Consider the following 72,089-nt stretch of genomic DNA (forward strand, 5'->3'; position numbering starts at 1 on the left):
TACTCTATGTTATATGTACTGTATGTCTATGTATGTATTGTATGAATGTATTGTATGTATGTAGTATATATGTGGTATGTATGTAGCATGTAGTATGTATGTAGTATGTATGTAGCATGCATGTAGCATGTAGTATGTATGTAGCATGCATGTAGTATATATGTAGTATGTATGTAGCATGCATGTAGTATATATGTAGCATGTATGTAGCATGTAGTATGTATGTAGCATGCATGTAGTATGTATGTAGCATGTATGTAGTATGTATGTAGCATGTATGTAGTATGTATGTGGTATGTATGTAGCATGTAGTATATATGTAGCATGTATGTAGTATGTATGTGGTATGTATGTAGCATGTAGTATATATGTAGCATGCATGTAGTATGTATGTGGTATGTATGTAGCATGTAGTATATATGTAGCATGCATGTAGTATATATGTAGCATGCATGTAGTATGTATGTAGTATGTATGTAGTATATATGTAGTATGTATGTAGTATATATGTAGTATGTATGTAGCATGCATGTAGTATGTATGTAGCATGTATGTAGTATATATGTAGTATGTATGTAGCATGTAGTATGTATGTAGTATTTTTTTTTTTTTTTTTTTTTTTTTAACATTTAACACATTAGCCGGATGATGGGACTACTACTGTCCCATCATTGGCTAATGTGTCAATCACTGTCATGGTAGCAGGCATCGCCCGATGGGACTTGTAGTCCCATCGGACGATGCTTGCACAGACCCCCACAGGGTGCACAGCCCCCCGGCAGGCCGGCACAGCCCCCCGGCAGGCCGGTACAGACCCCCACAGGGTGCACAGCCCCCCGGCAGGCCGGCACAGCCCCCCGGCAGGCCGGTACAGACCCCGGGCAGTCCACACAGCCCCCCGGCAGGCCGGCACAGCCCCCCGGCAGGCCGGCAGAGACCCCCGGAAGGCCCGAAATGACGGCGCATCATGATGCGCACACACCGCGCATCATGATGACGTCAGGCCGTCAATCAACTGAACTTCCGATTCCGATGCCGAATTCCGATATTGAAAAAATATCGGAAGTCGGTATCGGAATTCCGATACAGCAAGTATCGGCCGATACCCGATACTTGCGGTATCGGAATGCTCAACACTAATCACAACACAATATAACAAGAAGATCCGCAAGAAATAATCACACATGTGGGACAATGTTCCAGGTGTCAATGATACACTTAGAGTGTTGGTTGGAGGAGGACTTCCTGGCAGAAAGGGTACAGTATCACCAGATACAAGGTATATATAGCATAGTTTAAACATTAACAATGTACTTCAATATATCAGGAGTAGTGTTGAGCCACCCCGCTAGTGTTTTTGTTCGTCGCACAGGAGGCAAGTTCGTCAAATGTTCGTCGAACGTTCGAAGAACACCGTCGAACCCCATTCAAAACAATGGCAGGCAAACACAAACACATACAAACACATAGAAAACAATTGCAAAACACCTTTAAAGATGTCCAAAAGCAGACAAAATGCTCAGAAGACAAAAATAACATATGGAAAAGGGCAACTACATTTAGAAAAGAGGTGGAGAAGTAAAAGGAGGAGGTGGAGGAGACACAGGCTTGTCATGCCCTTATGAAGTCAAGAAAGGCTGGAATAAAAATGTAAAATGCAAACCAAAAAAAAAAAAAAATTCTGAAATCGAACACGATCATATATTGTCGGACTGCCCACCAATAAATTATGGCAACTGCCGATGGGGCGGCGTTATTCCCACGAACCTCCAAACTGCGCCCATGAAGGCAAAGTGTTTGGTTTCCGGGGGCTGTATGATTGCAAAGCTGAACCTTAAAGGAATGTCCAAAAGGGCACCACCAGAAGTGGAGCCTGTGGCTTAATTGGACTCCACCCGGGAAACCACAACCATACAAGCTACAGAAAAGGTGGACAGATTGCAAGCTTTGTCATTTCTGTGCGTGGTGTGGTATGTCCGTTTGTAGTTGTGCTAGCGATTTCTCAGCTTTATTCCGTTAACGACTGAGACTCCGGCATGCCCCCGCGGTACGCGTCAAGCTTACTAGAGGGATACGCGAGGCTCTGGCACGCGAGATCGAGCAATAACAGGTCTATCATGCCCTTACATGTCCGGAGATGCATGCATGCTACACTGAAAGGACCAGCTTTTGTCACTTACAGGTGTTGATAACCCGCTGAATACCGTTAGTGATGGGGATCTGGGATTCCAATTATTCCCCGCGAACGATGATTTCCCAGTAAGCACAGGTCAACCGCAATTACGGAATTAGGCCTAACCGGCATTCCTGACAAAATGAAAAAATTACGTGTCCAAACTACAGGTGCTGTAGCTTGCTTAACAGCTCGGCAGACGTTCTCAGGCCCAGTATGGATTTGACAACATTGTAGAAATTTGATAAAGGGTACAGTTTCACCGGATAACACGTATATATGTAGCATAGTTTACACATTAAAAACCTATGTCTATAGATCAGGAGGCAGGCTCAGACGGTTTCAGGCCCAGTATGGATTAGACGTGATTGGACAAAGGTGAGAAAGGGTAACGTATCACCAGATTACAGGTATGTATAGCATAGTTTACACATTAAAAACCTATGTCTACAGATCAGTAGGCAGGCTCAGACGGTCTCAGGCCCAGTATGGATTAGACGTGATTGCACAAAGGTGAGAAATGGTACATTATCACTGGATAACAGGTATATAGAGCATAGTTTAAACATTTAAAATCTCCGTGTTCTCAGTATGGATTAGACAACAATCTAAAAAGTAGAAAAAAGGAAATGTTTGGAAGCGTACACCAGTATACACTTTTGGTGGTATTTTTAAATCTTCATATATATTTCTGTCTCAGTAAGACAGTCCAGCCTCTCCGACAAAGGAAATGAGATGCATACAATTACTGACATAAAGTCTAGTGATTGCAGAAATCTAGGAATTAATAATCACTGGAAAAACTGCCATCACAATTCTCAGAGGCGATGCTCACCCTCAATTAATTTGTGTGTGGAGACAGTGAAAACATAACTTTGTGAAGAAAGTGTTGCTGTATTGCAGTACCGTTGATCCCATCAGCGTTACTCATCTCCATCAAATTTTAATCACAGGGAGAGATGTAAACATGTTGCTCACTGCCTATCATGATCTGTCACATAACTTTGGAGTGCAAACGACAGAAGCCACAGGCCGTAGGCGATTCTATGGGATTGGCATGAGAGGGCACATTTTGAAATGTGCGCCGGAATGTCACGCGTCTGTGAGTAGGAAAACTGTGAAAGCTGATTATAAACCATCACTGCATGTCATTGTGAGTCGAGGTCCATAAGAAATGGAAGCCATTGATCATCTGAAGCTAGAGCCCGGCCAGCAGGACAGGGCATAGCTACGTCTTAATCATCATCTTCAACAAATTTGTAGTGGCAGTCCCAGTGAAGGATTTGACAGCCCAGACTACACAGCAGAAGAGCAGGGAGAGGTAAACATTGCAAATGCTGTGGCCCTGCCCAAGCAAGGGGGGCACACTCGTGGGTGTCAATACTAGCACTAGGCCCCTCATAGTACGGCAGTGTGTCTGACAGCGGGTGTGCACCCCCACCGTCAGAGACACTTGATTGCACTATGAGGGACCCTGTGCCAGTGCCCGCGCCCAAGAGTCGGCACACCCACCTGTCCAGGGCAACGGCACTCGCACGGTTGGGTGTGCTAGGTGGTGACCCCGGCCATGGGGGGGAGGCAGCCCAGTTAGGGAGGTTTACAAAATGGCATATGTTGATGTTGGACATTCAGCTGCTGCAAAAGGCGAAATTGGGCAAGTGCGAGAAGAGAAGGACCAAAGTAAGTCGTTTTTCTGGCAACCTAGAGGTCATCAGGGGAAGGTGGGACAAAATCCTTGGAAACCCATGCATGGTTCATTTTAATGAAGGTTAGATCATCCACATTTTGGGTCGACAGACGGGTCCTTTTTTCTGTCAGGATTGATCCAGCTGCACTGAAGACTCTTTCTGATAGCACACTTGCAGCTGGGCAAGTGAGCTCCTGTAAGGCATATTGTGCCAATTCAGGCCAGGTGTCCAGTTTAGCAGCCCAATAGTCAAATGAGAATGACCTGTGTGGGAGAACATCGATATGGGACGAGAAGTAGTTTGTAACCATAGTTGACAACTGCTGTCTCCTGTCACTTTCAATCGATGCAGTATTACCAGTCGTGTGAGAGGGACTTGAAAAATCAGTCCACAACATGGTCATGAAACCCCTGTCTCCAATGCCACTTCTGATGTGTGCACCACGAACACCTCTTTCAAGCTGCCCCCGGCCCCTACGGCTCGTGTGAGAACCATCACCGCTGCTGTGTGCTGGGAATGCCTCAACCAACCGGTTTACCAGAGTTGCATGTTTGTTAGCCAATATTAGGATATTAGGTCAAGGTTCTCCTGTGGCATTATGTTTTGGAATTTTCCTTTATAGCGTGGATCCAGGATGCTGGCCAACCAGTAGTCATCATCGTTCATCATTTTGGCAATGCGGGGGTCCCTTTTTAGGATCTGCAAGGCATAATCTGACATGTGGGCCAATGTTCCCGGTGACAATGATGCACTGCCAGTGCTGGGTGGAGGAGCACTTTCTGGCAAATCCACATCCCTCCAGTCACGCACAAACCCTGTACCAGACCTTGCCATGCCAACATTTTCTCCTGCCCCACGAGAAGCATCCTCCTCCCCTAAATAATCATCCCCATCATCATCCTCCTCCTCTTCCTCTTCTTTCTCCACCTCGTCCGGGAGAGGTCCCAGAGCAGACAATGGATGACTGTCATCAAGGCTTCCCTCCTCCTCTTCCTCATCATCCTCGGCTGCAGACGCCTGCTCCTTAATGTGTGTCAAAGTTTGCATGAGCAGATGCATAAGTGGGATGCTCATGCTTACGATGGCATCATCTGCGCTTACCAGCCATGTGCATTCCTCAAAACACTGAAGGACTTTACAGAGGTCTTTCAGCTTCGACCACTGCACACCTGTCAACTCCATGTCTGCCCTCAAAGTGCCTGCCCGTGTATCCTCCCACAAATGCATTATGGCCTGCCTCTGTTCGCACAACTGCTGAACCATGTGCAGGGTGGAGTTCCACCTTTTTGCAACGTCGATAATTAGGCGGTGCTTGGGAAGGTGGAGCAATCGCTGCAGCTTCTGAATACGACTGGAGTTTACCGGCGACTGGCGGATGTGCGAGCACAATCTTTGAACCTTATGGAGCAGGCCTGTTAACTCTGGATAATTTTTGAGGAAGCACTGCACCACCAGGTTCAAGGTGTGAGCCAGGCAAGGTATGTGTCTGAGTTTTGAAAGGGCTATGGCTGCCACAAAATTCCGGCCGTTATAACTAACTACCTAGCCTGCCTCAAGATGTAGACTGCCCAGCCATGACTCAGTTTGTCGCTGAAAGTAGTCGGCCAGTACCTCCGCCGTGTGTCTGTCGCCCAAACACATCATCTGCAACACAGCCTGCTGACGCTTTCCACTAGCTGATCGATAGGGGGACACCTCGTGTGCAACACTGGCAGATGCGGATGGAGTGCTCGTGCGACTGCGCTCTGTGGATGAGCTTTCGCTTCTGGAGGAGGAGGAGGGTCGAACGCCTACAGCCAACTGTTTCCTATACCATGGGCTAGGCAGCACTGTCCCACCACCGCTGTCCCCTGTGGACCCTGCATCCACCACATTAACCCAATGCGCAGTGATGGACACGTAATGGCCCTGGCCATGCCTACTGGATCATGCATCAGTTGTGAGGTGCACCTTTCCACTCACTGATTGCTTGAGTGCATGGACAATGCGGTCTTTCACATGAAGGTGGAGGGCTGGGATGGCTTTGTGAGAAAAGAAGTGGCGACTGGGTAGGTCATAGCGTGGCACTGCGTAGGCCTTGAGTTCACAGAAAGATGCGCTTTCAACCAACCGGTAGGGCATCATCTCTAACGAGATTAGTTTGGCAATGTGGGTGTTCAAACCCATTGTACGCGGATGAGAGGATGAGTACTTTCTTGTCCTACTCATAGTCTCTGGTAAGGTGAGCTGGACTTGAGAGCTGCATATGGTGGAACTAGCGGTGGACATGGCGGACTGAGAGAGGGTTGATGATGGTGATGGAGTTGGTGTTCTTTCTGATGGCCTAGAGTCAGTATTTCGTTGATATAACATTGTGATTCCCTGACTGCTTTGGCCTTGCGACGACACCTCAACATTTGCTGCTGGTGGTGTGCTAACCGGTGGGCTTACAGTGGGGGAAACAATATAGCATTGCTGACTACCTTCTTTGGGAGCAGTTGCACATGTGGTGTGTGAGGTTTGGTAGTCCGTCCACGCTTGCAAGTGCATGGTGGTTAAATGTCTAAGCATGTAACTTGTATTCAAATTTCTCAGATTTTTCCCTTGGCTAAAGGTCTTTGCGCACTTCTTACAGATAACCTTTGCCTGATCATTAGGATTTTCTTCAAAAAAGTGCCACACTGCACTCTTCCTACTATGGAAGACATTTTGAGGCCTTGCACGCTGTGCTATTTGGACCGTCTGGCCAAGCTGTCCTGCAACTCTTTTGCTTTTTGTAACCCGTTTTTGGACTGCTCCGGGCCTGCCAGATAACAGCTGTTGCGATGTCGATGCCTGCTGCGGATGCTCCTCCTCCTCTTCTGAGCTTTTGGCAGCGGCACCCTCTTCCCCCAATGGATGCCAATCTGGGTCAACAACTGGGTCATCCATCACCTCCTCTTCAATGCCATGTGCACCTTCCTCTGTGTCACCGTGTATGGTGGTATAGTATGCGGGAAGGGGCACCTGAGTTTCATCAGGGTCAGATTCTGGCTCAGTACACTGTGAAGACAATGAAGTGCTCTGAGTGAATGTACCAGCAGATAAATCTAGCAGTGGCTGTGCATCAGCGCACTCCATGTCAGATTCATCTTGGACTGGGGAATTCACAATTTGACTTGATAACCCAGGCATGGTATGAGAAAAGAGCTTCATGGAGTAATCTGTAGTGTGGCCTGCCGCATCCTTCACTTTTGGTAGGGGTGAAGGACACAAGGAAAGGTGTTGTTCCTGACCAGGAGCCTCCACTGACGATGCAGTGCTTTTATTTTTTGAAACTTCAGAAGAGGAGGCGATAGAGCTGGAGGCTGTGTCAGCATTGTAAGCCAAAACTTGTTCCTGAAGCTCCGGCTTTAAAAGCGATTTACCTACTCCCAGAAAAATGAGCCTACGAGGCCTTGTGGAGCCAGACAATGATGCCGGCTCACCACCTCCTGCCTTAGGTGCTATTGTGCTTTTGCCACAACCAGGAGAAGCACCACCTCCAACACCACCATCAGCACCAGCTGGCAACCCCCACCCACTTCCACGGCCTCTTCCACCATACTTCATTTTTTTGAAAAAGGTACCCAAAATAACAACAGCTATATGGTACTGTAAAACAAGGTAAAGGGTCTATAGAGTATTGGTGAGAATTTGAATCTCACTGTAGATTGGAGGACGCTGAACTATTGTCTCAGGCCCAATATAGATTACACCTCTATGTGACAGGCAGAAATTGTCTGGTGTATGAGAATGCAGAAGCTGTATAGAGTATTGGTGAGAATTTGAATCTCAATGTAGATTGGAGGACACTGAACTGTTGTCTCAGGCCCAGTATAGATTACACCACAATGTGACAGGCAGAAATTGTCTGGTTTATGAGAAGGCAGAAGCTGTATAGAGTATTGGTGAGAATTTGAATCTCAATGTAGATTGATGGACGCTGAACTATTATCTCAGGCCCAGTATAGATTACACCGCAATGTGACAGGCAGAAATTGGCTGGTGTATGAGAAGGCAAAAGCTGTATAGAGTATTGGTGAGAATTTGAATCTCAATGTAGATTGGAGGACGCTGAACTATTGTCTCAGGCCCAGTATAGATTACACCGCAATGTGACAGGCAAAAATTGGCTGGTGTATGAGAAGGCAAAAGCTGTATATAGTATTGGTGAGAATTTGAATCTCACTTTAGATTGGTGGACGCTGAACTATTGTCTCAGGCCCAGTATAGATTACACCGCAATGTGGCAGGCAGAAATTGGCTGGTGTATGAGAAGGCAGAAGCTGTATAGAGTATTGGTGAAAATTTGAATCTCAATGTAGATTGGAGGACGCTGAACTATTGTCTCTGGCCCAGGACAGATTACACCGCAATGTGACAGGCAGGAATTGCCTAGTGTATGACTAACTGCAAGGTGTATATAGAATTGGGCAGAATTGAAATCTCCCTAGAGTGTAGGTCTGTAAGAACGGACAAACTCCTCGGCTTTTTCTTACAGAGTCACACACAGCTTCAATTTGGCCGTGATAACAGCCGGTACATGGTACTGTGTGAGGAGCGTACACCGCTGTACGGTGTGTGAAAAAATGAACGCTCAGTAACTCACCAGGAAAAAACAATAAAATTTGGATTGCTTTGAAAAAAGCAGTTTGCTCAGCAGTGTGAAAACAGCAATGCAGCTATCAGGGAGCCTTAAAAGGCAGCCTAATAACCAACAGAGCTAATGCACCGAAATATAGCCTCCCCTTGCACTGCACAGTAACTGGTGTGTTGTACAGGCAAAATCGCTAGCAGCAGAAGTAGTTTTTGGTATCTTCTTCCCTGCCTAACGCTCTCCCTACAGAATCAGCAGCAGCAGCAGCAGTTCTCCCTATTCTGAGATCAGCATAAGTAACATGGCGGTCGGCGTGCACGCCCTTTTATACCCCCTGGGAGGCCACACAAAGCAAGCCAATCACTTGCATGCCCTTCACAAACATGGTGGTAACCGCTGCCTATGTCATCACGTTGCCCACAGTGTCCGTTCTTCCTGATTGGCTGAAAAAGTGCGCAAAAGCATCTTTTGAAACGCGACTTTGGCGCGATGGTCGCCGACCTCGTGGCCGACCTCACGCTAAGGTGGGTTTCGTTTCATGAAACCCGACTTTTGCGAAAGTCGGCGACTTTTACATTTTTTAGACCCGTTTCGCTCAACTCTATTCAGCAATATTTCTAACTCTAAGAATATGGGCATCATGGTACATGGTAAAGATACTGCAGCTAGAAGGTGCTCATGTGTTAAACAATTCCATGACCTCCAAGTCCATGCTGCGTTGGTAGCGGGGTAACACTGAAGGTTGCTTCCTCTGCTGCTTCCCGCCAACCACGGAAAAGAGAGCATATCATTATCCACTTCATCTCCTGTCTGTGGCATGTCCATCACCTTGTCCTCCTCAATTTGTTCCTTGGCTCCTTAATATTCACTAACAGTCAATCTGGTACCATGAGCCCCTCTTGTTCACTGTAAGCCACCCTCCCATGGTAACCGCTTGTGCGACGACAGTCCAGAAATTTAAGATATTCTTATCCCTTCCATAATCTCCTCTGCTTCCAACTCTTCCTCTGGGACCATCACCTCCTCATGTCAACTATTCAATGTGTGTTCAAGCATGTAGGTGTCCGTAATGATGACAGCATCGTCAGCATTAACCATCTTAGTAGATATTTCAAAGCTATGCAGAAGGGTGGAGAGGTACTCCACCTGTGCCCATGCTGCAAGCGTGATTTACCCCGTGTCCTGACAGAATTGGACCAGGCTATGCAAAAGGGCAAACTGCACAAGGGCTCGCCACTGCTCCCACAGCCGCTGCAAGAGTTGAATTCCACCATGCCGGAATATTGCTAATCAAACGGTTAACCAATAGGCAGAAAGACCTCTGTAACGATGCAAGTCGATGACCTGTGGGGTGATGATAGTGCTGAAAAACCTCTAATAAAAGAGTAAAAGGAGCTATACCTACGTACATAAAACTAAGATGCCAATGGTGTTCACCTGAGGAAGCCACACTTGGTTGGCAACAAGCATTGGGCATTTTACCCTCTCATTGTGTTCTGACTTTCCTATTAAACCAGGTCTTCATGCTTGTTTAATTGATCAATATTATTGGCTTCTTAGTTCTATGTGCATTGGTATTGCTCCTTTTCCTCTTTCATTAGAGGTTCAGCACTATCAGTACTTTGATTTAAATCTTGTGTTCCAACATGTTTACAGTGTACATGTTTTCATAAGTGACTGCCATTTCTGCGTTCACTTGCGATAAACCTATGCCTATTACCTTCTTCATGTGTGATCTGTGCATGTTATTGATACATTGGGGCATTAGGTTATTAGCTCTTTAGTAGTGCTAGTGCAGGGACTATTGACCTTTTGTGGGTATTTGAATGCATGGTGATTGTTACGGCTTAAGCACATTTCGTATACTATTTTGATACCTATATTTGATTTACCTGGGTCCTATTTATGATGTATTGAGATTACATTATTATTGATATGCCGTTTAACAGTACTTCTAACCTATTTTGTGTGATAGTGTGTAGTCATGTTGAACTTGTTAACTTTTTAATTGTTTTTAATAATTTTTGTGTTACGATCGTGGGCACAACGTAGCTTACCCAGCCAATGCTCCCATGTCGTCGAACTATAACAACGATGGGGTATGCATCCCAGGTGATCGTGGAATGTGGACCCACTGGACCACAGGAGGAAAACGGACAAGGGAAAGGTAGCAACTGGGGTCTGTGGCAGCTGAGCTTGTGGACAAAATGGCCATATGCAGGACTAGCAGACACCGCAAAACTTCAGGTATGAAGAAAAATAAAGTTTACTGATTTAATCAAAGACATAGAAACACCAAGTTCCGGAATATGCACATCATGAAGGAAACACATCTCAGGTTGACAGGTGAAGCAAAAAGTCATCATGGGATGACGCAGTCCAGGATTGTCTGGTACGGTTATACTAGAATGGCCTCTTTCTCGGGCCTCGGGCGTAGCACAGGCTCAGCAGGAGAACATCAGACACGGACCTTGGGCAGTCATCATGGGTAAATGCAATCCAGGGTTAACTGACTCAGGCATACTAGGATGGCCTCTCTCTCAGACCTCAGGCATAGTACTGGCACAGCAGGAGAGCATAAGACGCCAACCTCAGGCAGCCTTCAGACAACGGCAGGAGCCATCACGGGTAAGACCCCAGGGAACCAGCAGGATATCAGAACAGGACGCGGAACAGGTTCAGGAATGTTGGCACTACACACCGGGCATAGGCTGGTCAGATCCTGGACTCACTGGCGGTACCATCACGGGGAACAGAGCTGGAGACCCCCGGAAACCATGGAGGAGGATTCCATTGAGGAAGAAGAACGGGACCAGCTTAAGAGCACAACTTGGACCACCAGAACCATGGACTGGACAACCGGACTCAGGCAGGACATCATGGACAAGGACTGGACATCAGGAACATGGACTGGACATCAGGAACACGGACTGGACATCAGGAACACGGACAGGTGGACATCAGGACATCTAGTCACCAGCTAGACATCGGGGGGACAACAGGACATCAGGACTCCAGGTGGACATCAGGACACCAGGGAAACTTCAGGGCATCAGGACACCAGGTGGACATTAGGACATCAGGTGGACATCAGAACATCAGGTGCACATCAGGACATCAGGAACACAGACCGGACATCAGGAACAGGTCACAGACAGGACATCTGGAACAGATCATGGACAGGACATCTGGACATCAGGGCACCAGGCAGACATCAGGTGGACATCTGGCAGCAGCCTAGATAGGAACCCAAGCGGTCTGGTGCAAACCTCGCTGGGTTGGACTGGAACAAGAAGGGAATTGCACCGAATAACCAGCTGAGCACAGAGTAGCAGAAACTCAGCGGATACCCCGGACTCCTACTTCCAAGATGAACCCTGGATAAATCACAGTAAGTCAGGTAGCAAAGAGTCAGAGTCACTGGGCACAGGGTTCAAGATACGGAGGGACCTCAGGAACATCACACAGAGGACACAGTTCAGACAGGGTCAGGTAAAGGAGCAGATCCAGGAAACAAGACACAACATGGATGGGCCTGGATATGCAGCCTCCAGGAAGGGCGATCTGGGTATTTCTACCCCCAGAGCAGGCAGAGAAACAAGATACAATTCAGACAGGGTCAGGTGCAGGAACAGATCCAGGATCAAGGGTTCAGGAAACAAGACACAACATGGACGGGCATGGATATGCAGCCTCCAGGAAGGGTGATCTGGGTATTATTTCCCCAGAGTAGTCCAAGATACAAGACACAGTTCACACAGGGACAAAGAGCAACAGCTCCCCCAGAAATGATCAGAGCAGGAGCTGAACACACAAACTCACATGGCTATGTTCAGGAACTCAATGCGAAGCTCTGGCAATGCCCCAAAGGGGAGGGAACTTTATATAGGAGCTGCCTCACAGTGATAGGCTGGAGCAGCAATTGTAGCACACACCCATTCCTCATAAAAGCAGGGGAGGTGTGGCCGCGTGCACCCTAAGCAAAGTCAGACAGAAATCAGCAATGCAAAGGACACCTGGTGAGATCTGCAAGCATGAACACACGTGGTAAGCCATACACAGTGCAGAGGACCCATTAACCCATGGGTAGCTTTCCACAGTGGCAGCCAGGGACTGCGCTAGTGGGTGGTCATGCAGAGCAGCAGGGCCACACACGCATGTACGGTTACACAGTGGGACTGGGAACTGAGCAGCGTCCACACAGGTAACTGACAACAGCATTCCTGCTCATTAGAGGGAAGGGAGCAAAGGGATAAAGCAGAGAAATGTAGAGTAACGCCGTGAAACAAGGTCCAAACACAGCAGAGTTACATTTTGTAGCCTGCATTAATAAAGAATTTATTCCAACATTTTTTTCTGGTAATCCCGTTGTACATAGCATGTCCTTTTTTTACTTTGCTTACAGTCAGTAAGATGTTATGCTCCTTCCCATGTTTGCTTGTCCAGGTGTCAGTGGTGAAATGCACCCTAGCAGACATAGATTTTTAAAGGGAGTGGGTGATGTTGTCTACCACTTATCTTTTAGAAGTAATGGTGACTGGGCAACTGGTACAGGGGGACTGCGGCTGCCATCAACTTTAGGAAACCGTCTGTATCCACCTTGCAGAAAGTCAACAGTTCCAAGGCCAACAGATTGGAGATGGTGGAGTTCACACTATTAGTTTTGCCATGTGTAGGAGAAAACATTATTTTATGTGACCACAACTGCAGGACCGAGAACTGGCTACTGTGCTGAGAGAGAGTGGAGTACATAGAACAGGACAAACTGCTGGACTGTGAGTGAGGTTCAAGCAGAGATGTTATCGTGGATTGAGAAAGATGTGTTGTGCTAGGTCACACAAAAGCAGCAGTCATGTCTACTTCCATAACAGCTGACCAGTTCTCAATCATTCCGACGGTTGTGGGTAAACAATTATAGTTTCTGCTGCTGGAGACCTGTGTGTGAACACTTGAAATGGTGATGGAGGAGGAATAAGCAGCAGATTTGGTTGATGGGACGGCCGTTTGTTGTTGAGGCATTTTTGCGTAGTGAGATTCCCACACTAAGGCATGTTGATCGCGCCTGTGCCAATTCATGCATGTAGTTTTCAAATTATTGCAATTTTTTCTTCTACTGAGTTTTTCTTGCAAATTTGACAGATAACATGTGTTGGGCCATCCTTTGCAGTCTCAAAATGACCCATGCTAATGCAACCCTTTCAGCCCCTGTGAACTGCACACTTGTGACCAGTGCTGGTCACAGGCAGAGTTGGAGCTGAGGATACATTGCTGGTCATGGTTGCGACATTTTGTGTCTGTGTGGGAAGATGTGTAGTGATCTCCTCATCTTCCTCCTCCTCCACCTCCTCTGCTGAATTACTCAGCTGCTTACCTCTGGGTTCAGACCAAGTGGGATCTACAACCTCATTGTCATCCTCTCTGTTCTCACAATTCTCACCCTGTCAGTCACCCTCCTCCTCTTCCTGCCCTGACACATTTGTACAGCCCGTGTGTGCCTCTGGTACCAGAGTTTCATCAGGATCACCTCCACCCTCGGTGGTTAACATCTGATGGCGAGGGTCTCGATACTGCGTGGACCCGACTTTGTCTGGCCCTGGATACAACATGAAAAAATATTAGGCATTGATGCAGATGCTTTCCTCCTCTGGATTCTGTGATTCATCATAGCAGACCTCTGATGCCCATGGTGTACAAAGTGTGAACAGCTCTTCAGAATGGCCCATCTAAGGGTCCCTACAGTCAGTTGGAGATTTGGAAACTTTTGATGCAAGGGGAAACAAGGGTGATTGGGATGCCACCATTGAGGATTGTACTGTGTGTGATGTTAAGTTGGAGGAAGAAGAGGAGAGGCCACTTCAGTAATAGATATTGCCAGTGGTCCTTGGATAGGACCAAGCCTATTCCACCTTCCTCCATGGCCATGCTTTTTCCCACTTATGCTGTTAGTAGTCTTCCTTTTGCCATCCATTCGAGCACATGCTCTTTCTGAGCCTCATCTGCCAAAGACAGAGAGTCAAGTAGGCCGGCCAGTAAAAAACATTGTCAGTGGTCTTTGGGTAGGACGGGATGGTGTTTGTTCAGTTGAGCTGTCATTCATATTAACACCTAACCCACGTACAGGTCAAAGACCAATCCTATCCTCCCTTCTGCAACAAACTCGCTTTTTCCCACTCATGTTGTAAGTAGCCTTCCCCTCTTGTACCCTGGTGTTTCACAACCTTAGGTCCACAGCTGTTAGTCTCCTGTCAATAAATGAACAATCACTATTTTTTTCAGATCGTGTGCCTGAACTACACTGTTATGCCTAACTATTCTTAAGTGGAAATATAGCCTTCTGATTTGCCACTGAAACACAAATTTAGCACAAACAATTCAGAGTATCTATTTGCGCATAGTTGCTGCATCACTATATTAGGCCTAACAATTTTTAGTGAAAAACTGGCTTTCTGATATGCCACTGAAACAAACGATTTGGAGTAGCTAATTGGACCTCATGGTTTCACCACTATAGAAGGCCTAATGATTTTTTCGTGGATACCTGGCCTTCTGCTTTGACGCTGAAACACAGTTTTAGCACAAATGATGTGGAGTAGCTAATTGGGCCTCATGGCTGCACTACTTTAGGAGGCCTAATGATTCTTACATGGAACCTTGCCTTCTTATTTGCCACTGAAACATAGTGTTAGCACAAACCATTAAGAAGTAGCTAATGGGGCTTCCGGAGACTGCTACAGTGTTTGCACAATCCACTTTGATTCTGGAAGATCAATTCCAGGCAGGATAAGTTCACTTTTAGCACCAGTACTAGCACAGGAGCGATCTCTCTTCACTGTGACCCTGAAGAAGTGACAACAGCAAAAGAAGACTACTAACTTTGACAACCAAGCACAGAAGACCTTGTGTCATGACCAGATAAGAGAAGAAAAAAAAAATAGATACGCTGCTGCTGTGACCTCTCCACATGCTCCTCTGACTCATGACAACATGGCAAACATTGGATGTTCAGGCCCCCACATTCGGGTTTGAACACTGTTCTGGTACCCGAACCCAAACTTTTTTTTAACTGTTCAGGCAAATCCGCCAGACCCAAACATCCTGGAGTCCGCCCATCTCTAGTCTTCATGAAAAAGATTGCACAACTTTGATCTGTATTTCAGATCTAATTAACTCACCCATTCTAAATCAATATACTTAAAGCATATCACATATACTGTAGGTTTCCTTCCATACTGTTTGTCATATGCTTTTCATACAGTTGTGCTCAAAAGTTTACATACCCTGGTAGAATTTTTGCTTTCTTGGCCAATTTTCAGAGAATATGAATGATAACACCAAAACTTTTTCTCCACTCATGGTTAGTGATTGGGTGAAGTCATTTATTGTCAAACTTCTCTGTATTCTCTTTTTAAATCATAATGATGTATTTTTTTTAAATTGTTATATCGGGCAATACCTAATATGTGTATATTTGAGTTTTTTAAATTGTTTATTTTAATTAGGGCGAAAGGGGATTGATTTGAACTTTTATATATTTTTTATTCTTTTTAATATTTTTAAAAATATTTTTTCTTTACTTCTTGCATGCTTCAATAGTCTCCATGTGAGAGTATTTATCAGATCACCTGTGTGTAGCAGAAATGCTCCCTTGCTATCAGCGCCGACCATGGGGTGGCAATCATAGCAATCTGACAATGACAACCATAGAGGTTGGCTGCAGACCTCTGGCTGTCATGTCGACCCATCAGTGATCCAGGATCATGTGAAGGGGTCACTGATGGGCGTGATTAGAGACACGCTTCCAGTAAGCACGAGTTAAATGCCGCTGTCAGAGATTAACAGCTGCATTTAATTAGTTAACAGGGGTGGGTGGATCACAATTCCACCTGTGGTTGTTGCAGGCACAAGTCAGTTGTTTAGATTATGTGCCTGGAAATGTGCTTGCTCCTCACCGGAGCCCACACCAAACAGGGGCAGTCTGACGTGGGCATACTATTTTGCTCAACATTGAAAATGGGTTAGGAGCTGCTTCAGTGAAAAAAAAAAAGTATTGGACACTGATAACAAGTTAGAAAAAGCAATGTCTGAGTTATGTGGATGAAACTTTGATGAATTTTTTTAAATGGTCTTGTGAGCGAGCCCTACCTCTGAAGCCATTCTTTGTTTATGAGCTTTCAGTTATACTTCTTGCCTTCAAAGACTCATAACCTTTTATATTTTGATTGACATAACCACATGTGGGCTTGTTTTTGTGGATATATTGTAGGTTTGAATAAAACTATTCACATTAATTTATAACAGAACAATAGGAAGAAAAATTGCAAGTGAAGAGAAAAAAAAACTTAATTTCCGTATCTTTAATTTTTATAGCATTTATTGGTCTGTAGAAATTACCATGATTCTACAGGGTCAGTACTGTTACAATGATGCCAAACTTGTATAATTTTTCCATTTTTTTATATTGTTAATATTATTAATTTTAATTTTTTCTGAAAAAAATATTTGGTTTATGTCACCGTTTCAGGAGACCTATAAATTTTATTTTTCTATTAATGGAACTGTGTGTGAGCCAATTTTTTGTGTGCTGAGCTGTACATCTTAATGGTAGCATATTGGGTAGAAATATTTTGATCACTTTTTATTGTCAGAGATACAGAGACAAAAAGAAATGGTATACCAGTATTTAGCATTTCAAACTTTTTTCATTATTATGCTTACCATATGGTTTAAGCAATTTCACTTTTGTACTTTTGATTGCTTATAATAATAATAATACTTTATTTTTTATATAGCGCTAACATATTCCGCAGCGCTTTACAGTTTGCACATATTTTCATCACTGTCCCTGATGGGGCTCACAATCTAAATTCCCTATCAGTATGTTTTTTGGAGTGTGGGAGGAAACCGGAGTGCCCGGAGGAAACCCACGCAAACACGGGGAGAACATACAAACTCCTTGCAGATGTTGTCCTTGGTGGGACTCGAACCCAGGGCTGCAGCGCTAACCACTGAGCCACCGTGCTGCCCATTGCTTCACTGTAACATTGCACTAATGCAGTAAATAGTGAAAATCATGATTTGCTATGAGGTCCAGTTTGTGGTTAGGATTCATAGAAGTACCACGATGGCTATTATGGAAGTCTTCAGCAGGCTCATGGATACCATGCCGACCAATCTGCACTCCGCCGGGGTACAGGTTTTCGATATGTCTCACCAACGACTGATCTTCTGTTTATAACATTTTAATTTACTTTGATACAATAGACAGTGGAATCTAAGAGGTTAAACTGTTGTAATTAGAGATAACTTGTATCGCAGCAATTATTCTTGCGTTACAGCTGCATAATACTTTTGGAAAGTGTGCTGTATAGAGTGGGCTTAGATCCAATTCCATAAAATGATGGTGCCCTTCCAGTGTTCATGTGAGTCGTTAATATAAAAATGTTAGCCCTGCCTGTTTATAGCTCTTTATATGAACAATTATGCTAAAGTCTAAAAACTTACTGAAAGAGCTTATGCAATCAAAAATCACAAGTCAGAGAGTCAATGATTCTTATTAACCCTGTTTATTTAATCTTTCACTTTTGAGAAATTGTTTCTGAATTATCTATAATTAAATGTGCCTTAGGATTACAATGTTCATCAAGTGTTATCAGATACAAAATTAAAAAATGCATTATTTATCAAGAAAGAAGTAGCCTTCAAATATAAGCTTAGGAAATAAATAAGAGCAAATTTCTAAGTGCAAATAAAGTAGTGAAATTATTGTATTGACATTTTTATTGAAATTTATTGTCCAAACTTTGCTTATAAGAACACAAAGTTGAATAAAGTATAATTTACTAAAGCAGAGTGATCAGAGACCAATACATATAACAAAATATTTTAGACTACAATATACAGTAATACAGGTTATGTAATAACAAATCCTTATTTATTATGCAATGCTTATATAGCAATATCATATTCCGCAGCGCCTTACAGATATTATCATTGCAGTTCCCAATGGGGCTCACAATCTATATTGCTTATCAGTAGGTCTTTGGAATGTGGGAGGAAACCGGAGTACCTGAAGGAAACCCACACAAACTCAAGGAAAACATACATACTCCTTGCAGATGTTGCACTTGGTGGGATTTGATTGGTGCTGCAAATCAATAGTGCTAATCACTGAACCACCATGCTGCCACCCTTAGAGTAGTTCATGAAAATTAAAATCTTCACAATGTATCTTATTCGAGATATCCATTTCTTTCTCCTCGTTCACTGATCTTTCATTCTCAAAATTCTCTGAATACAGATTATTCCATTCCTGTCATATGATTTGACAGTTGATGCAATAGTGAGCTGATATCTGTCATTTCAGTAGAACTTGCAGCAGAATGTCTGCTTTTAGCTCCTCCCTCCTCATCCCCTCTCAATAGAAGCTTAAAAGCACCAACTGTCATTTCCTATCTCAGAAATGTGAAAATCTGTCTTTACCGAACACAAATTTTATAGATTCCTGAATTTAAAGTGAAATATCAGTCCAGGAAGAGAGAAAAGCAGATTTCTTTCATAGGGTATAATACAAAGTACTTATGTTCATGTGTAGCATTTATGAAATAAAAATTAAAAAGCTGGTTACTCTTTAAAGGGAACCTGACAGCTTATACATGTTGCCCTATCTATAGCAGCATGTATCAGACACTGGCTACATGATTTTAGCCAGGTATGATTGACTCTGTAAAATTTCAGAGAAAAAACATATTTTATATAGCCTTTGACAGAGCCTTACAGGAGACTAATCTGAAACTTTTTTCTATTTTTCTACTCTTTCCTTGGTTAACAAGTCTCTCCCTGCATGTGTGCAAGGGAGTGGATGGGGAGAAGTCACCAGCCACCCACTATCTGACTAGTATCTTATGGTGTTCTGTCTCTTGCAGCTTTTAGATTATACTGCATTTTTCATCCCCTCTGCAACAAAACAAAAATAATTTCCGCTATTGCACTTTTGAGTGTGTGTGTCGCAATCCTTTTCCATTCCCACAAAATAAAAATGGATAATGGACAAGAAGGCCTGGCTCACAATATTGCCACCACTTATTTATATTATTTTTCTCATTTATATAGCATCATTAATTCCACAGCACTTTACAGACATTACTGGCACTGTCCCCAATGGGGTTCACAATCTAAATCCCCTATCAGTATGTTTTTGGAATGTGGGAGGAAACTGGAGTAGCCGGAGGAAACCCACACAAACACAGGGAGAACATATAAACTCCTTGCAGATGTTGTCCTTGGTGGGATTTGAACCCAGGACCCTAGTGCTGCAAAGCAACAGTGCTAAACACTGAGCCACCGTGCTGCCCATTCAGTTCATTACAAATGTTTTTGATTGGATTGAGGACCAGTCAGGTTATTCACAACATACTCAAAGAATCATCGAATCATAGAATGTTATAGTTGGAAGGGACCTCAAGTGTCATCGTGTCCAACCCCCTCTGCTCAATGTCTGTTATGGACCTTGCTTTGTGCACTGGGTCACAGTCATGCTGTAAAGAGAAAAGTTGGGACTTGCAAAATTGTTCCCACAAAGTTGTAAGCAAACAAATGTCTGAAATGTCTTGGTATACTGAAGCATTAAGATTTTTCTTCTCTGAAACGTAGGGGCCTAGGCTAATACCTGAAACATGTGAAAAGCAACCACAAAGCTTTATTAATCCATTATGAAACCTTACAATTAGCACAAAGCAGTCAGACAGATAAACCAACACTTTTCTATCATATAGTAGAAAACAAGAGCCTGATTTTCATTCTACAGGGTCCAGTGGCAATATTCTTTCTAACTCTTCAGCCTATCCTAGGTATTGCGTGAAATTGATTGAGCTGAGAAAATAGAGATGAGCAAATCAAATTTAACCCCTTCATGACCGGAGCTTTATTTATTTTAGTTTTTTGCTCCCCCTTTTCCCAGAGCCATAACTTTTTTATTTTTTGGTCAATATGGCCATGTGAGGGCTTGTTTTTTACAAGATGAGATGTACTTTTGAACAACATCTTTGGTTTTAACATATCATGTACTGGAAAACAGGAAACAAAATTCAAAGTGCGGTGAAATTGCAAAAAAAAGTGCAATCCCACATGTTTTGGAGTTTTTTTTCACTAAATGTTAAAACTGACCTGCCATTATGATTCTCCAGGTCATTATAAGTTCACAGACACCACAAATGTCTTCATTCTTTTTTATCGAAGTGGTGAAAAAAAAATCCAAACTGTGTTAAAAAAATTGCGCTATTTTCCGATACCCTTAGCGTTTCCATTTTTCGAGATCTCGGGTTGCTTGAGGGTTTGTTTGCGTGCTGAGCAGATGTTTCTAATGATATCTATTTTGGTGCAGATATGATCTTTTGATCGCCCATTATTGCATTTTCATGCAATGTCGCGGTGACCAAAAATCAGGTTACACCTTTTTTAACTGATAGATTGGGTGAATCTGAACACGGCGATACCAAATATGTGTATGTCTTTTTATTGTTTTATTTTGAATAGGGCAAAAGGAGGTGATTTGAACTTTTTATATTTTTTTATTTATTTAGATTATTCAAAACTTTTTTTTACTTTAAGAATGCTTTAATAGCCTCCATAGGAGACTAGAAGCTGCTATAACCCGATTGGCACTGCTCCATACAGGCGATGATCAGATCACCTTCATGTAGCAGAATTGCTGACTTGCTATGAGCGTCAACAACCAGATGGCGCCTGTAACAATCCAGCAGTGACAACCATAGGGGTCTCCAGGAGACCTCTGGTTGTCATGCCAACCTATCTCTCATGTGACAAGAGTCACTGATGGGCGGATTTTCAGCCCGATGGCTGGAAGCGCGAGTTAAATGGCTTAATAGCCACGGGTGGATCACTGATATGTGAGGGGAAAGATGTGAGCTGACCGCCCGAGCCAACAACAATGGGAGAGAGTTCAATATCGGCAAAAATATAAAGGGGGTTTTGCATTGCTTTGGAATAAAATAATCAGGATTAAGATGCAAAAAAAATATTCCTGCCCATTGATGCCTGGGGTTATGTATATATGGTCAATATAGGTAATAGGCAGCAGCAGCTGCAGCAGACAGTAATGGAATGGATGCAATGAAGTATGCCACATACAATGCATGCCTGCTATTAATATCTATATACTAAGGATGGGCGAATCTACTCGTTAGGACTCGTTACTCTGCGAGTAGTAGGGGACTCGCAGGAGTCGGTACTCTGCGAGTTTCCAAGCGATTACTCGCACAGTAACGAGTCCAATGCAAATGAATGGCAATCCTAGTTTTTGCAGAGTTTCTTAGCGATTTTGTGTCAGTAGCTGGACACAAAATCACTAAGAAACTAGGATTGCTTGTATTAAACTGTGAAAAAACTAGCTAGGAGTTTTTTTGTTTTTTTTTTGTTTTTTTCTTCTCTCTCTCTCTCTCTCTCTCAGCACAGGAATCGCTGCAAAACTCGCATCCCCATTCTCCTCCCCTCCCCAGCACAGGAATCGCTGCAAAACTCGCATCCCCATTCTCCTCCCCTCCCCAGCTCAGGAATCGCTGCAAAACTCGCATCCCCATTCATTAACATTAGACTCGCTAGACTTGCAACGAATAGCGAGTTCCCAAGTCGGACTCGTTACAGCCTAGCGATTCCGAATATTTCAGGATTCGCCCATCCCTACTATATACCCACAGACACTCCCTGCCTACCTAGCACTGCAATCTATATACCCCATAATTAGTCCTTAGAAGGACTGTTGATTAAGCTGGATTTGTGTATTCTATTATGGTATACCCACACTAACTTTTAAATCCCCAAATCTGACCCTATCTCGGCAGCAACTCTCCCTACATTGTCCCTACTCTGTCTGATTCCAGAGGTGACTGTGATGAGCAGGGTTGACGGCAGGTCTCAGATAGACCTGATGATGCTGTGCGGTCAGCCAATCACTTTAATATCACAACTGAGATGACTGCGGCATTACAGTGTGTGGCAGACAATCCCTGCATGTTGATTGGCGCTTTAAAGAACGTCAAATATGCAGGGTTGGAACCCAAATTCCCACTGAGCAAACTCGAAAATGCTCAGCGCTCGCCAAGTACCACGGGTACTGCGATGCTCGAGTGAGTACCGAGCATTACCGAGTGTGCTCGCTCATCACTAATGGTGAACCTTTTTGCTGCCAGAGGCCAGTTGAATATTTACACCATCATTCATGTGATGTACAAAATTATCAACTTGAAATGTGTGCTGCAACATTTGATCAAACATTTAGCTCAATCACCCCTAATGTGGTGGCTGGAACTGCTTCTCTTTGGTGTGATGATGTGAGCTGGTATTTATGATGTTGCTACTGGCAACTGCTTTTCCAGATTTGTGTCAGTCTGGAAAGCAGTCTACTCTTTGCAATGAATTTTTAAATGAACTCGCAGTAGTAAGTTCTGAACATAGATGTACATTACACTGCAGGTCTCGTCAGAGTGGGGAAGTCATCACTGCTCATGTAAGATTTCTAGGACTCAAGCAGAGAAAGGGTATGCAGTATATACATCACACAGGAGACCCCAATACTGCTGTATGTACATCACATAGGAGACACAGACTACTGTATATACATCCCTTAGGAGACACTGGGTCTGCAGCATTTGGATAACGTTTTAATTTATTATTATAGCACCATTTATTCAATGACGCTTTACATGTGAAAATGGTATACATTACAAAAACAATTTCAATTATCTTGAACAAAATGAGTCACCAACTGGTACAGGAGGAGAGAGGACCATGCCATGTCCTAAATGATCAATCATCTACTTGCCTGCCTCGTCCTCTCTATCATGCTGCCCATGCCAAAGCCACTGCATAGCCCTGCCAGTCACATATTTTCTGGATTCCACTGTGTTTATAGTACTAAACAGTGCTAATGATGCTGGGAAACATACTCTCATGTTATATTTTATTTTGTTACTTGTACTTATTTAAATAGCTTTCCACAGGAAGGTGTAAAACACAGTCAGGTCCAGGTCTTGCTCTGTTTCCTGTGTATTTTGAGGCCTGCTGGTCCATAGCAAAATGAGTTACTAGAGTTAGGGACCATCCATAAGATCAGAAGATGGTGTAGATAAGTATTTTATGAGGTGGACGGAACAGACTTTAGTGATACACTCCGGCGGTGAAATAAAAAAAATGTTTTAAAGCATTTGGTGCCTTAAAGTATTTTTTATTTTCAGCATTTTTTTATTTAAACAAAAATCTGTTTTTAACTACACATTATTTTTAATGGCAATCATGTATATTTGACAGAAATAATAAAGTTGACAAGTGCAGTTATACCTATTTCGGAATCTATGTCAGCAAATTAAGCAATTTCTTGGGACATTTATTATTAGGTAAATCATGAAAAATCATCGCAAATCTATGAACTGAAATGCCTGCTTAAAGGATGCATATAAAATTATGATGAAATGTAAAAAGAGTTCTTTAATTATAAATAGCTACTTTATCATTAGCAATCAAAATAATAATAATTTTGAAAAGTGCTATTTTCCATTTTATTTCCTGCCATAATAGTACATTTTCATATAAAACTTTTTTATACCGAGTTAAATTGACTTGCACTCACAGGGTGAATGCTCAGTAAGAAATTGATTCCTGTCTGCAAAAATACTTATTACATTGCATTAAAGCATTAAAGATTTTGATTACAATATATGTCAACTTGGCAAGAAGAATCATTAAAAAGTACAGTGCCACTGTAAGATCCATTTATTCTCCTCCAGAAACCAGGTAGAGTCGTTCACGCATAATTAAGTTTATCTGATCAAATCAATCAATCACTATTCTTTAAGTGCAGCACACTGGTAATATATGAATGCACACCTTTTACCAAGGGGTAATTTTCTTTCAGGTTAATAGAATCTGTATGCAATAATTTTTAACTTAATCTTGTCACAAATGCATTCTTTAACAGGCTTTTATATTGCATTGTTTCAACATTACTTGAACTCACTCATTAGTAAATGATTTATAATAGACATCACAATCACAGTGCTAAACTGGATCTGCCTTACAATGTATTAAATATAGTCTTACTTCATTTAATATCTGGTTTTCATCTAGTAATAAATTATTAAAAGTTGGTGTGCTTGTTTGGGTTTCTGTGTGTGAATATGTATTTCAGCTCTTACATGGATAAATAAAAGGACTATTTACCCTAACAATACCTTCCATCTCCATTCCATTTTTTATTAAGCTGCATGTACGTTTTCAGTTTCTTTAGGAACTACAATCTCATTGTAAATGACTCAAGTGGAAAAAGTGCTATGGAGAATTAAGTCTTTTATGTCAGTTATGACATTTTGACAAATGACAAAAATACATTTCTAAATGGTCACTAATAGAGATACATGAATTACTTTAACCCCTTAACCCCCAAGGGTGGTTTGCACGTTCATGACCAGGCCAGTTTTTACAATTCTGACCACTGTCCCTTTATGAGGTAATAACTCTGGAAAACTTCCATGGATCCCAGTGATTCTCACACTGTTTTCTCATGACATATTGTACTTCATGATAGTCGTAAAATTTCGTTCAAATAACTTGCGTTTATTTGTGAAAAAAAATGGAAATTTGGCGAAAATTTTGCAAATTTTGCAATTTTCCAACTTTGAAGTTTTATGCCCTTAAATCACAGAGATACGGCACACAAAAAAATTAATAAGTAACATTTCCCACATGTTTACTTTACATCAGCATAATTTTGGAACCAAAATTTTTTTTTGTTAGGAAGTTATAAGGGTTAAAAATTGACCAGCGATTTCTCACTTTTGCAACACCATTTTATTTTTACGGACCACATCACATTTGAAGTCACTTTGAGGGGTCTATATGATAGAAAATACCCAAAAGTGACACCATGCTAAAAACTGCACCCCTTAAGGTGCTCAAAAACACATTCAAGAAGTTTATTAACCCTTCAGGTGCGTCACAGGAATATTTTGAATATTAAAAAAAATGAACATTTAACTTTTTTCACAAAAAAATACTTCAGATTCAATTTTTTTTATTTTACCAAGGGTAACAGGAGATATTGGACTGCAAAAGTTATTGTGCAGTTTGTCCTGAGTACGTTGATACCTGACATGTGGGGGGGGGACCACTGTTTCGGCGCATGGCAGAGCTCAGAAGGGAAGGAGCGCCGTTTGACTTTTTCAATGCAAAATTGGCTGGAATTCTGATCGGACGCCATGTCACGTTTGGAGAGCCCCTGATGTACCTAAGCAGTGGAAACCCCCCACAAGTGACCCCATTTTGGAAACTAGACCCCCCCAAGGAACTTGCCTAGATATGTGGTGAGAACTTTGAACCCACAAGGGCTTCACAGAAGTTTATAACGCCCGGGCGTGAAAATAAAAAAATCATATTTTTTCCACAAACATGATCTTTTAGTCACCAATTTTTTTATTTTCCCAAGGGTACCAGGAGAAATTGGACCCCAAAAGTTGTTTTCCAATTTGTCCTGAGTACGCTGATACCCCATATGTGGGAGAAAACTACTGTATGGGCACATGTCAGGGCTCGGAAGGGAAGTAGTGACTTTTTGGAATGCAGACTTTGATGGAATGGTCTGCGGGTGTCATGTTGCTTTTGGAGAGCCCCTGATGTACCTAAACAGTGGACACCCCACAAATGACACCACAAATGACACCATTTTGGAAACTAGACCCCCTAAGGAACTTATCTAGATGTGTGGTGAGCACTTTCAACCCCCAAGGGCTTCACAGAAGTTTATAACGCCCGGGCGTGAAAATAAAAAAATCGTATTTTTTCCATAAACCTGAACATTTAGTCCCCAATTTTTTTATTTTCCCAAGGATAACAGGAGAAATTGGACCACAAAAGTTGTTGTCCAATTTGTCCTGAGTACGCTGATACCTCATATGTGGGAGAAAACTACTGTGTGGGCACACGTCGGGGCTCGGAAGGGAAGTAGTGACGTTTTGGAATGCAGACTTTGATGGAATGGTCTGCGGGTGTCATGTGCATTTGGAGAGCCCCTGATATACCTAAACTATTGAAACTCCCCACAAGCGACCCCATTTTAGAAACTAGACCCCCCACGGAACTTATGTAGATGTGTGGTGAGCACTTTGAACCCCCAAGTGCTTCACAGAAGTTTATAACGCCCGGGCGTGGAAATTAAAAAAAAAATCATTTTTTTCCACAAAAGTGATATTTTTGCCCCCAATTATTTATTTTCTTAAAGGTAACAGGAGAAATTGGACCCCAAAAGTTGTTTTGCAATTTGTCCTGAGTAGGCTGATATGCCATATGTGGGGGTAAAACACTGTTTGGGGGCATGGTAGAGCTTGGAGAAGCGCCGTTTGACTTTTTCAACGCAGAATAGGCTGGAATTGAGATCAGATGCCATGTTGCATTTGGAGAGCACCTGATGTGCCCAAACAGTGGAAACCCCCCAATTATAACTCCAACCCTAACCCCAACACACCCCTAACCCTAATCTCAGCCCTAACCCTAACCCTAGCCCTTACCCTAGCCCTAGCCCTAACCCTAACCCTAATGGGAAAATTGTAATAAATACATTTTCTTTTAATTTTATTATTTTTCCCTAACTAAGGGGGTGATAATGGGGGGTTTGATTTACTATTTATAGCGGGTTTTTATTTTTGGCAGCTGACGCTTTTTATTAAAATATTTTTTGCATCACCACATTGGAGAGCTATAATTTTGCCATATTTTGACCCACCGAGTCATGTGATGTATTATTTTTTGCAGGATGAGTTGACATTTTTATTGGTATCATTTTCGGGCATGTGACATCTTTTGATCGCTTTTTATTCCGATTTTTGGGACGCAGAATGAACAAAAAACAGCGTTTCATGAATTTCTTTTGGGGGGTGCATTTACACCGTTCCGTCTGCAGTAAAATTGATAAAGCTGTTTTATTCTTTGGGTCAGTACGGTTACAGTGATACCTCATCTAGGTCTTTTTTTATGTTTTGGCGCTTTTATGCAGTGAAAACAATTTTATATAAAAAAATAATTTTTTTTGCATCGCTTTATTCTGCGAGCTATAACTTTTTTATTTTTTGCTGATGATGCTGTATTGTGGCTCCTTTTTTGCGGGACAAGATGATGTTTCCAGTGGTACCATGAATATTTAGATGCGTCTTTTTGATCGCACGTTATTGCACTTTTTGTTTGGCAGTATAATAATAAATCATTATTTTTTGCTTAATTTTTAATTTTTATTTTTTAAGGGGTTTGCTAAAGGGGTTAACTAGTGGGACAGTTTTATAGGGCGGGTCGTTACAGACGCGGCGATACAAATATGTGTACTTTTATTGTTTTTTGTTTTTTTATTTACAAAAAATGAATTTATTAGGGAATTTTTTTAAAAATTTATTTAGCGATTTTTTTAAAAATTATTTTTACACCTTTTTTTTTTAACTTTTAACTTTTAACCAGGGGGACATAGCTGTCATGTGACAGATCGCTGATCTGTCACATCACAGATCACTGTGACAGATCAGCGAACTGTCACAGGCACTGCACAGGCTTTCCTCATGCCTGCGCTTTGCAGGCACTGAGGAAGCCAGCTCCCTGCATGCCCCCGAAGGTCCCCGTTGCCATCTTGGATTCGGGGACCTGCAGGGATGGAGCCCCCCGCAGCAGCGCTGCACAATGCGCTGCTGTGGGGTCTCAGGGAAGCACGGAGGGAGCCCCCTCCCTGCCGATGCTTCCCTTTAACCCCTGGTACACCGCGATCGTGTTTGACCGTCTGTGACCGCCTCTGACATATTGTGCCGGGTGTCAGCTGTGATAATCAGCTGACACCCAGCCGCGATCAGCGGCGCTCACCACGTGGGCGCCGCTGATCGCTGTGACGTACTATCCCGTCCCTGGGAATTAAGTCCCAGGGCACATGGACGGGATAGTACATCACATGACAGAAAAGGGTTAAAATGAATTCACTTGATTGTCCACAAACATTTGATTAGCATCACATTTACTTACAATATGAAAAGAGGTCTAATTGCTTAGAAAATATAACATATTTTTTGGACTATAAGACGCACTTTTTCCCCAATAATTTTTTGGAGAAATGGGTGTGTGTTTTATAGTCTTGATGCTCTTACCAGGAGTGATGCGGCAGCAGGAGTCGAGTGATTCTGCCAGCCCTGATCTGGAAAGAGGGGCTGTTCGATGGTCTGATGCTGCAGGGTGATGATCTGACTTTCATCCAAGGGTGGTGCGGCAGGAAATTTTTTGAAAGCTTGGAGCCCCCACATTGCTGTAATACAGTGGCCTTCAGGAAAATGGTTACCAGAGGTGGCGCATGTGCAGATTGAGATCTCAGCAGTGAGATCTCAGTAGTCGAGATCTCGGTGCCATTTTCTCGTAGGCTACCACATTGCTGAAATGGATGTGCAGAGACTCTGGGCTTTCACACTATGTTAGCGGAGCCCCCGCACTACCGAGCACTGCCGATCCTGCCGCTCTAGCCTTGGATGAGAGTCATATCATTGCCAGACCACCTAACACCTCCTGTTACTCCAATCCACCAGTGCTCTCGATCACCCCCCTAGTAAGCTGAATTCGGACTGTAAGGGTATGTGCACACGTTGTGGATTCCATTGCGGATTTTTCAGCGCGGATTTTGCTAAATCCGCAGGTAAAATGACCTGCGTTTTACCTGCCGATTTAGTGCAGACTTCCTACGGATTTTCTGCAGATTTTGTGTGGATTTCCACTGCGCTTTGACACCTGCGGACCTGGAGCAGGTGTAAAAACTCTGCGGATCCGCACAAAAGAATTTACATGCTGCGGATTCAAATCTACAGAAAATCTGTGTGGATAAATCTGCAACATGTGCACAGCGTTTTTGGTTTTACATAGGATAAAATAGTACTGTACACCGCAGCAGAATCTGCGATCTGCAGGGCCAAATCCCCTGTTGATCTGCAGCAAAATCCGCAATGTGCACAAACCCTAAGATGGAACCCCATTTGACGCATTAATTTTTTTCGCTATTTTCCTTCTGAAAATTTGAGGTGTGTATTATGGTCCAGTGCATCTTATAGTCTGAAAAATATGGTATGTATAATGCTCTGAGGTCTCCAAGGACTAAAAATAACTTCTTTTGACCTCTTTAATGCAAAAACAGACTTATCAAAATCACAAAAAATTTAACATACATTATTTGGATAGGGAAAAAGTCATGGTAACGAGCAGAAATTAAAAGCCTATTTAACAATGAAATGCAGTATCAGGCTACATAAATTGTAAAAATGGTCCAAAAATTATGCTTTTCATAGGGCAGATGCCTACCTTGCTAGTATTTATGGACAGGTGTGAAAACAGAAAAGTTGTGGCTTTTTCACACACTAAAGTAAAATTGTTCCTGTTTGGGGCGTACCAACAGCTTTCTTCTTTGCTAAATAAAATACTGAGATTTTTCAGAATAATCCCGGTTTTAAAAAAGACAAAAAAAGTGATGAAATAATGATTTCTCAACTAGGAGTAAAGATATTATTCTTTTTTGAAATCCACAACAATTTTTTTTAAATAATTAACTGATTGAAAAGATTTTTTATTAAGCTGTCATAAAATATTCTTTTTTTTGGTTACAGGAATAGCCAAGATGTTTTCAAAATGAAAAAGTGATGGTTTTTCAATAAGCCTTTTAAAAAATGGGTTCTCCCTGCACTCCCCTCTTTTCTACAGCCTTTCCCCTGAACTACTCTGTACAGGTGTCCTCAAGTATAATAGGTCGTTCTTTAGGATTATCCAAAGCAAAAGAAAAAAGTAGCAAGAAAACCATCAAATCTAATATATAAAGCTCAAGTGTGTGTATGTATGTATGCATGTATGTGTGTCCGGGATTGGCATCCGCACCGTCGCAGCTACAGCCACAAAATTTGGCACAGTCACACGTCTGGACCCCGAGAGCGTCCTAGGCTATGTTGTGAGGTGAAATTTTAACCCCACACGTTCCAATTCACGAAACAATTTTGCCCCTATTTACATAATGGGGAAAAAGTGTGTGTGTATCAAGCCCCGCCCCTCATTATGATGTCATAATGGTTGCCATGACGACACTGATGTCATCATAGGTTGCAAGCCTCGCTGCTCATTATGATGTCATAATGGTTGACTATGGGATGGAGGATGTGTGATGGGTATATGGGAACTGGACTATGGGATGGAGGATATGCATGACGGGTATATGGGCAAGGGACTATGGGATGGAGGATGTGTCATGGGTATATGGGCACTGGACTATGGGATGGAGGATATGTATGACGGGTATATGGGCACGGGACTATGGGATGGCGGATATGTATGATGGGTATATGGGCACGGGACTATGGGATGGAGGATGTGTCATGGGTATATGGGCACTGGACTATGGGATGGAGGATATGTATGACGGGTATATGGGCACGGGACTATGGGATGGCGGATATGTATGATGGGAATATGGGCATGGGACTATGGGATGGAGGATGTGTCATGGGTATATGGGCACTGGACTATGGGATTGAGGATATGTATGATGGGTATATGGGCACGGGACTATGGGATGGAGGATATGTATGATGGGAATATGGGCATGGGACTATGAGATGAAGGGTGTGTGATGGATATATGGGCACTCGACTATGGGATGGCGAATATGTATGATGGGTATATGGGCATGGGACTATGGGATGGAGGATGTGTGATGGGTATATGGGCATGGGACTATGGGATGGAGGATGTGTGATGGGTATATGGGCACTCGACTATGGGATGGAGGATATGTATGATGGGTATATGGGCACGGGCCTATGGGATCATGGATATGTATGATGGGTATATGGGCACGCGACTATGGGATGGAGGATATGTATGATGGGTATATGGGCATGGGACTATGAGATGAAGGATGTGTGATGGGTATATGGGCACTCAACTATGGGATGGCGAATATGTATGATGGGTATATGGACATGGGACTATGGGATGGAGAACATGTATGATGGGTATATGGGCATTGGACTATGGGATGGAGGACATGTATGATGGGTATATGGGCACTCGACTATGGGATGGAGGATAGGTATGTTGGGTATATGGACATGGGACTATGGGATGGAGGATAATTATAATTTGTTATAACTATCCACAGTTAGTTACTATGCCCGAGCAGCGCCGGGCTCTTCAGCTAGTAATAAATAAATGGATAACTTTTATTGAATAAACACATAAAATCAGACTTGACACAATACAAATACATATAAGGGAAAAGGAGGAGACATGAAGGTAGGCAAGGGAGAGATTGTAGGTTAGAATAAGGCTTGAGCAAGCAGGAAAAGAAATAATCACCGAAAGTGTGCACAGAACTAACACAGACTGGCAGATGCTGTGGATGGTTGGAAGGTATACCTATATTCAACCATAATGTATCATCATAGAATAGAATGCCTGATTACCCATAATAAGTCCAGGCCTAAAGCAGCCTTCCCGTGACCCCTGACATGCATTTGCGTTCTTGTTTTATCATAGAAGGAGTAGTAAGAATGTCCTGTCTCTGTAGAGCTATATATATGAGACTGAAAAGCGTCAATAATTACGGAGCATGTGCCCCAAATTCCAAAGACCTCAAACATCACTTCTTCCGCCGCCGTCACCACGCTGTGCGCATGTGGGTAACGTAGCACTCGATGACATTATTTCTACATGCACACTGCATTGGTTTGATAGCCGCTGAAGAAGCAAAGTGCAGGTTAAGTCAAAGTGTGCATTAGAGCTATCAGCAGCCATTTTATTGAAGAGCGAAAGACCATGGCCATCATGCCAGGCAGCAGGAGAATGCTATACTTCATATATCAGCTTCAAGTTCAGGGGGAGCAGATGTTGTAGAGCCAGGTGTGATAGAAGTAATGTGTAAAGAAGATGCATAAATGAAAAAAAGAAAAAAGACATAAAATGAAACATAAGTAAAAAAGGAAGGGGAACATAACCCAGTTCAGCAAAAATATGTGCATAGCAGCAAATATCACCTTAAAATAAGCAGTGTACTATAATCTAATAATGAAGCCATGTGTTATTGAACCAAAAGCTAGTGTAACACGTGCTACAAGGCATACAATATATATTGTGATGTGGCTAAAGGTCCTATAGTCAATGGGAGGTATGTGTCTCAGAGATGGCTTGTCCCTGTAATGTAAGCCCAGAGTGTTTCTTTAGTACACATAAGCCCTAATGGATATCATTATATTTCTAATGTTTTGCAAGGACCTGTGGTGAGGTCACAATCACATGACTAGTCAGCTGCAGGGTTCGTGAGTGTGGCTATACCTTTATAATGTAGACTACTCCTGAACAGAGAGCTGTATGTGGGGAGGGATAAGCCTCCTGTGTGTGCTGGGGCTCCAGGACTGAGCCTGAAGTAATGGACATTGGTGCTTTCTTTTGCCTGAGCTAAAGGCTATTTCTCTTGTTTTGTGCTACTTTATGGGTTATGCTGCAATAAACCCTATGAACTTTAAAAGGAACATGCCTCCTGATTGACTCCCGTTGCACCTGAGCGAGTGCAATCCCTAAAATTGGTGCTATACGTGCGGGCAGCATTCCCAGCAGAGCCGTGAGACTGTCACTGCATGCCCTGTGTCAAGTTTGCAGCAAGCCAGCAAGCATTGCCTGGAAAAATGGTGGACCTGCTGAAACACCTGGTCCAGTCACTGTCACAGCAACAGGAGACCAACAGACTGTTGTTACAGCAGATCCAGCAGAGCCAGCAGGAGCAATGGCAGCAGTTCCAGCAGAGCCAGCAGGAGCAACGGCAGCAGATGCAGCTTCTGGCAGCTGCCATCCAGGTGGGCAGGATGAGTGCCCCAACCCCAGGTCTGGCTCATGACACCCACGTCCGGAAGGCGGTAAAACGAGCAATGCAGAGAATGACCCCTGAGGATGATGTTAAGGCCTTCCTGACAGTGTTTGAGAGGGTGGCTGAGAGGGAAAAACTTCAGCTAGAGGAGTGGGCAGAGGTACTGGCCCCATACCTGACGGGGGAGCCCCAGAAGGTGTACTATGACTTAACTTTGCAAGACGCCAAGGAGTATCCCAAACTAAAAGCCGAGATTCTCACACATTTGGGGGTGACAATGACTGTCAGGGCACAGCGAGTTCACCACTGGGCCTATCACTGGGACAAACCGCCTCGCTCCAAAATGTTCGACCTGTTGCACCTGGTCCAGAAATGGCTGTAGCCAGATTCTTCTACTCCTGCACAGATGGTAGAGCAAGTGGCGATGGATCAGTTTGTGCATTCCCTGCTGAGACCCCTACAGAGACCCCTACAGACTTGGGTTGCCCAGGGTGATCCCCAGACTGCCGATGAACTGGTTGGACTGGTCGAGAGATACCAGGGGATGGAAGGCTCCTTGGGGAAGCAGCCGATTCCGTATTGGGGGGTTCCAGCAGGGGGCAGAGTCCCAAAAAGGGGTTGGGTGTCCAAGGTCAAAAGGGGCGGGGGAGGCGGTGCTCAAGGTCCCCACGGGTGATATTATTTGCTGGAAGTGCCACGGGCCTGGACATAAAGCTGCCCGTTGTCCCCCAGACCACCGAGCAGATGGACTGCAGCATGGGACGCCGTAGTTCATACTATGCATATCCAGCCTGCAGTGTGAACTCTCCACCTAACGAGGGGCTACAAGCGTGTCCTGTGAAGGTGAACGTTCGAGCAGTAATGGCGCTGCTAGACTCCGGGAGCTTGGTGACCCTTGTACGGGCCACTTTTCCTCTCCACCTACTCCCGGGTGAAAAGGTCGGCGTTCGGTGCATACATGGTGATGCAAAAGACTACTCTATGGCCAGGGTGAACATTGAAATGGCGCATGACACCGAGTCCCATGAAGTTGGCGTTGTTTGGGACTTGTTGCATCCTATAATTATAGGCCGGGATTTCTGTCTGTTTTGGGAGCTGTGGGGTAAGGGTTCTAAAATCGCTAGCAAGAGCAGGGAACCAATGAACCCTAATAAGGTATCGTCACCACCAGAGGCAGACAGGTTCCCTTTTTGTGTCCTTGTGGGGGATGAGGAGGAAGTGTCCCCTGTATCTGACATTCTGGAGTTGGGGTGGCCAGTGAGAATTTTGGGAATGTCCAACATAGGGACCCAACGCTGATGGAAGCCTTCAACAATGTCACCATCATTAATGGGGTTGCACAAGAGGCGGGAGCAGACACAAGGTTTCCCTATTTTATGATGAGTGGAGAGTTGTTATACCGGGTCATGAAAATAAGGGAGGAGTTGGTAGAGCAGTTAATAGTACCTGTCCCCTGTAGACGGAAAGTGTTGGACATGGCCCATTCACACATCTTGGGGGGACAGCTGAGGGTGGAAAAAACGCAGGAATGGGTTGTGCAGAGGTTCTATTGGCCTCGGTGTCACCGGGAAATGGTAAACTATTGCAGGTCCTGCCCAGCATATCAGTTAACTGCCCCCACATCTCATTTCCGGAACCCCCTTGTGCCATTGCCCATTATTGAGGTGCCATTTGAGAGAATTACCATGGACTTGGTCGGTCCCTTAGTTAAATCAGCCCGGGGCCATCAGTATATATTAGTCATCCTGGACTATGCCACACGCTATCCTGAGGCAATTCCCCTGAGAAATTCCTCCGCGAAGAGTATAGCCCGCGAGTTGGTCCATGTGTTTTCCCGGATGGGTTTGCCAAAGGAGATCCTGACCAACCAGGGGACACTTTTTATGAGCAAGGTAATGAGAGAGTTGTGCAAGGTTCTGCAAATCTCCCAGTTGAGGACTTCAGTGTATCATCCACAGTCAGATGGCCTTGTTGAGAGATTTAACAAGATACTGAAGAGCATGCTAAGAAAAGCTATAGAGAAAGACGGTAGAGACTGGGATTGTCTCTTACCATATCTGCTGTTTCTATCCATGAAGTTCCCCAGGCCTCCACAGGGTTCTCACCCTTTAAGCTTCTGGACGGCCGACATCCGTGAGGTCTCCTAGATATAGCCAAGGAAACCTGGGAAGCCGAAGTCACGCCCCACAGAAGCGTCATTGAGCATGTGGCACTGATGCAGCAGAGGGTTGCAAAGGTGATGCCCATTGTTAAATAACATCTCCACTAGGCACAAGAGGCTCAGGCCAGGGTCTACAACCGGTAAGCAAGAGTGAGGCAGTTCAATCCGGGAGACCGAATTCTCGTGCTAATTCCTACGGTGGAGAGTAAGTTCTTGGCCAAGTGGCAAGGGCCGTATGAGGTGGTGGAGAAGCTTGGTGAGGTAAATTATAAAATTCACCAACCCGGAAGACGGAAACCATACCAGGTTCACCATGTCAACCTCATCAAACCGTGGCAAGATAGAGAGCCAGCGGTAACTCTGTGCTTGCTGGGCAACCTAGAAGGTGAGGTGGGAGCAGTTACCATAGCGGAGATGCTATCGAAGGCCTAGAAACAGCAGTGCCGGGAGTTACTCCAGAAAAACAGGGACCTGTTTTCAGAGTTGCCAGGGTCCATGAAGGTCGTGGAGCATGAAGTTCTGACCAAGCCACATGTGCGGGTGAACATGAAGCCTTTTCGAATTCCCGAGGCCCATCAAGAAGTAAACTCCAAGGAGGTGCAGCATATGTTGAAGCTCGGGGCCATTGAGGAATCCAACAGGGGCTGGTTGAGCCCGATTGCCTTGGTCCAAAAACCTGATGGTGAATGGAGGTTCTGCAATGACTACCGGAAGCTGAGTGAGATCTCCAAGTTCGACGCATATCCCATGTCATGCATTGATGAGCTCATCGAGAGACTTGGACCTGCCAGGTACATAACCACCTTGGATTTGACAAAGGGATATTGGCAGATCTCCATGGCATGGGAGGCCAAAAAGAAGACTGCATTTTCTACACCAGATGGGTGCTTCCAGTCTGTTCGGATGTCGTTTGGCCTGCAGGGAGCTCCGGCGACCTTACAATGGGCTATGGATAGAATCCTTGCGCCTCATAAGCTATACGCTGCCGCGTACCTGGATGATATCGTCATCTTTACCCTGGACTGGGAGACTCAACTGGAAAAGGTCCAAACAGTGTTTGATGCTTTAAGGGAGGCGGGGCTTACGATAAACCCAAAGAAGTGTGCCTTGGGTAAAGAAGAAGCCAAGTAACTAGAATATGTAGTGGGGCGTGGCGAGATCAAACCCAAAATCAATAAAGTGGAGGCAATTCAAACATGGCCAAGACCTCATCCAAAAAGCAGGTTCGAGCCTTCCTAGGGATCGTGGGATATTACAGGAGGTTCATCCCAAACTTTGCCATGATGGCTGCACCTCTAACTAATCTGCTTAAGGGGACAAAATCTGTAATGGTCAGATGGTGCGAAGAGGCAGAATCAGCCTTCCAAGAAATGAAAGGAGCTCTATGTAAGCAACCCGTTCTGGTGGCCCCTGACTTTAAAAAATAGTTCATCCTTCAGACAGATGCCTCAGATGTCGGGGTAGGTGCAGTCCTCTCCCAGGAGATACATGGGGAGGAGCATCAAGTCCTCTACCTTAGTAGGACTAAATACTTTTTTGCCCCACTGTATGTGCCATTCTGACATTACACAAGCACGTGTCCCACAACATTACCCCTGCCCTGAGAGCTTTCAATTTCTTCTTCCAGAGGCAAACAAATGTACTAAAATGGTGCAGCACCAGAGGTCCATTGTTGTTGAATTATTAAAAAAAATTCAACTGCAGGATCTGAGTCCATGGTGGCGTAGTGTGTTACTTATGGTAGGCCTTGTTACATTGGTCCCAGCTCTCTGCAGTTCATTCACTAGGTCCCCCCGCGTGGTTCTGGGATTTTTGCTCACCGTTCTTGTGATCATTCTGACCCCACGGGGTGGGATTTTGCGTGGAGCACCAGATCGAGGGAGATTATCAGTGGTCTTGTATGTCTTCCATTTTCTAATTATTGCTCCCACAGTTGATTTCTTCACTCCAAGCTGGTTGGCTATTGCAGATTCAGTCTTCCCAGCCTGGTGCAGGGCTACAATTTTGTTTCTGGTGTCCTTTGACAGCTCTTTGGTCTTCACCATAGTGGAGTTTGGAGTCAGACTGTTTGAGGGTGTGCACAGGTGTCTTTTTATACTGATAACAAGTTTAAAGAGGTGCCATTACTACAGGTAATGAGTGGAGGAAAGAGGAGACTCTTAAAGAAGAAGTTACAGGTCTGTGAGAGCCAGAAATCTTGATTGCTTGTTTCTGACCAAATACTTATTTTCCACCATAATATGCAAATAAAATGAAAAAAAAACAGACAATGTGATTTTCTGGATTTTTTTTTCTCAGTTTGTCTCCCATAGTTGAGGTCTACCTATGATGTAAATTACAGACGCCTCTCATCTTTTTAAGTGGTGGAACTTGCACTATTGCTGACTGACTAAATACTTTTTTTCCCCACTGTATATGTAAAAAAGGGAAAAAGCAGCACAAAAATTAAACAGACAATGCGGGTGCAAGACTTCCAGGCATATACCAAACATCAAAAATAGTCCTCAAGATTAAAGCGGCACGCCAAAAGAGTTCCAGTCAAAGTAATATATTTTTTAGCCCATCTGGCTAGTTGCCCATACAGTGACGTTTCGGTCCTGGGAGTTGTGGACCTTTTCTTGGACATGCAACCAGAGTCTGTCTTAAATGTTGTAATGAAGTGTACATGGGAAAATATTTGTCTATTCTGTTCAGCTGCCATTATATGCCCCAGCACTTAAAGTATTATTCTTGACCTGCTGTTATCCTGAACTAATGTCACATTGATTCTTGAGCCCTTTTGGCCCTTGATGTTATTGGTCTGACCACATTTTGCCTTTATGGGTACTGTTTTTCATTTTGTACGGTGGGCATGAACTACCTTCTTCAGTAGAGTTGAGCGAAACGGGTCGGTCAATTTCAAAAGTCGCCGACTTTCGCAAAAGTCGGGTTTAATGAAACGAAATCCGACCATAACGTGAGGTCGACGACCATAGCGCCAAGGTCACGTTTCAAATGATGCTTCAGCACCCTTTTTCAGCCAATGATGGAGGACGCACACTGTGGGCAACACGATGACATAGGCAGCGGTCACCACATCTTTGAGAAGGGCGTGCAAGTGATTGGCTTGCTTTGTGTGGCGTCACAGGGGCTATAAATGGACGTGCACGCCGACCGCCATCTTACTTCTGCTGATCTCAGAATAGGGAGAGCTGCTGCTGCTGCTGATTGTGTAGGGAGAGCGTTAGGCAGGGAAGAAGATACAAAACACTGCTTCAGCTGCTAGCGATTTTGACTGTACAACACACCAGTTAGTGTGCTGTGCAAGGGGAGGCTATATTTTGGTGCATAAGCTCTGTTGGTTATTAGGCTGCCTTATTAAGCTCCCTGATAGCTGCATTGCTGTTTTCTCACTGCTGTGCAAACTGCTTTTTTAAAAGCAAAAATACTTTTCATCCTATTTTTTGCCCAGTTACCAAGCGTTCATTTTTCCACACTTTTGTGTGCAGCAGTCCTGCTTATTAGGCTGCCTGCTGCCATACTTGGGACTGAGAGCATCATTGTCAGCTTGCTAAAATTTTTAGGGAGATTCAAATTCTCCCCAGTCCTATATAGACATTTTATACACCATCCAATTTCAGCCTGTTATATTTAGGTGTAATCTACATTGGGCCTGAGATAATAGTGCAGTGTCCTCAAGTCTATAGGGAGATTCAAATTCTCCCCAGTCCTATCTAGACATTTTATACACCATCCAATTTCAGCCTGTTATATTGAGGTGTAATCTACACTCGGCCTGAGATAATAGTTCAGTGTCCTCAAGTCTGTAGGGAGATTCAAATTCTCCCCAGTCCTATATAGACATTTCATACACCATCCAATTTCAGCCTGTTATATTGAGGTGTAATCTACACTGGGCCTGAGATATTAGTTCAGTGTCCTCAAGTCTGTAGGGAGATTCAAATTCTCCCCAGTCCTATATAGACATTTTATACACCATCCAATTTCAGCCTGTTATATTGAGGTGTAATCTACACTGGGCCTGAGATAATAGAGCAGTGTCCTCAAGTCTATAGGGAGATTCAAATTCTCCCCAGTCCTATCTAGACATTTTATACACCATCCAATTTCAGCCTGTTATATTGAGGTGTAATCTACACTCGGCCTGAGATAATAGTGCAGTGTCCTCAAGTCTGTAGGGAGATTCAAATTCTCCCCAGTCCTATATAGACATTTCACACACCATCCAATTTCAGCCTGTTATATTGAGGTGTAATCTACACTGGGCCTGAGATATTAGTTCAGTGTCCTCAAGTCTGTAGGGAGATTAAAATTCTCCCAAATACTATATACACCTTGTACCTTGTTTTACAGTACCATATGGCTGGTGGTATTTTGGGTACATTTTCCCAAAATGAGGAAGTGTGTTGGAAGAAGCCGTGGAAATGGGCGTGGGTTGCCAGCTGGTAATGATGGTGTTGGTGGTGTTGGTGGATCTGCTGGTAGAGCAAAAGCACAATAGCACCTAATGCAGGAGGTGTTGAGCCTGCATTATCGTCTGGCTCCACAAGGCCTCGAAGGCTCCCTTTTCTGGGAGTAGGTAAACCGCTTTTAAAGCTGGAGCTTCAGGAACAAGTTTTGGCTTACATTGCTGACACAGCCTCCATCTCTATCGCCTCCTCTTCTGAACTTTCAAAAATAAAAGCACTGAGTCGTCATTGTAGGTTCATGGTCAGGAACCACACCTTTCCTTGTGTCCTCCACCCCTACCAAAAGTGAAGGCTGCGGCAGGCCACACTACAGATTACTCCACGGAGCTCTTTTCACACACCGTGCCTGGGTTATGAAGTCAAATCGTGAATTACCCAGTCCAAGAAGAATCTGACATGGAGTGCACTGATGCACAGCCACTGCTAGATTTATCTGCTGGTACATTCACTCAGAGCACTACATTGTCCTCGCAGTTTACTGAGCCAGAATCTGACCCTGATGAAACTCAGGTGCCCCTTCCCGCATACTATACCACCTTACACGGTGTCACAGAGGAAGGTGCACATGACATTGAAGAGGAGGTGATGGATGACCCAGTTGTTGACCCAGATTGGCATCCATTGGGGGAAGAGGGTTCCCGCTGCCAGTAGCTCAGAAGAGGAGGAGGAGCATCCGCAGCAGGCATCAACATCGCAACAGCTATTATCTGGCAGACCCGGAGCAGTCCAAAAAAGGTTACAAAAACCAAAAGAGTTGCAGGACAGCTAGGCCAGACGGTCAAATTAGCACAGCGTGCAAGGCCTCAAAATGTCTTCCATAGAAGGAAGAGTGCAGTGTGGCACTTTTTTTAACAAAATCCTAATGATCAGGCAAAGGTTATCTGTAAGAAGTGCGCAAAGACCTTTAGCTGAGGGAAAAATCTGAGAAATTTGAATACCAGTTGCATGCTTAGACATTTAACCACCATGCACTTGCAAGCGTGGACGGACTACCAAACCTCACGTACCATATGTGCAACTGCTCCCAGTGAAGGTGGTCAGCAACACTACATCGTTTCCCCCACTGTAAGCCCACCAGTTAGCACACCACCAGCAGCAAATGTTGAGGTGTCGTTGCAAGGCCAAAGCAGTCAGGGAATCACAATGTTATTGCTATGAAAGACTGAATCTAGGCCATCAGAAACAACACCAACTCCATCACCATCATCAACCCTCTCTCAGTCCGCCATATCCACCGCTAGTTCCACCATATGCAGCTCTCAAGTCCAGCTCACCCTACCAGAGACTATGAGTAGGACAAGAAAGTACTCATCCTCTCATCCGCGTACACTGGGTTTCAACGCCCATATTGCCAAGCTAATCTCATTAGAGATGATGCCCTACCAGTTGGTTGAAAGCGAAGCTTTCCGCGAACTCATGGCCTACGCAGTACCACGCTATGACCTACCCAGTCGGCACTTCTTTTCTCGCAAAGCCTTCCCAGCCCTCCACCTTCATGTGAAAGACCACATTGTCCATGCACTCAAGCAATCAGTGAGTGGAAAGGTGCACCTCAAAACAGATGCATGGTCCAGTAGGCATGGCCAGGGCCGTTACGTGTCCATTACTGCGCACTGGGTTAACGTGGTGGATGCAGGGTCCACAGGGGACACCGGCGGTGGGGTTGTTCTGCCTAGCCCACGGTATAGGAAACAGTTGTGTGTAGGTGTTCGACCCGCCTCCTCCTCCTCCTGAAGCGAAAGCTCGTCCACAGAGCGCAGTCGCACGAGCACTCCATCCGCAGCTGCCAGTGTTGCACACGAGGTGTCCAACTATCGAACAGCTAGTGGTAAGCGTCAGCTGCCAGTGTTGCACATGAGGTGTCCAACTATCGAACAGCTAGTGGTTAGCGTCAGCAGGCTGTGTTGAAGATGATGTGTTTGGGCAACAACAGACACACCGCGGAGGTACTGGCCAACTACTTGCAGCGACAAACTGAATTATGGCTTGGCAGTCTACATCTTGAGGCAGGCAAGGTAGTTTGTGATAACGGCCGGAATTTTTTTGGCAGCCATAGCCCTTTTAAAACTCCGACACATACCTTGCCTGGCTCACAATTTGAACCTGGTGGTGCAGTGCTTCCTCAATAATTATCCGGAGTTAACAGGCCTGCTACAGAAGGTCCGAAGACTTTGCTTGCACTTCCGCCGGTCGCCCGTACATTCCAGTCGTATGCAGAAGCTGCAGCGATTGCTGCAACTTCCCAAGCACCGCCTAATTATCGACGTTGCAAAAAGGTGGAACTCCACCCTGCACATGGTTGAGAGGCTGTGCGAACAGAGACAGGCTGTAATGCATTTGTGGGAGGATACATGGCCAGGCACTTTGAGGGGAGACATGGAGTTGTCGTGTGTGCAGTGGGCGAAGCTGAAAGACCTCTGTAAAGTCCTTCAGTGTTTTGAGGAATGCACACGACTTGTAAGCGCAGACGAAGCCATCATAAGCATGATCATCCCACTTATGCGTCTGCTCATGCAAGTTTTGACGCATATTAAGGAGCAGGCATCTGCAGCCGAGGAGGATGAGGAAGAGGAGGAGGGAAGCCTTGACGACAGTCAGCCATTGTCTTCTCTGGGATCTCTCCTGGACGAGGTGGAGGAAGAAGAGGAAGAGGATGAGGAGGATGATGATGGGGATGATTATTTAGGGGAGGAGGATGCTTCTCGTGGGGCAAGAGAAAATGTTGGCATGGCAAGGTCTGATACAGGGTTGGACAGGTGGGTGGGCCGACTCTTAGGCGCCGGCACTGGCACAGGGTCCCTCATAATGCAATCAAGTGTCTCTGACGGTGGGGGTGCACACCCGCCGTCAGACACACTGATGTGCTATGAGGGGCCCAGTGCCAGTACCGACGCCCACGAGTGGGCCCCCCTTGCTTGGGCAGGGCCCTAGCATTTGCAATATTTACCTCCCCCTGCTCCTCCGCTGTGTAGTCTGGGCTGTCAAATCCTTCCCTGGGACTGCCACTACAAATTTGGTGAACTGATAGATGATGGTAAAGACTATATCAACAAAGTGCCCTATCTCAACTATTAAGTGAAAATTAGGGACCAAAAGAGTTTTAGCAAAAAAGGTAAATTTTATTACATAATAATTAAAAACAGCAACAGAGCATCAATGCTAAAGCAGGCAGTGATAGACATAGATAATTGATGACATCTAGAGTAAAAAAATCCAAGTGGATAGAATAATCGTAGAGAGCGTTACTCCCTCAAAGTACTCAATAATAAGTCACATCCATATAGTATAAATATAATCTAGAGTGCCACATTAATCGATCTGCCATATTTATGTAGTAGAGATAATAGAAAATATTTCTCTTGCCGAAAGATTTCTTTTATTAAATTCACTAAAATATTAGTTCTTAGCTAAGGCAAAAATGCAGAACCAATATTGCATAATGTACAATGCACCGTAAACAGTTTTCACCGCACGGAGAGTCGGTTTCAAAATGCTGCGCCAATCACATGAACTTGCGTAAAATGGCAAGAGTTAAAAATAAGTACAAGTGATTGCCACAATATGAGCTGGCAAAAATTAGCCCACTGTGATGTCCAAAAAGAACAGCACAAGCAAACAAATAGTTGCTAAGCAGAGTAAACTACATATTAATGCAAATTAAACTGGGCGCAATTTGAAAAGAAAGTACAAGTAATAGCCTCAGCAAATACTGGCGAAAATAAGCCCATTGGGATGACCAAACTAGGGCAAAAGCAGACTATTATCTACTATGCAGAGAAAGAAAAGCATGTTAATGCAAGTTAAACCGGATGACAATTATGGAATAGAGTAACGTAACACTTACATTAAAGTGACTGTATGCTGCCGCTGCCTGCCGCCTCTACGCGCGTTGCGCCTTGGCTTCCTCCTGAGGAAGAGGCGCGTAGAGGCGGCAAGCAGCGGCAGCATACTGTCACTTTAATGTAAGTGTTAAGTTACTCTATTCCATAATTGTCATCCGGTTTAACTTGCATTAACATGCTTTTCTTTCTCTGCATAGTAGATAATAGTCTGCTTTTGCCCTAGTTTGGTCATCCCAATGGGCTTATTTTCGCCAGTATTTGCTGAGGCTATTACTTGTACTTTCTTTTCAAATTGCGCCCAGTTTAATTTGCATTAATATGTAGCTTACTCTGCTTAGCAACTATTTGTTTGCTTGTGCTGTTCTTTTTGGACATCACAGTGGGCTAATTTTTGCCAGCTCATATTGTGGCAATCACTTGTACTTATTTTTAACTCTTGCCATTTTACGCAAGTTCATGTGATTGGCGCAGCATTTTGAAACCGACTCTCCGTGCGGTGAAAACTGTTTACGGTGCAATGTACATTATGCAATATTGGTTCTGCATTTTTGCCTTAGCTAAGAACTAATATTTTAGTGAATTTAATAAAAGAAATCTTTCGGCAAGAGAAATATTTTCTATTATCTCTACTACATAAATATGGCAGATCGATTAATGTGGCACTCTAGATTATATTTATACTATATGGATGTGACTTATTATTGAGTACTTTGAGGGAGTAACGCTCTCTACGATTATTCTATCCACTTGGATTTTTTTACTCTAGATGTCATCAATTATCTATGTCTATCACTGCCTGCTTTAGCATTGATGCTCTGTTGCTGTTTTTAATTATTATGTAATAAAATTTACCTTTTTTGCTAAAACTCTTTTGGTCCCTAATTTTCACTTAATAGTTGAGATAGGGCACTTTGTTGATATATACTGTTCTCTGAGTTGTGCTATCACTTGTTTCCCATTAACAGGGGATTTTTTGGTACTTAATGATGGTAAAGACGTAGCTATGCCCTGTGCTGCTGGCCGGGCTCTAGCTTCAGATGATCAATGGCTTCCATTTGTTATGGACGTCGACTCACAATGAGATGCAGTGGTGGTTTATCATCAGCTTTCACAGTTTTCCTACTCACAGACGTGTGACATTCCTGCCCACATTTTTAAATGTGCCCTCTCATGCCAATCCAATAGAATCGCCTTCAGCCTGTGGCTTCTGTCTTTTGCACTCCAAAGTTACCTGACAGATCATGATAGGCAGTGAGGACCATGTCTACATCTCTCCCTGTGATCAAAATTTGATGGAGATGAATAACGGTGATGGGATCAACGGTACTGCGATACAGCAACCCTTTCTTCACAAATAACTGTTTTCGCTGTCTCCACACACAAAGTAATTGAGGGTCAGCATCACCTCTGAGAATTCTCCATGGAGTTTTTCCCGTGATTAGCAATTTCTAAATTTCTGCAATCACTCGACTTTATGTCTATACTTTTATCCATCTCGTTTCTTCTTGCGGAGAGTCTGGACTGTCTTACTGAGACAGAAATATATATGAAGATTTAAAAATACCCCAACAGTGTATACTGGTGTATGCTTCAAAAACATTTCCTTTTTTCTACTTTTTAGATTGTTGTCTAATCCATACTGAGGTTGTGAGTGTCTGTCGTACTCCGGAAATAAACACGGAGATTTTAAATGTTTAAACTATGCTATATATACCTGTTATCCGGTGATACTGTACCCTTTCTCAACTTTCTGCATTATTGTCGAAACCATACTGTGCCTGAGACCGTCTGTGTCTGCCTCCTGATTACAGATGAGTGGTGTTTGAGTGGAACTGTTGGCCAAGTTCAAATTCTAGCTGTTTTGGGCGGTGTTTGATCCGTTCGTCGAACTACAACACTTTGATTAAAATTCGGCTGTTCGTGTTTCCGTTCGAGAACGTTTTCTTAGACAAAAGTGTATTTTTTTTTTACATTAATAATGGTTTTCAAAGATAATAGACAGTTTTAGGGCATCGTAGCGGTGTCTGGTAGCCAGCGGTGTAGTACACCGGTGAAGGAGCTACACCGTGTGTGTTTCTAATAATTTTTTACCGCATATTGTCCTGAAAATCCTTTTGGGCCTAGTAACTGTGTCTGCTACTCTGAAGAGGAGCCCACCCGTGAACCGAGCTATGCCGCCTGTTTATGAAAGAACCAGTTTTTGACTGCATTTACACCACTTAATACTTTGGGCCTAGTAACTGTGTATGCTACTCAGCAGAGTTGGCCACCCGTGAACCAAGCTATGCCGCCTGTTTATGTAAGAACTGTGTGCTACTCAGCACAGGAGCCCAGCTGTTAAGCAAGCTACAGCACCTGTGGTTTGGACACTTAATTTTTTCACATTCTTTCTGGAATGCCGTTTAGGCCTAATCCCGGAATTACGGTTGACCTGCACTTACTGGGAAATGCTTGTTCGCGGGAAGAATTGTAATCCCAGATCCCCATCACTAACTGGGTTCAGCGTGTTATCCGCACTTGTAAGCGATACACGCTGGTCCTTTCATTGTAGCACGCGTGCAGCCTCGGACATGTAAGGGCATGACAGACCTGTTATTGGCCGATCTCGCGTGCCAGAGCCTCACGTGTCCCTCTAGTAAGCTGGACGTGGACCGCGGGGGCATGCCTGAGTCTCGTTCGTTAATGGAATTAAGCTTGCAATCTGTGCAGCGTTTTTGTGGATGGCATGGTTGAGGTTGCCCGTGTTGAGTCCAATTAAGCCGCAGGCTCCACTCCTGGTGGTGTCTCTCTGGACATTCCTTTAAGGTTCAGATTTGCAACCATACTGCCCCCGGAAACCAAACACTTTTCCTGACAGTGACATTCTGGTCAAAGAGCGTGATGACATCATGTCTGTACGCCCTCTGCCTAAACATTCCAAGTGCAGAGAGATGGAAGATGGGGATGATGAGGAGTCCAGAGTACAGGGATTCCCTAGCGAGGAGACTTATTTAATTGTTTAAAGGTTGGGAGCAATCTTTGGGGAGCACGATACTCTGGAGAATGATTTCTGGAGCCCACCATACACTGGAGCATTCCAAAGGTGGACATCAGTCACTGGAGCAGCATTTACAGGGCCCATTATACACTGGAGCATTAGAAATTGGGCCCATTATATATGGAGCATTATTTGGGCCCATAAGACACTGGAGCTTCATCCATGGTGAACAACATAAACTGTAGCATTATGTGGAGCTCATCATATACTGTATGGAACATTGTATGGGACCAATGATTCTGTATGGAGAAATAGATGGGCCTCATTACTCTGTATGGCGCACTATGCGGTGGCCATAATACTGTATGGAGGAATATACTGTCTGTTTTTGGAGCTATTGGAGAATTTAAAATGGATATCAGTCATGTGATGTAAGAATTGAAACATTTTTCATTGTACTGTACCGCTATTTCTCTGCCGTATCAAAGGATCATGAATTGTGTCATGTGTTAAAGGAGCCCAGTGACACTCTTTGGCCCTGGGCCCTCCAAAATCTGGGGCCAGCACTACCCCCCCACAACTTTAGCCACATAACCCCCAGTTTTCAATGCCTAACTATTATTATAAAGTAAATTAAGGTTGACAAGCTTAAGGAATAAGAATTGATGTTTTGGGCATTAAAATGGGCACTGTAGGTATGTTTCCTGTCCTTCACTCACTGACGACTTTTCTTCCCCATTGACTTACATTGGGCTTCGTGTTTCAGTCGGACTTCAACTTTTCACAATAATCGGCCGATTTCGTTCGACCCGACTTTTGCGAAAGTCGGGTTTCGTGAAACCCGACTCGACCCGAAAAAAGCCAAAGTCGCTCATCTCTATTCTTCAGTATTATGCCCTTATGGCTGTATGTATATATATATATATATATATATATATACAGTATATATATTGTAAGGCAGCGCTTATTATTCATGTTGGGGACATACACTGGGCAGCAGATTATCGGGGTCAGGCACAGGGTTTTTCACATAAAGCATCCATACGGTTTATTGTTAGACGGCAAAAACCATGGAAGCAAGAAGGGAAATGTTAACAGTCTTATGTCAAACAGAAGAATGTTCATGACAGAGCTCCGCTCTGTTAGACCTGTGGTCACACAGGCTGTGCCATATCCAGCCCGCAGGCTCTCACCTAAACACTGTTAGTTCACCCTGTCCGAGGTTACCTCTTAGTTACTCCTCATGCAGGATGTCCGTTCCCACCTGGGGACTCTCCCACACACACAGGCCAATATACACAGGCTTCACCAGGTCCGTGGCCTCAGCATGTGCTCTTTAGGAAGGCAGTACACCTTTCAGCACCTAGGCCTTCCGGGACCTTTCACATGGCCCAATCAGATCCATGCACTCTCTACAATGTGACCCACCCTACTCACCTTATATGGTCTGTAGCCACGCTCACGGATCACATGGCTGACCTCATCGCAGGTCCTAACCCAGCCATGCACACACATATACATGCTTACTATGGACATTTAGCCACACGCCCCTGGGTGGGTCTGTAGGTGACTGGTCCCACCCGTCTCACCAGCGACCTGGAAGTTCTCCCTGATACACTGTAACAAAAACCTCTGCAGTACCTCTGCTGATTAATACACGTTCAAGCTTCCATCCCAGGGCCACCCACCCTGGGATACATAACGGTCATTTACCATCCTATCTCCATTACCACAATGGATATGCCTGTGTGCATGACCCATACAGCACCCCCTATCTGTCACAGCGATTACTGCACCACATACCTACCCCCTATGTTCAAACTTGTGGGGTTGAACACTTGACATCACCCAGGGGTCTCGAGACCGGGCACCCATGTCACGTTGCCCTACAAGTCGAGATGACCGTCTCCATCTGTTTTGGGTGTCATACAGCCTAATATTTACGTTAGGCCTCCCCCGCCCCCAGCGGTCAGTATATCGGCCTTGGGCCTTGGCCTTCCAGTCAAAGTCCATCTGCGTGACCAGACACTCTTTAGTCTCCGCCTTTCTGCAGTGCACTCCGTCACCTGACCTTTCTCTCACTGGCTAGCGCTCCCGGTGGGTACAGTTAGAAGTCCCACTTACAGTCGCGTCAACTGTCTGGCCTGAGTCTGACCCATTTAGTGTCCCACAGGAGCTAAGGTTTCTCAGTTTCTTACTGCCAGTCGAACCGCCACTTGCAGATTTTTGATGTCCTTGCCTTGCTGACAGTCTTTGGCCACCTGCCATTTCACTACGTAGAGGAACCCTTCAGGTCCTTACAACTTGGTTTGAAGGCAGCCACCACCTGATGTTCCGCACCTCTTTATTAATCCGCAGTTGGTGCATTCTCAACTGCTTCATCTCCTGGTGGTATGTCACTCGATAATCCAGGAGCATCCGAAAGTTCCTAAGCTTTCTATGGAGCCAACCACAATGATGGCAATCATGCCCTCTTCACCAGATACCTGGACTTCACCATCAGGAGGGATCCTCACCCTCGCCACATCGGAGATATTCACAAGGTCTTGCATCACCTTCCCGAGCCTTCCAATGACTCTGCCCACCAGATATTTGGGTACAGGAATTATGTCTTCCCCCAAACCCAGCCGATTCTTAGCTTCCCTCGCAAGTTCTAGATGTCAAGCAGCTTTCATATTACTCCACATGATCACTTGTTTAGCATGGAGACATTGTAGATGCATATCTGTCAGGACAGCCACCCGCTTCACTATGTCTTCCCTGGTTGATAGTACCACCAACTGCTGAGTCTCAGGTGCCCAGTGCACCTTACACTCTTTGACCGCCTTTTTAAAAGCCCCATGCACACCTTCATTGGTACAGGCTTCTTGCACGTCTTCGGGTACCTCGATCATGCACTTGATGACCGTGGGCACGCTCTCTTCCTGGACAGATGGCTCCGGGTCTACAGTTGTCCCGACCGGGGGACTATCTTGATCAACTTTTAGCTCCAAATCTTCATGAATCATAGAATCGTAGAGTTGGAAGGGACCTCCTGGGCCATCTGGTCCAACCGCCTGCTCAAAGCAGGATTCGCTAAATCATCCCAGTCAGATGTCTGTTCAGCCTCTGTTTGAAGACTTCCATTGAAGGAGAACTCACCACTTCTCGTGGCAGCCTGTTCCACTCATTGATCACTCTAACTGTCAAAAAGTTTTTTTTAATATCTAATCTGTGTCTCCTCCCATTCAGTTTCATCCCATTGCTTCTAGTCTTTCCTTGTGCAAATGAGAATAAAGTTGATCCTTCTACAATGTGACAGCCCTTTAGATATTTGTAGACAGCTATTAAGTCTCCTCTCAGTCTTCTCTTTTGCAAACTAAACATTCCCAAATCCTGCAACCTTTCCTCATAAGACAGGGTTTGCAGACCGGTCACCATTCTGGTCGCTCTTTTCTGAACTTGCTCCAGTTTGTTGATGTCTTTTTTAAAATGTGGTTCCCAAAACTGGACACAATATTCCAGATGAGGTCTGACCAAAGAGGAGTAGAGGGAAATAATGACTTCACGTGATCTAGACTGTATGCTTCTGTTAATACATCCTAGTATTGCATTTGCCTTTTTTGCTGCTGCATCACACTTTTGACTCATATTCAGTCTGTGATCTATTAGTATACCCAAGTCTTTTTCACATGTGCTGTCACTTAGCCCTATTCCTCCCATTCTATATATGCTTTTTTCATTTTTATTGCCCAGATGTAGTACTTTGCATTTCTCCCTGTTAAAAACCATTCTGTTAGTTGCTGCCCACTTCTCCAGTTTATTTAAATCTTTTTGAATCCTCTCTCTCTTTTCTCTAGTATTAGCTATCCCTCCTAGCTTTGTGTCATCAGCAAATTTAATCAGTTTACCCTCAATTCCTTCATCTAAATCGTTGATAAAGATGTTGAACAATACAGGGCCCAGGACAGAGCCCTGTGGTACCCCACTTGAGACATTCTTCCAACTTGATGTGCAGCCATTTACGACCACTCTTTGCGTCCGATCACTAAGCCAGTTATGAATCCACCTAACAGTTGCCTTGTCCATTCCATACTTAGTCATTTTTTCAATAAGGATTGTATGAGAGACTTTGTCAAATGTTTTGCTGAAGTCAAGATATACTATATCTACAGCATTTCCTTGATCCACCCAATCATTGATACCGTCATAGAAGGAAATTAAGTTAGTCTGACATGACTTATTAGTTACAAACCCATGCTGACTCTGTTTAATCACTTCATTCTTATCCAGGTATTGACATACATGTTGTTTAATAATTTGTTCAAAGATCTTTCCTGGTATAGAAGTCAGACTCACCGGCCTATAGTTGCCTGGGTCCACCTTCTTCCCCTTTTTGAAGATAGGAACAATATTTGCTCTTCTCCAGTCTTCTGGCACTTCTCCTGTTCTCCAAGAATTTTCAAAGATTATGGAGAGGGGTTCAAAAATTTCTTCTGCTATCTCCTTCAGTACTCTGGGGTGTAATTCATCTGGACCTGGAGACTTGAATTCATTTAGGTTAGCTAAGTGTTTCCTCACTATCTTTCTGTTTATAGATATCCTGGATTCTTCTATTCCCTTAATAGGACAGCGAATAACAGTTGATGTTACATTTACTTTCTGAGAGAAAACAGATGCAAAACAGGAATTTAAAAGTTTGGCCTTCTCAACATCCTGTTTTACCATTTCATCATTTTCATCCTGTAAAAATCCTATAGCATCTTTGACTTTTCTTTTACTTTTGACATATCCCCAAAATCCTTTATTATTGCTTTTGACATCTCTTGCAAGCCTCAATTCATTTTCAGCTTTAGTAATCTGATTTGTGCCCTGCAGGTTCTGCAGACAGCATTATATTCTTCTTTAGATATGCCTCCCTCTTTCCATTTTATAAACATTTTTTTCTTCCTTTTTAGCATGTGCTTAAGTTCTGTGTTCATCCATCCTGGTTTCCTTAAATGCTTCCTATTCTTCCCTCTTTTCGGAATTGTTAACAACTGTGCTTTGAGAATTTCATTTTTCAAGATTTCCCATCCCTCCTGGACATTTTTGTCTTTTAGGATATCCAGCCATTGGATCCCTCCAATTCTCTTTCTGAATCCCTTAAAATCTGCCTTTCTGAAATCTAACCTTGACGTCTGAGTCTTCACAGGTCTTCCGCCTCTAGTTATCCAAAATTCTAAAATAGCATGGTCGCTACCTCCTAGGGTCCCAGCCACTTTTACCTCCTCAACCATTTCCTCCCTGTTTATAAGGATTAGATCCAAGGTAGCAGTTCCCCTTGTTTTCTCCCTTACCTTTTGGAAGATAAAGTTGTCAGCAAGAGAGGATAAGAATTTCCTTGACCTGTTAGTTTTGCCTGAGAGAGATTCCCAACAAATGTCTGGATAGTTGAAATCTCCCATGACAACTATGTCATATTTTTTGGAGAACTTGGCCATTTGATGCATAAAGAGTTCATCCATATCTTCAGCTTGCACAGGCGGCCTGTAGTAAATGCCTACAATGGTGTCCTTTCCATTGTTCTGTCCTTGTATTCTTACCCAAACAGTTTCCACAGAACTCCCAGTCTCTGAAGCTTCAATCTCTGTGCAGATATATGTGTTTCTAACATACAATGCGACACCCCCTCCTCGTTTATCAAGTCTGTTTCTTGCAAATAAGTTGTATCCTTCTAGTCTTCTATTCCAATCATGTGTATTGTCCCACCAAGTTTCAGTGATTCCAATGACATCATATTTCTTTTCCTGTGTTAGTAGTTCCAATTCTCCTTGTTTGTTGCCCATGCTTTGTGCATTAGTATAGAAACATTTTAGTTTGTGATTGGTTTCTCTTTCTCCAATATTTTTATTAATTAGATTCTTTCGTCTTTGTTCTTCCTTTCCACTTCTAATAGCAGAGTTCTCAATAGCATTTGTCAGGTGTATGGCTTTTTCTGGTCTTTTGCTTCCCTTCCCATGTTGTTCTAGTTTAAAGTTCTCCTTACAAGTGTAGCAAGGTGACTTCCAAATACATGCTTTGCAGTCTTCGTAAGGTGCACCCCATCTCTAGCAAGTAGTCCATCGTATAAGTAGTTCACTCCGTGATCCAGAAATCCAAATCGTTGCTGACGGCACCATCGACGTAGCCAGTTGTTCACCTGCAGAATCTTATTCCACCTCCTTGTTCCATGGCCATCCACTGGGAGGATGGAAGAGAAGACCACCTGCGCTCCCAGTTCTTTCACTTTCTTGCCTAAGTCTTCAAAGTCTCTGCAGATGGTTTCCAGGTCGTTTCTTGCGGTGTCATTTGTCCCCACATGTAGTAGCAGGAATGGGTAGTCATCTGTAGGTCTGAAGAGTCCTGATATCCTGTCAGACACATCTTTAATTTTTGCACCTGGAAGACAGCACATTTCTCTTGAAGTTATATCCGGTCTGCAGATAGCGGCCTCTGTTCCTCTCAACAGGGAATCCCCCATGAGCACCACTCTCCGTTTCTTCTTCACAACATTTTTCTTTCTCCATCCAGGAGGACTCTGAAGGCGTACAAGGTTGCTGTCTGTGGGCAAAGTCTTATCCTGATGTATTTCTTCATCGTTTTCCTGCGTGAGAGCCTGGTACTGGTTTCTGAGCAATATGGGTGCTGACTGCCTCCTGATCCTCCTGCTTCTCTGGGTCACATATCTCCATTCCTCTGTTTCATCAGGTGCACTTCGAATTTCTTCTCTTTCTGTAACATGAAGAGATAATTCTGCTCTGTCCAAGAACTCTTCACCTTCCTTAATGATCTTCAACGTAGCTAACCTCTCTTCGAGATTTTGCAACTTTTCCTCCAACAGGGACACAAGCTTGCATTTGTGGCTTGTGAAGTTTGGCTTTTCCACTGGTAAATCTGTGAACATGTAGCAGGAAATGCAGCTCACTAAATGGCTAATGGCCTCTTCCATCTTGAGATTTCTTAAAAGCGATGAAAGATGAGCCAAAATTTGCGCGCCGAATTTTCAGCTGCAACGGCCAAAACCCAGTGATCGTTGAGCTCGCGGAGACTCTTCACTTATCCCAGAAGGCACTGGGAATATGCAAATGATCTCCTCAAGACTCTTCCCCTGGTTTTCCGATTTCCTCTTTTCAGCTGCAACGGCCAAAACCCAGTGATCGTTGAGCTCGCGGAGACTCTTCACTTATCCCAGAAGGCACTGGGAATATACAAATGATCTCCTCAAGACTCTTCCCCTGGTTTTGAGATTTCACCTCTTTGAGATCCCTTGCCAAGATGGGTACTGGCTGTTCCGTCTTGTTATCACTCGGGCCCAGCCGCTGTAAGTCTTCAACCACCAACTTCTTCTCCCGCAGAAGACCTCTTACTGCTCCTCAGAGCTCTTCCACCCTCTTCCCTAAGGGTCTTGTTCACACTTTGCCACGTTGACAGGTGACCTCTGAGCTCCAAGACTTCTTTCTCGAGCTCCTACACCCTGTGCTCGGCCGTTTGTCTCAGGAGTCAGGACCCTTTCTCGTTCGACAAGTTCTTTCACTGTCTCTTTAGTAGCTCTATCTCATGATCCTTTTCTCTTTTGGCCAGCATGTGTCTCACCATTACTTCTTTAATTATATTTTCAAAGGGTACCACTTGGTCAGCCCTTTCTTGCCCTTTACGTCTCTGGCGACGGGAGGAAGACTTGTCACTTAGACCTGAGTCAGTCTTACTGCACTCCTTTCCACTGTCGTCACCGTCTGAATGGGAGTCACCATCACCCGATCGGTCATCCTGTAAATAGCGGTCCCCATTTCTAACGGTGTTGGACCCCACTCCCGAAGCTTCCCCGTCTTCAACGGTCACACATTTTGGTTTGTCTACCAGCGTCATCCTGCCTTCACTTTGTGAAGCGATGTCATTGTAACAACCCTGCTGGCGTCACTGCATGGCCTCCCATCCCCCGCACATCAACTTACTCACTGCTCCGGGTCATGCTGTGAATTCTGTCTGTTGCCAGTCCTGTGCTCTGTGCCTCTGCTCTCCTGTATGTTTTCTGGCTATGTGTGTATAGGGGGGCGGCGCCAGAACTCTCTGGTTCTTATGCAGTCAGGGTGCACCTGTCTAATATGTCCCTGACCAATCACCTAGAGCCTTTGACTATTTAGTTCGGCCACTCCCACTAATCTGGGCCTGTGCAATGTCTAAACTCAGTTAGCTCCTTGCTGCTGAGCTAGCCAGGCCCTGTCCTATGTCTTGCCTTCTCTGAAGGCTCTTATTGCATATTCCTGTGTCTTGGTACCTTGCCTAGTACTTCTCTGTCTGCCTGCCAGGAGGCAGAATATCCTGGTCCTTGTGTCTTTGTCCCTGTGTCTGTCTTATCTCAGTTAGTATCTTGCTGCTGAGGAAGCCAGGCCCTGTCCTGTGTATTTCCTCCTTCTCTGGAGGAATACTTCTTGCCTTGCTTTGCACCTTGTCTGCCTGCCAGGAGGCTGAATATCCTGGTCCTTGAGTTTTGGTCCCAGTACTTTGTCTGTACTCTGTCCTACCTTAGTCTCCCTTTCTCCTTGTCTGTTGCTTCCTTCCAAGCTGTGTCTTTCCTTGTGTCCTCTCTGTCTGTGCATCCGCACCCTTGCAGCTCTGTCTGTGCATCTGCACCCTTGCAGCTCTGACTGTGCATCTGCACCCTTGCAGCTCTGACTGTGCATCTGCACCCTTGCAGCTCTGTCTGTGCATCTGCACCCTTGCAGCTCTGTCTGTGCATCTGCACCCTTGCAGCTCTGTCTGTGCATCTGCACCCTTGCAGCTCTGTCTGTGCATCTGCACCCTTGCAGCTCTGACTGTGCATCTGCCCCCTTGCAGCTCTGTCTGTGCATCTGCACCCTTGCAGCTCTGTCTGTGCATCTGCACCCTTGCAGCTCTGTCTGTGCATCTGCACCCTTGCAGCTCTGTCTGTACATCTGCACCCTTGCAGCTCTGTCTGTGCATCTGCACCCTTGCAGCTCTGACTGTGCATCTGCCCCCTTGCAGCTCTGTCTGTGCATCTGCACCCTTGCAGCTCTGTCTGTGCATCTGCACCCTTGCAGCTCTGTCTGTGCATCTGCACCCTTGTAGCTCTGCCTGCTCGGCTCCCTAGCCGCTTTGCCTGCTCGGCTCCCTAGCCGCTCTGCCTGCTTGGCTCCCTAGCCGCTTTGCCTGCTCGGCTCCCTAGCTGCTCTGCCTGCTCGGCTCCCTAGCCACTCTGCCTGCTCGGCTCCCTAGCCGCTCTGCCTGCTTGGCTCCCTAGCTGCTTTGTCTGCTCGGCTCCCTTGCCGCTCTGCCCGCCCGGCTCCCTTGCTGCCCAGCCTACTCTGCACTCCTGCGGCTCTGCCTACTCCACACTCCTGCCTATATCTATACCTGCACCTCCTGTGTGAACAAGTCCAAATCCTGTTCCAACATACACCACTCCCTCCTGCCTACACCTGCTGTGTGAACAGGTCCCTACCTGTTCCTTCTCATACCACTCCAGTCTGTCCTGTGTCTCTAGCCATGCCCGCCTGTCCTGTGTCTCCAAGCCATGCCCGCCTGTCCTGTATCTCCAAGCTGTGCCCGCCTGTACTGTGTCTCCAAGCCGTGCCCGCCTGTCCTGTGTCTCCAAGCCGCGCCCACCTGCCCTGTATTTCCAAGCTGTACCCGCTTGCCCTGTGTCTCTAAGACACGCCTGCTTGCCCAGTTTCTCAGCCTGCCTGTTAGTCACACCTGTCAGAGTGACTTGTCTCTGAGTGGGATCAGCAGCCACAGCCAGACACCACCCTGGAGTGGCACCCGACAGCTACCTGCCGCAAAAGCCTGACCTCACCATCAGAGGCTCCAGTGAAGACCAAAGTAGCTGTCGTAGTCACGCCCCTTCCAAGGTTGTCTGGTTTGTGGCACAGTGGGGCCACAACCCCCCGGCTTGCACCATTCAGCCAAGGTGCGAGCGTGACAGTCATTATCATTCACCCTGTGGTACTCACCAGGTGACATCATGTCCGTACGTTGGGCAGACTCACACTTTCTCTCGGTCACCCGGAACTCTGGACTATCGACCTGAGGTGGCACTACCTCCTCCTTTGAGCCACCCCACACTTCATCAACTTCCCATGCATCTTCAAACAACACAAAGTCCCGGCCCCTCTCAAAAGGGATACACTAAGTTCGGTGGTATACTGCCACCTTGGCACTCAACCCTTTTGGACATCTCAATCATCACTCTGTCCACAGTATAGTCCACCATGACCCCATGGTTGCAGCAAACCTTGACCTTTTTCTCTGTCAGACAAAAAGTGAGAGGAGTTCCTGTCAGAGTCACCTGACTCTTTGAGTCCAGCCATCCAGAGACTACTTCACGGTGCTGCATCATGGTACACACCTGCGGTCTGTCAGCTGGAAAGTCTACGCCACACTCAGAAAAAGTCAGACACAAACACTACTGTTCCCCAGACATGTCCACTGAGGTAACCAGTGCTGCCCCTTTTGAAAATTCCACCCTTTTGGGATCACTATCCCTTTTTGGGACTCCGCCTCCCTCTGGGACTCCATCCCTTTTTGGATTACCACCACGATTTGGGTCACTAGACTTATTTGGTTCACCACCCCCTTTTGGGATTTTCCCAAGTCCCCTCTACAGGCCTTCTTAGGCCCGAGTTCACACAATACAGTTTATGTCTTTTCGGGCTTGAACTGGCCCTTTAAGCATGACACCACACCAGCTCCTGCTGGCACTGCCTAGCTCCTGCTGTCACTGCCTTCGTGGACCCACCGATCCACAGCAATCTTTGTAACTCCACCGAGTTACAGCTAGACGCTTATCACCTTCGTGACCCCGCTGAGCCTCCGCAATACCTTCACCTTTATCGGAAAGAGAGGGAAAAGAAAAAAAAACACATACACAGTCTCTCACTGACCCCGGACAGTACAACACGGACTCCTGTCCGTTACCTGCTGGTGTCGGCCATACAGGTTCTCGGGTACCTCTTATCCACAGAGGCACCCTATAGCGACTTCTCAAACAGTTTTTCCCTGACCCCGGTCAGCATACCACAGACTCCTGTCTGTTACCTGTTGGCCACACAGGTTCCTGGATGCCTCTTCTCCTCAGAGGTATCCCACAATTTATCAACAGTCTCTTTCTCTGACCCTGGTCAGTATCACTTTGGTTTTCATGACCGTTATCTGACGGCCATGCAGGTTCTCAGATCCCTCTACCGCAGAGGTATCCCACAGATGTCAATACACAGTCTTTCTGACCCCATGGACTCCGTTCTGTTACCTATTGGCCATGCAGGTTTGCGGATCCCTCTTATCCGCAGAGGGATCCTATAAATCTCTCTCACTGACCCCGGTCAGCATAACTCATGGTTTTAAAGACCGTCTGCTCTCCTGGCTCTGAGTCGCCAGCACTGCAACATGTGCTTCTCAGAACCGTTGCCCCTAGCAACTGAATTTGCAGACCTCATCCATTGTCCGTAGCAACAAGGCTACAACAGTGCCTTTAGCATTCTCACTTGGCTGCAGATAAACCAGGTCCGGCACAGGCTTTTCCACAAAAAATGTCCATACGGTTTACTATACACGGCAAAAACCATAGCAGCATGAAGTAACGATCAGTCTTACAGCAGACCAAACAAATATTCACAATGGAGCTCTGCTCCCTTAGCCCTGTGTTCACACAGGCGGTACTTTGTCCAGCAATCAGGCTCTACAGTCTCTTGATTAATTCCCCCTGTCCGGGGTTACCTCTTAGTTACTTCTCGCTACGGATGTCCATTCCCTGCTGGGGACTTTCCGATACACACAGGCCATTACACACAGGCCTCACCCGGTCAGCAGCCTCTGCATGTGCGCTTCAGGAAGGCATCACACCTTCTAGCATGTCAACCTTCTGGGACCTTCCACACGGACCAATCAGATCCAGGCACTCTCTCCTATGTGACCCACCCTGCTCACCTTATATGGTCTGTAGCCACGCCCACCAGATCACATAGCTATGACCTCATCACAGGTCCTAACCCAGCCATACACATACATGCTTACTATGGGCGTTTAGCCACAAGCCCCTGGGTGAGTCTGTAGGTGACTGGTCCCACCCGTCTCACCAGCCACCTGGAAGCTCTCCCTGATACACTGTAACAAAAGCCTCAGCAGTACCTCTGCTGATTACCACACGTTCAAGCTTCCATCCCAGGGCCACCAACCCTGGGATACATAACGGTCATTTACCATCCTATCTCCATTACCACAATGGATATGCCTGTGTGCATGACCCATACAGCGCCCCCTAGCTGTCACAGCGGTCACTGCACCACAATATATATATATTAGTGTAATGACAAAAAAAAATTTTTTATGAAACCATGTGCAATGGAGGAACTTTTATGGGTTATTTAAGAATAAGTATTGCTTTTTTTTTTTAAAAAAAAAGTTCCCCCTTTCATTCAAATGAAATAAGGCAAAAATTGTTTTTTCCCCTAAAAAAAGGACATGCAATTTTGCATTATTGAAACGATAATAGTAACAACTAAGCAACTTTTATTATTCGTTTTTTAACAAATACGGTATAAAATAGTTAATTATAAGTACAATATGTACAAAAGAAGTGTTTAAAAATTATTTTTTCCTATGAATTTTAGATTAAAAAATTCAATTTGTTTCGATTTCGCATGTAGTTCCTCCATCAGTTTTACAGCACGTTCAGCATTTTGGTTAGATCTGGGAATGTCAATTAATGACTCCTCGACCAACCAGTGCGCCTTCAAACACTTAATTGCCTTCTTCTTCTGCCTTCGCCGTTTCTCGCTGTTGAACAGAAAACTGAAGTTTCCAAGAATTTGGCAGTTCGTTGGCACCCGCGAGAGATTGGAGAGCTTTTCAACATATGGAATACTTGGATCCCTTTTATGTTGAGAATAGGAGGGCAGATTCCTCATCCAGATAGACCTGTTTGCCTTTACACTGTTGCTGGAATTTCTAGAAGACATTTTCTGAATGACCTGTCCTGCACTTCTTGATCGTAAAACTTGAAGCTTTGCACTGAAAATGAAAAGATAATACTAAATTACAAAATATTTTAAAATATTCCAGAATGTTCTAGATGTGAATAAAATACCACTTTTTGTTACAACTTAGAAAGATATTTTCTTTATAGATTTAAATTAAAACACGAAAAATCTTTTTTTTGAAAATTTTGAAATGAAATAGAGGGGGAACTTTTTTGAATATTTTACAAATTAGATGATACTAATGTCATTTGTATGGAATTGTTCCACCAATGTAAGGGGTTTCATTTTCGTTTTGCAAAATTTTTAAAATAGTCATCACCCTAATATATATATATATATATATATATATATATACATATATATATATATATATATATATATATATATATATATATACATATAGTATATATATTTTTATTTTTTATTTTGCTATTTTTTTTTTAAATTCTACCTCCCCCCATAACCGAAATTCTGTATCCCTATGTTGCTGGATTGGTTCATGAGTAAGGCATAATTTGTCCAAGGTCATCAAAAATTAAGTACAATCAACAAAGATTTCTAAACATTTTTATTAGCTATGCTTTAAAATACATGCAAAAAAACAAGCAAGAACACTATTTTTGAAGCACTAGGTAGCCCTAATTTCTGGGTCTACCTTGCAGTGGAAGTTGAAATACTGATTGATGTGACAATTGCTGTCCCTCAAAATCCCTAGATTTCACTATTCTCATATTCAAGGACAACCAACTAAGGTAATAATCATTTCAGATGTCATACCAGGGTGGTTAATACATGATGGATTAAGTACATTTTTAATATCACACTAGTGATTAATGGCTAGGGATGAACAAACCTTTCATGGTTCGAATCGACTCGCTGAACATTTAGACGTTCACCGTACATGTTCGCCGAACATACCCGAACCCCATTAAATTTAATGGGATGCCAAACCAAATGTATTTCCAAACAGCTAAAATTAAGGGCAGACACCATGAAAAGTGATATAAATTGACTCATAACAGATATTTGCCTATGGCACAGCAGCAGACAGTCATTGGCCATGCATTAGTTATCAGTGTCTGGGCCAGCATTTACAGCTTTGAAATGACGTTTCAATGAGGACCTGGTGGTTAAGGTAGTGGTGTAAGCCTTCTTTGCTGGATTCATTGATAGCTCATGCAACAGCTCTATTTTTTCCCAGCCACACTCAGATGGCATAAACATCAGTTTCTTACAGTACTATTGGTAGAAAAATATTAGGAAAGTAACACAGGTAGTTGACTGATCAATTGACCCACATTAGAACCTTTTACAATGACACAGAAGCAGTCAGCCATGGGCCATGCATGAGAGTCAGGGCTAGCATTTACAGCTTGATGAGGACCAGGTGGTTAAGGGTGCGCAGTGTAAGCCTTTTTTTAGCTGGTATCTCTGATACCTCATGCAACACCTCCAATTTTTGTTTTCTAGCCAAACTCAGATGGCACAAACATCAATTTCATAGAGTACTATTGATAGAAAAATATAAGAAATATTATAAAAAATTAAGGATAGTAACATAGGTAGTTGAGTGAAAGTATATGCAGGCCTACCAGTCTGGGAGACCTACTGCTACATACATTACACATGAAGGAGACCCAACTTGAGTACAAACATTTCCCAAAATTATTGACACACACACCACTAAAGTGTCATCAATTTCCCAGTAGAAATATTATAATTGCACAGCTTTTTTAAAACTTTTGTTACTGTATGTTCTACTCGGCTCCCTTTTTTTTGATAGCTGCAGAGTATTATTATTATTACTATTGTATGACAATAATCTTGAACAATACAAGTCACCGACAGCTACTGGAAGAGAAAGGACATTGCCCGTGAGGGCTCAGAGTGAACAAAGGATTGGTGAAGATATAATATGTAAGGTTAGAGCTGCTTGTGCAGCGGTATGGTGGAGTGATGGTTAGTGGATGTTATAGGCTTGTTGGAAGAGGTATTTCTTCAGGTTCCTTTTGAAGGTTCCCATAGTTGGCAAGAGTATGATATGTTGTGGTACACACTGCCAGAGTAGAGGGGATCTATGGGAGAAATCTACTATGCGATTGTGTGAAGAGGAGGTAAAAGTGGAGTAGAGAAGGAGATCTTGTGATGATTGTAGGTTGCATGCAGGTAAGTACCAGGAGACTAGGTCACAGATCTATGGAGGAGACAGGTTTTGGGTCGCTTTGTATGCAAAATTTAGGGTTTTTGAACAGGAGTCTCGGGGCAATAGGGTGCCAGTGCAGGGATTGATAGAGTGAGGAAACCGGGGAATAGTGGGGTGACAGATGGATTAGTTGGCCAGCTGAGCTAGGATAGATTGGATGAGTTTGATAGTGTCCGAAGAAAGGCCACAGAGCAGGAGGTTGCAGCAGTAGGTTGGAGACGCTGTAGTGTTTTTACAGATTCATGGTTGAGGATTCTGCGGAGTCGGGAGGTTTTTTTAGTTGGAGTCGGCAGGAAGGCTAAAGGGCTTGGATCTCAGATTTGAAGGAGAAATCAGAGTAAAATCATTGATTTTGATGGATAGGTCAGTTGGGGGTTTAGAATGAGATCGTGGAAAGAATTCAGTTTTATCCATGTTAAGTTTTAGAGATCTATTAGAGAAGGAAGATGAAATAAAGGATAGTCATTGTAGGATTCTGGTTAGTAAGGAGGTGATATCAGGTCCAGAGAGGTAGATTTGTGTGTCAGCAGCATAGAGTTGATACTAAGCCATGAGACTCCATGAACTGTCCCAGGTCAAAAAGGTGTAGATCGAGAAGAGCAGGGGTCCTAAAACTGATCCTCAGTTTAGAGCACCAATCAACATGCAGGGATTGTCTGCCAAGCACTGTAATGCCGCAGCCATCTTGGTTGTGACATTACAGTGATTGGATGGCCGCAAAGCATTATCAGATGCATAAGAAAACTTGCACCGCCATGCTCTTCACAGTCACCTCTGGAATCAGCTAGTGTAGGGAGAGCTGCTGCCGAGATTGGGTCAGATTTGGGGAATTATAAGTTAGTGTGGGTATACTATAATAGAATACTTATTACGGGGTATATAGATTGCAGTGCTAGGTAGGCAGGGAGCGTATGTGCGTATATACACATCAGTGCAAGGCATGCAGGCACTTTATGTGGGTATATAGATATCAGTAGCAGCCCAGACAGGCATTGTAAGGCATACTTCATTGCATACATCAAAAGGGTCCATTACATTATTGTCTGCTGCTGCTGCCACCTACTAAATATATTGACCGTATGTACCTAGTCCCAGGTCTCAGCCGGCAGGAAATTTTTTTTTTGTATCTTAATCCTGATTATTTTATTCCAAAGCAATCCAGAACCCCTTTTTTTCTCCATTTGCTTGTTGACACTGCAGAATACAACCAGATCCTTTTCATAGTACAGCGAGAAAATTCAGCTATTTTAAACGGGTTTGCCCATCTCAGCCATCACATGTGAGTGCACAGAAATTTCTGACATTTTTGTGGTACTGTTAAATTTTTTATTTTTTTGGAGTGTCTTATATAATTTCTTGACATCATTTTGCTGCCCGAAACATGCTTAGCTGCCAAAAAAAATATTTAGCTAGAGGACAGATATTTTACACTGGGTTTTGTCTGCCATACTGATTGCATATCATTGCGCTCAAAATTGTGCCATTTCAGGGCTTTATAGAATTTTTTTTGTTGTGTCTTAGCCTAGTTGTTGACACAATTTAGCTGGGCAAAAAAAAAAAAGTACAGGCCAGATACTTGAAAGTGGGCTACCTCCGTCAGATTTCTCATCTATCTGTGGGCTACAAATTGTATTTCAGGCCTCCATTCCACTGTATTTGCTGTCTGTTACCCTAGTTCTATACAATATTTTGGGGTAAAAAATAAAAAAAATAGGCCATATATTGAACAGTGTGGTATCGCCATCAGTCGCCTGATCTATCTGTGGGCTAAAAATTGTTGCATTTCAGGCCTCCATTCCACTGTATTTGCTGTTGCCCTAGTTCTATACACTACTTTTCGGTAAAAAATAACAAACATACAGGCCACATGTACAGTGGGGCAAAAAAGTATTTAGTCAGTCAGCAATAGTGCAAGTTCCACCACTTAAAAAGATGAGAGGCGTCTGTAATTTACATCATAGGTAGACCTCAACTATGGGAGACAAACTGAGAAAAAAAAATCCAGAAAATCACATTGTCTGTTTTTTTTTCATTTTATTTGCATATTATGGTGGAAAATAAGTATTTGGTCAGAAACAAAATTTCATCTCAATACTTTGTGATATATCCTTTGTTGGCAATGACAGAGGTCAAACGTTTTCTGTAAGTCTTCACAAGGTTGCCACACACTGTTGTTGGTATGTTGGCCCATTCCTCCATGCAGATCTCCTCTAGAGCAGTGATGTTTTTGGCTTTTCGCTTGGCAACACGGACTTTCAACTCCCTCCTAAGGTTTTCTATAGGGTTGAGATCTGGAGACTGGCTAGGCCACTCCAGGGCCTTGAAATGCTTCTTACGAAGCCACTCCTTCGTTGCCCTGGCGGTGTGCTTTGGATCATTGTCATGTTGAAAGACCCAGCCACGTTTCATATTCAATGCCCTTGCTGATGGAAGGAGGTTTGCACTCAAAATCTCACGATACATGGCCCCATTCATTCTTTCATGTACCCGGATCAGTCGTCCTGGCCCCTTTGCAGAGAAACAGCCCCAAAGCATGATGTTTCCACCACCATGCTTTACAGTAGGTATGGTGTTTGATGATGCAACTCAGTATTCTTTTTCCTCCAAACACGACAAGTTGTGTTTCTACCAAACAGTTCCAGTTTGGTTTCATCAGACCATAGGACATTCTCCCAAAACTCCTCTGGATCATCCAAATGCTCTCTAGCAAACTTCAGACGGGCCCGGACATGTACAGGCTTAAGCAGTGGGACACGTCTGGCACTGCAGGATCTGAGTCCATGGTGGCGTAGTGTGTTACTTATGGTAGGCCTTGTTACATTGGTCCCAGCTCTCTGCAGTTCATTCACTAGGTCCCCCCGCGTGGTTCTGGGATTTTTGCTCACCGTTCTTGTGATCATTCTGACCCCACGGGGTGGGATTTTGCGTGGAGCACCAGATCGAGGGAGATTATCAGTGGTCTTGTATGTCTTCCATTTTCTAATTATTGCTCCCACAGTTGATTTCTTCACTCCAAGCTGGTTGGCTATTGCAGATTCAGTCTTCCCAGCCTGGTGCAGGGCTACAATTTTGTTTCTGGTGTCCTTTGACAGCTCTTTGGTCTTCACCATAGTGGAGTTTGGAGTCAGACTGTTTGAGGGTGTGCACAGGTGTCTTTTTATACTGATAACAAGTTTAAAGAGGTGCCATTACTACAGGTAATGAGTGGAGGAAAGAGGAGACTCTTAAAGAAGAAGTTACAGGTCTGTGAGAGCCAGAAATCTTGATTGCTTGTTTCTGACCAAATACTTATTTTCCACCATAATATGCAAATAAAATGAAAAAAAAACAGACAATGTGATTTTCTGGATTTTTTTTTCTCAGTTTGTCTCCCATAGTTGAGGTCTACCTATGATGTAAATTACAGACGCCTCTCATCTTTTTAAGTGGTGGAACTTGCACTATTGCTGACTGACTAAATACTTTTTTGCCCCACTGTATGTGCCATTCTGACATTACACAAGCACGTGTCCCACAACATTACCCCTGCCCTGAGAGCTTTCAATTTCTTCTTCCAGAGGCAAACAAATGTACTAAAATGGTGCAGCACCAGAGGTCCATTGTTGTTGAATTATTAAAAAAAATTCCCATCTGAAAACGCTGGGGGCAGAGGTCACAGTTCGCTGGACAACCAAGGAGTACAGGCAAGAGAGACACAACTCCAATCCAGCAGTGACAGGGGAATACTGGCAAAGTTCTGGGAGAGTTTTCTCAGACCCTCCCATTGCCCTGGCCCAGAGGCACGGGAAACTGTCACAAGGAGTGCAAAGTTTGGGAAGATGCTGAGGGAGTACGTTGCTGACAGTACCAACATCCTCCGTGATACCTTTGTGCCTTTTAATTATTGGGTATCCAAACTGAACATGTGGCATGAACTGGCTCTCTATGCCTTGAAGGTCCTGGCCTGCTTTGCTGCTAGCGTTTTGTCAGAGTGTGTTTTTAGTGCCGCTGGTGGAATTATAACTGATATTCGCATCCGCTTTTCAACTAAAACTGCAGACAGCCTGACTCTTATACAAACAAAGAAGGGCTGGAGTGGGGCAGACTTCTCTACACCACCAAATGATATGGCTATTTGGTGTTATCCTCCTCCTTCTCCTCATCCTCATCATCCACCACCATTAGGTCACCATAGTGACCGTGGTCCGTGATGTAACATCCACTAGAAATTTTTGCAAGGCTGTTCATGATGCCCCTAACACATTTTTTAACAAATATGTTGATGTGTACCCCACAGGGGAAAATGTTTGTCAGCCCATACTCTTAGTGTATGGGCATTACAAGTATAGGAGACCTGCTCCTTTAAGCTGGGAAAACATTTTTCGGAGGCCATCCTCTACTTCCAACACTACCACTAGATCACCAGCGTGAACGTGTTCCGTGATGCAACAGCCAAGTAGTTTTTTCAACGGTGTTTATGATGCCCTTTCCAAAAATGTTTACACAGTATGTTGAGGTGTACCCCCAGGGGAAAATGTTAAAATGTTTTTAAGCCCATGGGAATAACATTTTTCAGAGGCCATCAACCAAATCTCTTCAGACACCACCACTAGATCACCAGGGTGAATGTGTTCATTGATGCAACAGTCAAGTAATTTTTTTCAAGGGTGTTTATGATGCCAGTTCCAAAAATGTTTACACTGTATGTTGAGGTCCCCCCAGGGGAAAATGTTTTTCAGCCTATACACTTAGTGTTTAGGCATTACACGTATAGGAGACCTGCTCCTTTAAGCTGGGGAAACATTTTTCAGAGGCCATACTCCACATCTCTTCAGACACCATCACTAGAACATGAGGGTGAACATGTTATGTGATGCAACAGCCACTGTACTTTTTTTCCAAGGGTGTTTATGATGGCCATAAAAAATATTTAGAGTAGGTTGATGTCTATGCCCAGGGGAAAATGTTTTTCAGCGCATACACTTAGTGTGTGGGCATTACAAGTATAGGAGATCTACTCCTTTAAACTAGGAAAACATTTTTCAGAGACCATCCTCCACATTTCTTCCTTGGGGGACTGGACTGTGTGCAAATTTTGGGCAGACCTTGTATTCACTTCATGGGCAAACTTTAGGTGGCTTAAAAAAATCAGAATAATGGGAACTTTGGTTTCATGCGGCCATCCAGTACATGGGTTCAAAAGCTTATTGGGGTGCGTGCTACTTTGGTGCAGGGCAGGCTTTGCATGCAATGCATAAGCAAACAGTATGAGAGTACCAAATGAATAATATGAACTTGGTTTTCATGTGGCCATCCAGTACATGGGTTCAAAGGCTTATTGGGGTGTATGTTACTTTGGTGCAGGGCAGGACTTGCATGCCATGCATAAGCAAAGTGTATGGGAGTATCAAATGGATACTGGGAACTTTGGTTGCATGTGGCCATCCAGTACCTCGGTACATGTGGTCATCCATGACATCTGTTCAATGGGTTTTTTGGGTGCATCCAAATATTGAGCAGCCCTGCCACTCACTGCATGCACAATAACAATATAAGGGAACCCATGTTTAATAATGGAAGCAACAAGGCATAGCCAGCTGATGGCTCTCTAAGAATAGTGAGGGTTGACTGCTGGCCCTATAAAAATAGACTTTATGACTTTCAGAGTCCCTCCTTCAGAAATGAAACAGGATGTGTCTGATGATATGTCACACACCACATGGCCAAATAAGGTTGTAAATGTCATAATCCAGTTTGGATCTGACAGTTTAAATGGACAAAGTGAACTTTTTTTTCCTTTGGCTTGGTGCCAAAGTTGTGTGATTGCTCCCGGTGGCCATTAGAATTATTACACGTGGTGTCGTTCATTCTAAGTTACCCCGGTGGTGGTGAGCGGTAGTGCACTTTAGTTTCTTTGGTTTATTGTGCATTTAATTACAAATCAGGTGTGAGGCTCTATAAAAGAGTTCAGGTGTGTTTGTTCACGGTTGGTGATATTGTGTGTTAGTCATTCACAAGGAAGGCTGAGTGAAAGAAGGAGCTGAACATGAGTCCTGCACAGCCTAGCCAGAGCAGACGAGTAGCAGCTATGTGGTCTGCAAGAAGGGCTGGCATGGCGTGGTGGAGTCACAGTTTATGGTGTCGGCAGGAAGTGCTTGCATGGCTTGGTGGAGTGGTGACTATGGAGAGAGTTGCACTCAGCATGCGGGACTTGGTTGCTGAGAGCTGGACTCAAGCATGCTTGACTTTTTGGGCAGGAGCTGAACTCATCTTTGGGACTCTGTTACTAGACTTCTGTAATTGGTGGTGGACTCTGCTCCAAGGCTGCACTATTTTGATGGATCCGATATTGGTGATGGATCCGGGTGGAGGAGAAGATGCACGCAGGTGGTGGGCTCTGTTGCTAGGAGCGTACGCAACAGAGCAAAGCTAAGTGTTTCCCCTGTTTTGTCTTCTTTCCTCATGCGTGTTTAGTGCAGTGGTGGGATTAGTTTCTGCACCGTCTAATTCCCTAGTGAGGGTTTAGGTCAGGGTGAGTCAGGGTTTGAGGTACGCGTGTGTCACCCGGTGCGGAGCCGGCATAGGGAACGTTAGGAGTGCAGGGTGTTGTGAGCTCATTTTTCCCTTCACTAGTGAGGTCTGATGAACTCCCTCTTCTGGCGAAGGAAGGTAGTGAGACTGATTACCAAACAGCTGAACAGGTAGATGATGACTGGGTCACAGGAACTGATGACTGGATATAAGGCAGCCGACACCCTGCTGCCTTGCTGGTGATTTTCCTGCTGGATTCTTGGATGCCAGTCTGATTCCTGCTTCTCAAAGCTAAGTTTTTTGCTCTGCTTTTTGTACACTTTAGATTTGGTTTTGTTTGCCTTGTTTTTTGGAGTTCAGCCATCCCCGGCCGGGGGTGAGCTGAATTCCATTTTTGTCTCTTCTCAGTTTATCTCTGGCTCTGTCTTCAGAATATACCTGAGTGCTGATATAGTCTTTTGAAGCCTAGCGACTTCAGGGCCTGTTTTTCCTATCAGTATGTTAGTACATTTTTGGATAGGGTTTTTGCGGATTGCAGACAGCGGCTTTTCTGTCCTGTCCTATTTAGTTAGCTTGGGCCCCATCATTTGCTCAACATATCTTTTTATCTGTTTTAGTGTTTTTCATCTTGCTTCACAGTCATTATATGTTGGGGGCTGCCTTTGCTTTGGGGTCTGCTCTGGGGCAGTTTAGATTTCCCTTTCTGTCTTTAGGCTAATTTAGTTCTCCGGCTGTGATCGAGGGGTCTAGGGCACCGTAGGAACCCCCCACGGCTACTACAAGTTGTGGATAGATTCAGGGGTCTGCAATCCGATAGCTGCCAACTTCTCTGGTTTTCTGGACTTAGCTATTATTTTTGCTTTTTCCTCCTTCGGTGACTCAATCACAACAGCAGGGACTCTGGCTCAGGGGAGTGCAGAAGGTCTCCACATCCCTATTCCCTATCGCAGGGCCCACCATTGTTAATGTTACCCAGGTTCCCCCTTATTATTTAAATTTGCCTTACTGGAGGCAGGGTTTCCAGACTATTGTACTTAACGTGCATTACCTAAATTCGCCAGTTGGAGGCGACGTATCCAGCTGCACGTTTTATTATTTAAATTCCCCCACTGGAGGCGGTGTATCCAGGGTCACGTGTGTTATGGGTTCGCCTTGCGGTAGTCCCTGCGACCATGATAGTAAACTATTAAAATGACATTTCCCAGTTAATGCATTTGTCTTGATTGGAAGCAGTGGTAAAGTTGAGAATCACATCAAAAATGCTATGTGTGAACATAGCCTAAGTGGTGGAGGAACATTTTTGTTTTGGGTTATTTGTTTTGCCTTATATAAAAGACATTTCCCTGGAAAGGATGTTCCTTAACATATTTCCAAGGAAAATCCTTATTGGTTTCATTTTTGTATGTATTATTGTGCACCTATAAAAATGGATAAAGACTCTGACATCATTGTTCACAGCTGTGACCTGGGAGTTAGAAATGCTTCCAGGTGTCTTCCTCATGATGTAATTCCTTTTTTTTTCAGTGGTATGAAAAAGCATTGTTTTTTGCCTTCTTTTTATTTTATGGTGTTCACTAAAGGGGTTAACTAGTGGAACAGTTTTATAGGGCAGGTTGTTATGGACACGGGGATACCAGATATGTGTATTTTTTTTTTCATTAAAATATTTATTTATTGATAGAATAAATATTGATTTTTTAATTTATTATTTTTTATTATTTTTTAAGCATTTTTACAATTAATTAAAAATTAGGTTTTTTTTTCAATTCTATGTTTTACACTTTGTCCCACTATGGGACACTCATTTTGTGCAGGCTGATCGCTTCTATAGCCTGCAGATCTGCATGATATAGAAGCTGTCAGTGCGCAGCTTCTATAACACTAACTTGAGAGACTTCCTGATCATCACTGCGCACGACATGGAGTCTCTCAACTCTGGAGACCCGGATGTCATAATGATGACATCGGATCTCCATGGAAGCAATCGGGACCCCGCGGCACACCGCAGGGTCTCCAGTCCAAAGGCAGAGGAGGTGTCAGCCCCTGTACCGGCTCTGGAATGCTGCGATCGTGTTCGATCACAGTATTATGGGGGTTAAAATGTCGGGAGTGGACCGTGATCACTCCTGGCAATAAGTGCCAGGTGTCTGCTGTGAGAATCAGCTGACACCCGGCCGCAATCAGCCGCACATCACCCGTGTGCGCGGCCGATCGCTATGACGTACTATCCCGTCCATGGGAAGTAAGGCCCAGGTTCACATGGATGGGATAGTACGTCAGCTGGCAGAGAGGGGTTAATAACAACTTTATAATCAATATTTTATCTTTAACTGTAAGTAATATATAGTGTATTACAGCAAGTTTAAGTCTAACACCAAAGCTAATAAAATCTTAAAAAGTGATAGTCTTTTTCAGAAATAATTTGTAGGTGTCAGATATCTGAACATATCATATTGGTCACTATATGAAGAGTTATTAACTTTAAATAAATTCAGTAATAATTCTTTATGTTGGTAAAGCCATAAAATACCTATATGAAAGACCTATAAGATAAAGAATCCATTGGATGGCTATTGAGCAACTGGAGAGAGTTGGTCCTGTCCTGAAATGTTCTATCACATATGAGGCAAGAGCCGAAGCAGGATTCCCATCTTTACAGGATATGCATTGTCAGCAAATAAGATAGTGGGAAATAGTTCTTGAGTTATGGAAAGGGGGAAAATATAAAATTGGGAACAATAATTAGTGCCCCATTTTAATCCTTTCTTTGGGGCCTCATATGTTCCATATATATTATTGATTATTGCTGAGATTTAGGGGACTTACAAGTTAGTCTCGGTATTTTTCATCCACAAAATATCTGTAAATATCAATTAAAGACTAATTTAATTTAAAGATTAATTTATAATATTTGAAAACAAATCAGACATTTTAAATGTTTGAGTTTCCCTTTATAAAGAATAGACCTTGTAAATAATAAGTGTACAGTGTCTTTTAAAATGATTGCTATAATACCAATTAATTGTTGAGGATGACCTAATTCCTAAAAGTTAAAGTTATTTTATCTTTATCAGATTCACCTTCACATTTTATATGTCTAATTGTTTAATGAAATTCTATGAACAAACTTGATTGTTAAAGGAGGACAGAGGAATCCCTACGGTTCTGTAATCAGTACTTTATTTTTGGTCTGTTCCTAACTGTGAGACCATTTGGCAGGTACAGCCTTAAAGCTTTTAGATAATTAGATTTACAAAAGGAGGGTAGAGACTTCATGAACAAAGATTGTGTTTTTTAACTCTCAAATGCTGCTTTGGCTTGACCTACTTCTATTTTGTAATATTACACAGGGTGACTTGACTTCTGTGAAGGTGGATTACTTTAAAGGGACACATGTGAAAAGTTTTGCATGAAAAATACATACAAGAATTACAATTAACAATCTATCAGTAGCAGACTGATACAAAGATGGAAATGACTCTGATCTCATGATTTACAAACTAGCAGTGAATACTTTATATCCCCATACTTGACATGTGATTTCTCATTTGTCATATATCT

This window comes from Dendrobates tinctorius, unplaced genomic scaffold (genome assembly GCF_039654945.1).
Source record: "Dendrobates tinctorius isolate UK_male_01 unplaced genomic scaffold, ASM3965494v1 ptg000011l, whole genome shotgun sequence".
Classification (NCBI taxonomy): Eukaryota; Metazoa; Chordata; class Amphibia; order Anura; family Dendrobatidae; genus Dendrobates; species Dendrobates tinctorius.